General features: G+C 40.6%; 2 protein-coding genes across 3 annotated transcripts; one reads left to right on the top strand and one right to left on the bottom strand.

Moving 5' to 3' along the window:
* The first annotated feature begins 25,276 nt into the window (after positions 1-25,276).
* Positions 25,277-39,893, top strand: RPL18 (ribosomal protein L18). The gene is made up of 7 exons (XM_063436238.1): positions 25,277-25,381; positions 26,574-26,660; positions 26,773-26,880; positions 29,900-29,998; positions 35,385-35,508; positions 36,733-36,802; positions 39,749-39,893. Exons 1-7 carry the CDS (start codon positions 25,379-25,381, stop codon positions 39,822-39,824), a joined length of 567 nt encoding a protein of 188 aa, XP_063292308.1. The 5' UTR covers positions 25,277-25,378; the 3' UTR covers positions 39,825-39,893.
* A 2,418-nt stretch (positions 39,894-42,311) lies between these two features.
* LOC134576700 (uncharacterized) lies at positions 42,312-61,617 on the bottom strand. 2 transcript variants are annotated; one of them, XM_063435409.1, is made up of 5 exons: positions 61,547-61,617; positions 59,385-59,556; positions 56,793-57,052; positions 46,964-47,491; positions 42,312-42,907 (listed from the first exon to the last, which is right to left on the bottom strand). In XM_063435409.1, exons 2-5 carry the CDS (start codon positions 59,470-59,472, stop codon positions 42,383-42,385), a joined length of 1,401 nt encoding a protein of 466 aa, XP_063291479.1. In that variant the 5' UTR covers positions 59,473-59,556; positions 61,547-61,617; the 3' UTR covers positions 42,312-42,382. The 2 variants fall into 2 exon arrangements, with proteins under 2 accessions (XP_063291479.1, XP_063291480.1); XM_063435410.1 differs by having other exon boundaries at positions 56,793-57,049.
* Between the last annotated feature and the right edge of the window lie 10,472 nt (positions 61,618-72,089).

Below are 72,089 nucleotides of genomic sequence, written 5' to 3'. Positions count from 1 at the left end.
CATACATAGCAACTAGTTACATTTAGGGATCGTGCTATGTTTTCAGCTAGGTCAAGAAACAAATTACGAGTGGTGTGAAAGATTTCAATCTAAGATCCTATCTCTTCATAAAAAGATTGAATAACCTGGTGGCTCTCACTATTTAAGACTTAAATTTCAATATTCAAATGTAGTATGGTTCCCGGGCCTGTACCAGAAGCATATCTCTGCAAATCATGGAAGGTGTCCCATTTATACAAGAATACCAGGGGATTAAACAGTGTCAGGTTCAAGGGGTCACAACTAGATGTGGCCAGTATTGTCTGCAGACTCGCAGGTAAGGTATCTGATCTATAGGTGTTCCAACCCACACAACTCCAGTAAGAGTAATAGTCATACTCACCATTTATGTAATCTACTTATTGTTTAATGTATAAGTTATTTCCCATGCCATCTTAGTACAAATGGACTCAGATCTACGTAGGCCCGCAGCCAGTTGCAAGGCCTTGGCCAGGTTCTGGGAGTAAAGTGTCTAGGTTCAGTGAGTTGACAGGTTCCTTGGGTTCTCACATAGCATGGCTTGGTACTTTGTGGTTGGACAGCATGTGGAACACGAACATAGAGCTCTTGTCCTAGAGTCAATTTATCAGCTTCTGCAATGAAGAGGGCAGCCACAGCCACTGTTCTTAGACAAGGGGGGAGGTCTTGGCCACTGGATCCCGTTGTTTGGATAGGTAGGCAACAGGACGCTGCCATGAGCCCAAGTACTCTGTCAGGACACCTACTGCAGATTTCCTCTTCTCTTGGACAGACAGGTAAGACACTATTTGGTGATCAGAAAGTCCAAGTGCTAGGGCTTAAGACAAGCAGGTTGTATGGATTAGGGACAACAGGGTGAAGAGTGGCAACGGCATTGTTGGCTGCTCTTATATCCTGAACAGGCCTGTACTCATTGGTACCTGGTTTGTATACAGGCAGCAGAAGGGTGTTCCAGGGTGACTGGCAAAATATCAGCATACCGAAAAAGATTAATTTCTCTCACTCGTACTGGCTCTAGTGGACAGGGGACAAGCCTGGTTTCAGTTCAATTTAGACCAGAGGCCTGTTTAGGGCCAGACCAGGGGGGTTTTGTTCAGCCCATATATCTGGGGTGTCTATGATTCTTTTTTTTTTTTTTTTTTTTAATTCTTTATTTTTGCACGTGCATATAGTTACAATGGATCCTGCATCGCCACAACAGCGAATGCGAGGGTTGCAGAACATTTAATGATACATGTTGAGTAGCATCGAAAACTGGTAAAGATATTACTTTGCATCATTTGAGGGTTAGCACGAATTTTTGTATTCAAGGTATTGTAGTTAGTTAAACAGTTAAACATAACCAAGCAATGACGAGTAAGCCAAGCAGCCATTGTAGATATAGGCGACCTGAGTAGATTAAAATGATATGGCTGAGAAACACAAAGGTTAGGCTCATTAACCTGCGGTTGTGGTTTCATGTTTGGCACAATTTAGTAAGTATTACCCTTACGTAATTATTAAACCATAAGCAAGTTACAATGATAATTTTAAGCGATGAAGCTGTGCTATGCCTACGTATGTTAATAAAACAAGGGTTGTTATAGCGCTTACCTATTCCACATGTTGCCTGTCAGGCTAAGTGTGACACAGGCAGTTTATATAAGCAATCAACTATTATATCCTATTAACTAGGCTGGCATGCAAGCGCTATGGCATACAATGTGGTAAGCTATCCATAAATCGCTATCCATAGATCTCTGCATAGGTCATAAACGTAGGATTGGTTGAAAACACAGGAAAATAAAATTATAACACAGATCCGGAATAGCAATATGGAGTCTGCTGGTCCATCTCAGACCCGCTCAACCGATGCCCCTGGGTGGTAGGAGAGTGTCCCGTGAGTGGTGTCTGAGGAGAGACTTTGCGGGGTAGTCGCATCTCGCCTGTGAGCCAGTGTAACGGGAGCAAGGGAGGTCGGAGTCTCCAACCCAGGCATGCATGCTGGCCGGCGCCTTCATCTCACGAACTTTAGGTGTGTATTTAGCCCGGTCCATCTCGTTAAGGGGATAGTAGGGAACTTTGGTGGTCTTCTTGTGTGGTCGACACCTTGGCTTACAACCTCTTGGGGCCCGCTGTCTGGGTGGGCTAGGTCGAGTGTTGCTAGGTGCTGGTAGGGTTGCTGCGCCCAGGGCCGGCCTCACCTCTCCATGCTTTTCTCTTTGCTCATTTGTTGGGGTCAATTGTGGAGTGGCACCAAGTTTAGCTTCCAGCTTAGCCCAGAAGCGCGCAAAGATTTCCTCCAGCCTCTGATCAGAGCCCGCTGAAGAGGCCTGCAGGGTCGGGTTCGGGTTTCGGCCCTGGTTTAAGTGTGTGTCCGCCATCTTGGTTGGTTCCACGTGGCTGGACCGTTACACAGCGATGAGGCAGCGAGGCAGGTAAGTCTGCTGGTTAAGTGGGAACCGGGATGACCCCCCCGGTCCAGAGGGGGGGAAGCAGGGCACTTGGAGGTCTCTGCACCGAGGTCGTGCCCAGCCGCACCGGGAAGGAGAGCGGCCGCCTCTCCCGCCCAATGATTCCGCTAGGCCTCCCTTAGTGTCTCGGGTGTAGCTGGCCGTCGGCTCGTCCCAGGTCCAACCCTAGGCTCTCTGGTGACAGCACATGACGGGTAAGTCCCGGTGAGAGCTGGATGAGAGTGCCCTCGGAGGCTTTTTAGACAGATTACGCCGGATTGTGGAGGAGCTCTCACAGATTTCGTCCGACCGCCATGATGGTCATGCCCCGCCCCCTGTCTATGATTCCTGGTGGTAGTGAGGGTGCATCCATGAGGGCCTTAACAACAATTAACCTCTATTCTACCTCTTGTGGGACAGATACAGACATGATTCATGTGGGAGGTCAAGAGCTGTGTTACCATTTGGAGGAAATGTGATCTTAGCTTGAAGATTGGAGAGGACTCTCCCTAGGAGTTGAATGGGACAGTCTGGCATGTACAGGAAATGGAGTTGAATGACATGGCCTCCTAAATTGCAGGTTCTTTCTTGTAGCAATGGTCTGGTGACAAGCTTACCCGTGGCCCCTACTATAGTGACAGTCTGTCCAGATATGGAGCATATGGGTTTAGTGACAACAGAGTGCTAAAAATAAATCTCCAGGCACTCATGTGTGAAAGCCGCAGGCAGAATTTAATGGAGCAAAAAGAGGAGCAACCTTCACAGAGGTCTTTGTCAAGCTGGGGACTCTCCTCCTCCTTCGTCGTCAAGAGCATTCAGTCAGTCCATAGGAAAACATTCTCAATGCTTTCCTATGGACGCTGGCATCTTCTCACTGTGAAAATCACAGTGAGAAGCGCGGAAGCGCCTCTAGCGGCTGTCAATGAGACAGCCACTAGAGGCTGGATTAACCCATATGTAAACATAGCAGTTTCTCTGAAACTGCTATGTTTACAGCAGGCAGAGTAAATCCTAGATGGACCTGGCACCCAGACCGCTTCATTAAGCTGAAGTGGTCTGGGTGCCTATAGTGGTCCTTTAACTTCTTTCTCTGCCTAATCTCACAAATCATATTAACCCCTTCAGTTCTGGACTCCCGCCTTAATTCATGTAGAACAAAGCAACTTCTTCTCAAAGTTCCCTTTTTGTTTTCCACGAACGCATTGACTAACTGATCTTCAGGAAAATCAGCAACAAGGCTATATGCATTTTCAAATTGTACAAGAAAACGGGCTGCTGAGGTCTAGAGGCAGGCTCTATGGGGGGCTACAAAGGGCCTTATCAAGGGTCTTAATGGTGTATCAAGAGATTAGGGGGGAGGTGGGGGCAAGTTATTCAATTCAAGATACAACCAGCCAGCATGGGAACAAATAACGGGCTACTCTCATTTACACAGTACAATCAAATCATTTGGGATACATTTTAACACCGTTATTGGCTCTATATCCTTTCTTAAAATTATTGGTCATACAATCAAGGGGCCTAAGAGATTTTGATCCTCCCCTCCCATAATGCTGGACAATAGAATAAATCAGGCAACCAATGCAAACAGGATCCTGCTTTCAGTTATTAAACAAGCTGGAAATTTTACTCAAACCCCCTTTAGACCCCCCTCCCTCTCTCCAGACAGTACAAGCCAGCAGCATTTAAAGCGGCACTGTCATGCCGAATCCCGTTTTTTTTCTAACCCCCCTCCCGCCTCCACTACATCCAATTGACCCCCTAGTCACCCCCAAATGCCCCTAAGCCCCCCACATTACCTATTTTTTATTCTTTATTTTCTGCCCCAATCTTTATTCAGGGCGCCGCCATCTTTGTGTGGGTAGATGAAGTCCCTGTGGGACACGTCATCTGCCCACACTAGATAGACTGTGAGATTCCCGCACATGCCCAGTGAAACACCTGGACATGCGAACAGGAATTTCACCTATCCATTCATTCATCAGACAGACGAATGAATGAATAGAAAAAATCAAACGAACAAACAAACATCGAATATCAGTGTTCGTTTGCTCCTTCGGTTTATTACAAGGAGGGAGTTTCCGGCGTGCAGCTCCCTCCTTGTAATATGTAAAGACAGAAGCGGCAGGGAGCTGTGCTCCCCACCACTTCATAAGCCCCCCAGGTCCCCCCCTCACTCTATGGGGGTCAATATGACCCCCATAATAGCATAAGAGAGATTAAAATCCCCCCAATGCCCTTACTCGCTATACTGCGATCATGGGATCATGGGAAAATTGCTCTGACCAGCGGAAATGAAGCACACTTTGCTCCTCCGCTGGTCAGAGCTGGTCAAGCGGAGGAATCCTCCATAAGGCAAAGAGTGCCTACTGATATGATTTTAAAGAAAACTAAAGAAGACAGGAAGAAAAGAATAACAGATCCCGAGAGAAGGGGAGAAGAGGAAGAGATTGAGGAAAGGTAAGTTCGGCATGACAGTGCCGCTTTAAAAGTTCCCTTATCAGTAACTTGCACAGTGCCCGAGCAAGAACAATGTACTCATGAATGAGCGCATTCCAGGCACTCATTTCACTCGCAACCAGATGCACACCTACAGACACTACCCCAAGTCACATCACACACAGCCACACATATACAGACAAACCCCACCAATAGCAAAACCATCTATACAGACAGCGCAGAGGGTGATCAAATCTCTCTTCTCTTCTGTGGAAGAGGGCAATTCGTACATGTACTACCAAACACAGGACTGGAGCCTCACCATGAATCAGACGTTTGCTAGTTCCGCGACCTGATAGGAGTCCTTGGGTGTTCTGGAGAAAGCCCAGAGGAAGCACAAGGAACTTTTCCGAACTAATGGTCCAGTGGCGCCAAACTTACCTTGAGTTACCGTCATCCGAACCCGCTCCAGGGCACACCTCACCGAGTAAGACCCAGTTCTTTTTCTTGGGGTCCCTCTATTAACCCTTTCCTGGCCAATGCACCAAAATGTGGAAGAATTCTCGGGTCAGAGATGATGCAAGGACACTCCAGACACAGGTCGTTGAAGAAGTTTTGCAGCTGCAAAGTCTCAGCCAGACAATAGTCTTGGAATACCCGACTGAGCAAACGTTTACAAGAGAACAAACAATATATACCACAAATGACATTTTCCATATGTATACAAAGAATACAAAAAATACACCCACATTACAAAAGTTACATCCATTTATTAAACTTAAACTTATCTCTTACATATGTTATCTAATAGTGGGGTTCCTGACATTCCACACATGTGCCCTGGTTCAAGATGCACAGTAGTTTTAACCATGTGAGTACTGAACTTTTATTAAACATCCTGTAGCTTCTACCACAATGCGTGTCCTCTTTTTTCATTTTGCAACATATATTATAGAATACAGAATATTATAAGTAGGACCACCACCCACTGCACATAAGTGGTGGTAAGGGTGATGACACTAGGTGTTCCTCCACTTTATTATTTAGCACCTCCACCCAATGCTAATATATGCTAATGCCAGCTATATTATAACAGTCCCCACCAGCCTTGCATATATCGGGTCAAGGTACACATTTAATAGCCCCACACCATTGTTGGGGGCATGGCAGGGACAGTTAGGATGCCGTTTTTTTCTTTTAAATTAAATTAAATTTTATGTCAAGACAGGAGGCTTCATATTTGCTTATCTTTCTTTACTGTAACTCCCAGCAGCAAAGAAACAGTTAACAGTAAGTAAAAATTTAACCAATCAGAGTGCACAACAGAGTATGTCCAGCTATCAGGCTCCTCCCAGCTCCTCTTTCTTTGCTGCTAGCCTCCCAGGTGAGTCTATTCCAATAACAGCATGTAATCAATTTCTAAATATATATATATTAGCAATGAACAAGAAAAAATAGTGGTAAACCGCGCCCAAACAGTACAAGTAATAATAAAATCGTATACATACAAATAGTCCTATAATAAGGAATGTATGGAACCTTCAATAAAAAATACAAAATAGTAATGGTGCAGTATATCAGGCAAGTAAAAAGTGGTTAAAACTTTATAAAAGACTAACTCACACTTTGCAGAGCTACTCAGAGCTCTGCCGTATAGCGCCTAGACGGTACAATCCCCGTCTCGGGATGTCAAGTGCTGGTGCAGTGCGTGATCCAATCCTCAGTAGTATATGGAAGAAAATATAGAGATAGGATCCAATAGTACAGCATGTATTGCAAACAGTGTTGGTAAAAAAGGAAAAAATATCCTACTTACAAATTTTGGAGCAAATATCTTGCTCTGGTATGTACAGCATACGGTGGTATAATCCCCACCAACGGATATAAATCAGGATGCAGGAAAATCAGGAACAGCAGATAAAATAGTAAAAACTATAGCTTTATTTAAAGTATAAAATATAACAAATATATATAAAATCAATAACTTAACGCGTTTCGCCCGGTCTGGGGCTTCTTCAGAAGTATAAAGTCCAAGTTTGGATAAAATCCGCTTATATAGGGGTTCCTGATTGGTAAAATTAAGTCCTGATGTGTTTTGGCTTCCTACTTCCGGGTCGCGCACGTCGCCCGGAAGTGACGTCATCATGTCGTTCCGTGGCATGCTGGGACATGTAGTCTCCCGCCGTTTGTGTTATATGTAACACAGGAAGTGATGCTAGTGTGGCTCCTGGTGCCTTATGGGGCATGTAGTTCACAGTGTCCTCTTTCACAGAAGTGTAGTTTCGTTACCCGGAAGTGACGTATCGCATTGCATGGTATCATGGGATATGCAGTTCGGCAAAATGCCGATATTGAATTGGAATACACAAAGGGAATAATAAGTAAAAAAGCCAAATGATGTCTCAAAAAACACTTAAGTTGATTATGAAGGGATAAACAAACATAATTATAAATATAGGAAATTATACATAAACAGTAAGAGGTAATTCTAATAAAGGAGACAACAAAGGCATATTCCTACATAGGGGGCAATAGTGTAATACATAAAATGGAGATATTATTAAAAAATGAAGGTATATATGGAACACATAAACATGTAACAATATATAAAACATGTATAAAAAATACACATGCATAAAGTGAACCATGCATAAAAGTCTTAAAGTGGTACTTAAGAGGTGGTGTAAAAAATATATATATATATATATATATATATATAATATAAAATATAAAAGAATTAATAAAAATTAGAATGCAGAGAGAATAAAAATAGTGATCCAAGTTATGTACTATAAAAAATTAAAAAGGTCAAACTCTGCATTTAAACCTTTAGGGTGGAGTGTATCTAAAAAATAGACCCACTCCATTTCTTTCTTTCCTAACTTTTTGATTATATCACCACCTCTCCAGTCTTTAGACAATTTTGAGATACCCATAAATTTTAGGTGACGTGGGTCATTGTCGTGTAGCTCAAAGTGTGAAGATACCAGGTGAGTTTTTAGTCCCTTTTCTATGTTGCGGCAATGCTCACCAATTCTAATTTTTAATGGTCTTATGGTTCTACCTACATATTGTAGTCCGCAAGGGCACTCTAGCAGGTATATGACGTTCTTACTCATGCATGTAATTGTGTCCTTGATGTTATAACTTTTATTTGTGTTGTGTGATTTAAAATTAGACATACATCGGTTAGTTTTACTGGTCTTTCTACATGCCACACAACAGTTACATCTAAAAAATCCATTTTTGTGTTTCATAAAATTATTTATTGCTTCAGACTTTTTTTGTTTTGTGTAATTCTGTGTGAGGTGCATCCTCAGGTTTGGGGCTCCCCTAAATACAATTCTTGGACGGTCTGGGATAATCTTTCCTAATATAGGGTCTTCCTTCAAGATGTGCCAATTATTCTGAATTAATTTTTTAATTTGTTTATTCTTATTGTTATAATCAAGAACAATGGGTAATATAAAATCCGTCCCGTTATTTTTAATATTTTTTGTACCATTGTTTTGGGTTAGGAGATCTTTTCTGTCTAAACTCGTAATGTTTTCCAGTGTCTTCTCAATTTGTTCTTCGTTATAGCCTTTTTCAATAAATTTCTTACTCATCATATTCGCCTGTGTCTTATAAGTTTCAGCATCTGAACAATTTCTTTTTAATCTAAGGAATTGGCTCTTGGGAATACTATCAAGCCAACTCCTATAATGGCAACTGTCCCTTCCAATAAAATTATTGACATGAACTGGTTTAAAATGAGTTTTAGTATTAATATTAGTATCGTGGATAAAAATGTCCAAATCTAGAAAAGTTACATTAGTCTTACTAAAATCCGCTTTTAAAACTATACCATCATCATTTGTGTTTAAAAAATCTAAAAATAGTTTGGCCGTGGGAATAGGGCCCTTCCAAATAAAAAGGAGATCATCAATGTAGCGAAAATAGGCGACCAGGTTCTCCACCCAGCCATGCCCGCTCCATACCATTCTCTCTTCCCACTCCGTCATGAAGAGGTTGGCATAGCTGGGCGCGAACCTGGTCCCCATTGCTGTGCCATTCTTTTGTAAATAAAACGAGTCTTTAAACCAAAAATAATTGTTATTAAGAATTAAAAAGATACCTTCAATTATAAAATTTATCTGTTCCTCTTTCATCTTATTGTGTCTTTCTAAAATAGTTTTTACAGCTCTACAGCCTCTTTCATGCTCGATAATAGTATATAAAGACTGCACATCACAGGTTATAAGTATATAGTCATCTTCCCACTTTATCGTCTCTAATTTGTTAAGTAAATCCATAGTGTCTTTGAGGTAGGATCGGGACAGTTTAACATAGGGCTGTAACATAATGTCTATATACTCTGACATATTTGATAGAATAGAGTCTATACCGGAGACAATGGGTCTCCCTGGGGGTTTGTTTAGGTCTTTATGAATCTTCGGTAAAAAATATATGACCGGTATTTTTGGAAATTTTTTATTTAGGTAATTATATTCATCAATGCTTAGTATGTCTTCCTCCTTACCTTTATTTAAAAATGTTTCTAAAATTTTTTTAATATCTGGGGTAGGGTCTCTTGTGAGTTTAGCATATGTTTTTGTATCGTTTAATTGTCTAAAAGCCTCCTCTTCATACATTTCTGTCGATAAAATTACAAGTCCCCCCCCCTTATCTGCTGGTTTTATGACAATAGTATCGTCATTCTGTAGATCTCTAAGGCTTTCTCTTTCCTTCTTTGATAAATTATTTTTGTCTCCTATGTGTTTATCACTTAGATTCCTTATACCTTTAGACACCTTTTTTTCAAATATATCTATTGCGCTTGACTTAAAATATGACGGGTAAAATTTACTTTTATTTTTCAGGGAGCTTTTGACATATTTATCTTCTCTCGTGTTAGTCGTATCTGTAGCTTGATTATTAGTCGCATCATTTTTGCTTATATAAAACCTTTTTATTGTGGCATTTCTTACAAACTTATTTATATCGATATATGCTAAAAAAGGATTAAAAGTTTTTGTAGGGGCATATTTAAGACCTTTATTTAAAACTTTTAGCTGTATATTCGTTAGAGGTTTGCCTGATAGATTAAAAATCCCTTTATTGTCATCCTCATTTAGATTTTCCTTTAATTCCTTTTTAGTCGCTACTTTTAGAATCTCTCTGTTCTTCCTTTTTTGTTTTCGTCTACCTGATCTTCTTCCTCTAAACTTCTTTTGCGGCCTCTGATTGGGCTGATATGGTCGGACTGTCTCTCCCGGTTTGATGGAATCTCTAAAAAAGATGTTTCATCGAATTGTTCAGAGAAAGAGAGGGCATGGTATCTATTATGTTGGAGTGCATCATCAGGGGGACTGTTTCTAGTGTCCTCATATCTTTTATGGGTCTTCCTTTCCTCTCTTCTCCACGTGAGTTTACTATCTTTGTTTCGAATTTCTTTAGGGGACCTGTGGTCCTGTGTTAATCTGTATGTTTTTGGTCTTACAACTATAGGGGATTCTGTGGTTTCAATCTGTGTGTGAATCCTTTCTCTCCTATCAAGATTTTCTTTATGGTGAATAGTATCCATGTTGGTTTTACGTATTAGTGCATTAGAGTGTTCTCTTAGTTGTATTTCTTTGTGAGAATTGTGTGTATCTATTTTTCTGAAATCGTGATTGACAGGTTGCCTTTGTCTATTGGTGTGTGGATTTTTATTCATCTCTAATTTTTGTTTGTTTGGTGAGATGTGTGCTCTTTTTGGTGAGTAATGTCTTCTCGTTACTTTTGGTGAGTGATTTCTATAGGGTGAGGATTTGTATGGTGGAAAATTCCTTTCTGGTGTGTGCATTCTATACCTTTTCTGTTGGAAATTAGCTCTATGAGTGAAATCGTGGCTATATAAACGTTTAGGCTTGGGTTCAAAGTTTCTTTTTTGAGTCCCATATCTATTTTGATTAAATTTATTGGGGGTTCTATGGCCATCATAGTTCCATCCCGTTTGTAAATTTCGCTTCTTTTTGTTGTAACTGCGCACCTGATCGTGTGCGTAGTCATATTTGTCTCTACTGAATTTACTGATTTTTATTTTTTTAGTTTCTATTTCTGTTTTTTCAATATTTCTTTTTATTTTAAGTGTGGAATCATAATATTCCTCTGTGTCTCCAAAGGGAATTAGTTGTTCTTTTAAATCATTGATCTTTTTATCTAGATTCTGCAGTTTTTCATTCTTTACCTTTATGAGAGACTTCATAAGGCCAAACGTACAGAATTCTAGATGGCCATACCACTCTTCCATAAAGGGTCTATTATCTGTATCAGAAGTTGGCATCTTAAAAAGTCTTAGTCCCCTAGGTGTTATTTTGTCTTCGATATATTTTTTTAATGTTGCTATTTCCCATCGTAATTTCATTTCTTTAATTAATGTAATTTCAAGTTCTTTCAAAAGTTCACGTGGGTTATCGAAAATAACTAGGGGTTCATCACAATTTATATCAATATTCAGATCTATATCTTTAAATACATCATTAATGTCAATAGTGTATTGCTCTCTGTATTCAAATAGTGTCATAGTTATATTTAGGGCTGCCTATATGGGAAAAATTGAAGTAAACAGTAAAAAAACAAGAGAAATAGGCGCTCACTAAATACACTTTTAGGGGGCAGCAGTGAACCGAGCAGGAATTCCCAATGCCTACTCAGAATAGTGAAACAAACAAGAAAAAATAGTGGTAAACCGCGCCCAAACAGTACAAGTAATAATAAAATCGTATACATACAAATAGTCCTATAATAAGGAATGTATGGAACCTTCAATAAAAAATACAAAATAGTAATGGTGCAGTATATCAGGCAAGTAAAAAGTGGTTAAAACTTTATAAAAGACTAACTCACACTTTGCAGAGCTACTCAGAGCTCTGCCGTATAGCGCCTAGACGGTACAATCCCCGTCTCGGGATGTCAAGTGCTGGTGCAGTGCGTGATCCAATCCTCAGTAGTATATGGAAGAAAATATAGAGATAGGATCCAATAGTACAGCATGTATTGCAAACAGTGTTGGTAAAAAAGGAAAAAATATCCTACTTACAAATTTTGGAGCAAATATCTTGCTCTGGTATGTACAGCATACGGTGGTATAATCCCCACCAACGGATATAAATCAGGATGCAGGAAAATCAGGAACAGCAGATAAAATAGTAAAAACTATAGCTTTATTTAAAGTATAAAATATAACAAATATATATAAAATCAATAACTTAACGCGTTTCGCCCGGTCTGGGGCTTCTTCAGAAGTATAAAGTCCAAGTTTGGATAAAATCCGCTTATATAGGGGTTCCTGATTGGTAAAATTAAGTCCTGATGTGTTTTGGCTTCCTACTTCCGGGTCGCGCACGTCGCCCGGAAGTGACGTCATCATGTCGTTCCGTGGCATGCTGGGACATGTAGTCTCCCGCCGTTTGTGTTATATGTAACACAGGAAGTGATGCTAGTGTGGCTCCTGGTGCCTTATGGGGCATGTAGTTCACAGTGTCCTCTTTCACAGAAGTGTAGTTTCGTTACCCGGAAGTGACGTATCGCATTGCATGGTATCATGGGATATGCAGTTCGGCAAAATGCCGATATTGAATTGGAATACACAAAGGGAATAATAAGTAAAAAAGCCAAATGATGTCTCAAAAAACACTTAAGTTGATTATGAAGGGATAAACAAACATAATTATAAATATAGGAAATTATACATAAACAGTAAGAGGTAATTCTAATAAAGGAGACAACAAAGGCATATTCCTACATAGGGGGCAATAGTGTAATACATAAAATGGAGATATTATTAAAAAATGAAGGTATATATGGAACACATAAACATGTAACAATATATAAAACATGTATAAAAAATACACATGCATAAAGTGAACCATGCATAAAAGTCTTAAAGTGCCTTTGTTGTCTCCTTTATTAGAATTACCTCTTACTGTTTATGTATAATTTCCTATATTTATAATTATGTTTGTTTATCCCTTCATAATCAACTTAAGTGTTTTTTGAGACATCATTTGGCTTTTTTACTTATTATTCCCTTTGTGTATTCCAATTCAATATCGGCATTTTGCCGAACTGCATATCCCATGATACCATGCAATGCGATACGTCACTTCCGGGTAACGAAACTACACTTCTGTGAAAGAGGACACTGTGAACTACATGCCCCATAAGGCACCAGGAGCCACACTAGCATCACTTCCTGTGTTACATATAACACAAACGGCGGGAGACTACATGTCCCAGCATGCCACGGAACGACATGATGACGTCACTTCCGGGCGACGTGCGCGACCCGGAAGTAGGAAGCCAAAACACATCAGGACTTAATTTTACCAATCAGGAACCCCTATATAAGCGGATTTTATCCAAACTTGGACTTTATACTTCTGAAGAAGCCCCAGACCGGGCGAAACGCGTTAAGTTATTGATTTTATATATATTTGTTATATTTTATACTTTAAATAAAGCTATAGTTTTTACTATTTTATCTGCTGTTCCTGATTTTCCTGCATCCTGATTTATATCCGTTGGTGGGGATTATACCACCGTATGCTGTACATACCAGAGCAAGATATTTGCTCCAAAATTTGTAAGTAGGATATTTTTTCCTTTTTTACCAACACTGTTTGCAATACATGCTGTACTATTGGATCCTATCTCTATATTTTCTTCCATATACTACTGAGGATTGGATCACGCACTGCACCAGCACTTGACATCCCGAGACGGGGATTGTACCGTCTAGGCGCTATACGGCAGAGCTCTGAGTAGCTCTGCAAAGTGTGAGTTAGTCTTTTATAAAGTTTTAACCACTTTTTACTTGCCTGATATACTGCACCATTACTATTTTGTATTTTTTATTGAAGGTTCCATACATTCCTTATTATAGGACTATTTGTATGTATACGATTTTATTATTACTTGTACTGTTTGGGCGCGGTTTACCACTATTTTTTCTTGTTTGTTTCACTATTCTGAGTAGGCATTGGGAATTCCTGCTCGGTTCACTGCTGCCCCCTAAAAGTGTATTTAGTGAGCGCCTATTTCTCTTGTTTTTTTACTGTTTACTTCAATTTTTCCCATATAGGCAGCCCTAAATATAACTATGACACTATTTGAATACAGAGAGCAATACACTATTGACATTAATGATGTATTTAAAGATATAGATCTGAATATTGATATAAATTGTGATGAACCCCTAGTTATTTTCGATAACCCACGTGAACTTTTGAAAGAACTTGAAATTACATTAATTAAAGAAATGAAATTACGATGGGAAATAGCAACATTAAAAAAATATATCGAAGACAAAATAACACCTAGGGGACTAAGACTTTTTAAGATGCCAACTTCTGATACAGATAATAGACCCTTTATGGAAGAGTGGTATGGCCATCTAGAATTCTGTACGTTTGGCCTTATGAAGTCTCTCATAAAGGTAAAGAATGAAAAACTGCAGAATCTAGATAAAAAGATCAATGATTTAAAAGAACAACTAATTCCCTTTGGAGACACAGAGGAATATTATGATTCCACACTTAAAATAAAAAGAAATATTGAAAAAACAGAAATAGAAACTAAAAAAATAAAAATCAGTAAATTCAGTAGAGACAAATATGACTACGCACACGATCAGGTGCGCAGTTACAACAAAAAGAAGCGAAATTTACAAACGGGATGGAACTATGATGGCCATAGAACCCCCAATAAATTTAATCAAAATAGATATGGGACTCAAAAAAGAAACTTTGAACCCAAGCCTAAACGTTTATATAGCCACGATTTCACTCATAGAGCTAATTTCCAACAGAAAAGGTATAGAATGCACACACCAGAAAGGAATTTTCCACCATACAAATCCTCACCCTATAGAAATCACTCACCAAAAGTAACGAGAAGACATTACTCACCAAAAAGAGCACACATCTCACCAAACAAACAAAAATTAGAGATGAATAAAAATCCACACACCAATAGACAAAGGCAACCTGTCAATCACGATTTCAGAAAAATAGATACACACAATTCTCACAAAGAAATACAACTAAGAGAACACTCTAATGCACTAATACGTAAAACCAACATGGATACTATTCACCATAAAGAAAATCTTGATAGGAGAGAAAGGATTCACACACAGATTGAAACCACAGAATCCCCTATAGTTGTAAGACCAAAAACATACAGATTAACACAGGACCACAGGTCCCCTAAAGAAATTCGAAACAAAGATAGTAAACTCACGTGGAGAAGAGAGGAAAGGAAGACCCATAAAAGATATGAGGACACTAGAAACAGTCCCCCTGATGATGCACTCCAACATAATAGATACCATGCCCTCTCTTTCTCTGAACAATTCGATGAAACATCTTTTTTAGAGATTCCATCAAACCGGGAGAGACAGTCCGACCATATCAGCCCAATCAGAGGCCGCAAAAGAAGTTTAGAGGAAGAAGATCAGGTAGACGAAAACAAAAAAGGAAGAACAGAGAGATTCTAAAAGTAGCGACTAAAAAGGAATTAAAGGAAAATCTAAATGAGGATGACAATAAAGGGATTTTTAATCTATCAGGCAAACCTCTAACGAATATACAGCTAAAAGTTTTAAATAAAGGTCTTAAATATGCCCCTACAAAAACTTTTAATCCTTTTTTAGCATATATCGATATAAATAAGTTTGTAAGAAATGCCACAATAAAAAGGTTTTATATAAGCAAAAATGATGCGACTAATAATCAAGCTACAGATACGACTAACACGAGAGAAGATAAATATGTCAAAAGCTCCCTGAAAAATAAAAGTAAATTTTACCCGTCATATTTTAAGTCAAGCGCAATAGATATATTTGAAAAAAAGGTGTCTAAAGGTATAAGGAATCTAAGTGATAAACACATAGGAGACAAAAATAATTTATCAAAGAAGGAAAGAGAAAGCCTTAGAGATCTACAGAATGACGATACTATTGTCATAAAACCAGCAGATAAGGGGGGGGGACTTGTAATTTTATCGACAGAAATGTATGAAGAGGAGGCTTTTAGACAATTAAACGATACAAAAACATATGCTAAACTCACAAGAGACCCTACCCCAGATATTAAAAAAATTTTAGAAACATTTTTAAATAAAGGTAAGGAGGAAGACATACTAAGCATTGATGAATATAATTACCTAAATAAAAAATTTCCAAAAATACCGGTCATATATTTTTTACCGAAGATTCATAAAGACCTAAACAAACCCCCAGGGAGACCCATTGTCTCCGGTATAGACTCTATTCTATCAAATATGTCAGAGTATATAGACATTATGTTACAGCCCTATGTTAAACTGTCCCGATCCTACCTCAAAGACACTATGGATTTACTTAACAAATTAGAGACGATAAAGTGGGAAGATGACTATATACTTATAACCTGTGATGTGCAGTCTTTATATACTATTATCGAGCATGAAAGAGGCTGTAGAGCTGTAAAAACTATTTTAGAAAGACACAATAAGATGAAAGAGGAACAGATAAATTTTATAATTGAAGGTATCTTTTTAATTCTTAATAACAATTATTTTTGGTTTAAAGACTCGTTTTATTTACAAAAGAATGGCACAGCAATGGGGACCAGGTTCGCGCCCAGCTATGCCAACCTCTTCATGACGGAGTGGGAAGAGAGAATGGTATGGAGCGGGCATGGCTGGGTGGAGAACCTGGTCGCCTATTTTCGCTACATTGATGATCTCCTTTTTATTTGGAAGGGCCCTATTCCCACGGCCAAACTATTTTTAGATTTTTTAAACACAAATGATGATGGTATAGTTTTAAAAGCGGATTTTAGTAAGACTAATGTAACTTTTCTAGATTTGGACATTTTTATCCACGATACTAATATTAATACTAAAACTCATTTTAAACCAGTTCATGTCAATAATTTTATTGGAAGGGACAGTTGCCATTATAGGAGTTGGCTTGATAGTATTCCCAAGAGCCAATTCCTTAGATTAAAAAGAAATTGTTCAGATGCTGAAACTTATAAGACACAGGCGAATATGATGAGTAAGAAATTTATTGAAAAAGGCTATAACGAAGAACAAATTGAGAAGACACTGGAAAACATTACGAGTTTAGACAGAAAAGATCTCCTAACCCAAAACAATGGTACAAAAAATATTAAAAATAACGGGACGGATTTTATATTACCCATTGTTCTTGATTATAACAATAAGAATAAACAAATTAAAAAATTAATTCAGAATAATTGGCACATCTTGAAGGAAGACCCTATATTAGGAAAGATTATCCCAGACCGTCCAAGAATTGTATTTAGGGGAGCCCCAAACCTGAGGATGCACCTCACACAGAATTACACAAAACAAAAAAAGTCTGAAGCAATAAATAATTTTATGAAACACAAAAATGGATTTTTTAGATGTAACTGTTGTGTGGCATGTAGAAAGACCAGTAAAACTAACCGATGTATGTCTAATTTTAAATCACACAACACAAATAAAAGTTATAACATCAAGGACACAATTACATGCATGAGTAAGAACGTCATATACCTGCTAGAGTGCCCTTGCGGACTACAATATGTAGGTAGAACCATAAGACCATTAAAAATTAGAATTGGTGAGCATTGCCGCAACATAGAAAAGGGACTAAAAACTCACCTGGTATCTTCACACTTTGAGCTACACGACAATGACCCACGTCACCTAAAATTTATGGGTATCTCAAAATTGTCTAAAGACTGGAGAGGTGGTGATATAATCAAAAAGTTAGGAAAGAAAGAAATGGAGTGGGTCTATTTTTTAGATACACTCCACCCTAAAGGTTTAAATGCAGAGTTTGACCTTTTTAATTTTTTATAGTACATAACTTGGATCACTATTTTTATTCTCTCTGCATTCTAATTTTTATTAATTCTTTTATATTTTATATTATATATATATATATATATATATATATATATTTTTTACACCACCTCTTAAGTACCACTTTAAGACTTTTATGCATGGTTCACTTTATGCATGTGTATTTTTTATACATGTTTTATATATTGTTACATGTTTATGTGTTCCATATATACCTTCATTTTTTAATAATATCTCCATTTTATGTATTACACTATTGCCCCCTATGTAGGAATATGCCTTTGTTGTCTCCTTTATTAGAATTACCTCTTACTGTTTATGTATAATTTCCTATATTTATAATTATGTTTGTTTATCCCTTCATAATCAACTTAAGTGTTTTTTGAGACATCATTTGGCTTTTTTACTTATTATTCCCTTTGTGTATTCCAATTCAATATCGGCATTTTGCCGAACTGCATATCCCATGATACCATGCAATGCGATACGTCACTTCCGGGTAACGAAACTACACTTCTGTGAAAGAGGACACTGTGAACTACATGCCCCATAAGGCACCAGGAGCCACACTAGCATCACTTCCTGTGTTACATATAACACAAACGGCGGGAGACTACATGTCCCAGCATGCCACGGAACGACATGATGACGTCACTTCCGGGCGACGTGCGCGACCCGGAAGTAGGAAGCCAAAACACATCAGGACTTAATTTTACCAATCAGGAACCCCTATATAAGCGGATTTTATCCAAACTTGGACTTTATACTTCTGAAGAAGCCCCAGACCGGGCGAAACGCGTTAAGTTATTGATTTTATATATATTTGTTATATTTTATACTTTAAATAAAGCTATAGTTTTTACTATTTTATCTGCTGTTCCTGATTTTCCTGCATCCTGATTTATATCCGTTGGTGGGGATTATACCACCGTATGCTGTACATACCAGAGCAAGATATTTGCTCCAAAATTTGTAAGTAGGATATTTTTTCCTTTTTTACCAACACTGTTTGCAATACATGCTGTACTATTGGATCCTATCTCTATATTTTCTTCCATATACTACTGAGGATTGGATCACGCACTGCACCAGCACTTGACATCCCGAGACGGGGATTGTACCGTCTAGGCGCTATACGGCAGAGCTCTGAGTAGCTCTGCAAAGTGTGAGTTAGTCTTTTATAAAGTTTTAACCACTTTTTACTTGCCTGATATACTGCACCATTACTATTTTGTATTTTTTATTGAAGGTTCCATACATTCCTTATTATAGGACTATTTGTATGTATACGATTTTATTATTACTTGTACTGTTTGGGCGCGGTTTACCACTATTTTTTCTTGTTTGTTTCACTATTCTGAGTAGGCATTGGGAATTCCTGCTCGGTTCACTGCTGCCCCCTAAAAGTGTATTTAGTGAGCGCCTATTTCTCTTGTTTTTTTAATATATTAGCAATGGTCTAATTTATTTCCATTTAAAATTATATTGCTTTATAGCTCATTCCTTGTAAGTAGTCAATAGTACTTTACATGTAATGCCAAAACTGTCACTTTAATTAAAACACTACCGCCGTCTGCAGCTCCTGTCACATCCGAAACACATCGGATTACTGACAGGAGCCACGTCGGTAACCTGATCGCAGCTTCTGGCTGGCTGCCATATTCGGGCGGTAACACCGCCGGTATTGCCGCATTTGTTTCCCCTACCGTCACCATAGCGACGGGTCCGTCCTTCCGCGGCCATCTCCTTCCCTCTGCATTGCGCGGGCTTTTTCCCGCGCTTCCTCTCCGGCCATCACGTCAGTTGCAACAGGGTGATGTTCAAACGGCTCTCCGGCGCCGCCTTCTGGTTGTCAGGTAAGTTGCATTTAAAACAAACATACATGTTATGTATACACCGAATTAAACAGCACTTAGCTGTTACATTTCTTTTTATTAAAGTGCCTTCACTTTGTTTTATTTTCAGATTGCCATTGAAAATCTAAAATCCTTGCATAAGAGGGTGACCCCCTCTATTCTAAATAATATTGTCTCAAGAGGGTGACCCCCTCTATACTATATTTGTCTGCCTCATTATAGAGGGTGACCCCCTCTGAAAAGAATATTAATATTGCCTGAAAATTACTGAGGGTGACCCCCTCTACTTCATAAACCATTTTTTGCCTCCAAAAGGGTGACCCCCTTATTAATCTATACCGCATGTTATTTGTGGGTGACTCCACGCTCAATTGGTGACTGACACCACTCTTGATACAACGCTTTGCGTTACTTTACCGAAAACAAGTCCACCGCCTATTGAATTATTTATTATATATAAAAAAAAAAAAAAAAAAATACATTTCTTAGTGGTGACCCCACTTTACCAACTATGTCCGATTTACCTGAACCCGCAGTCCCTGCGGAGCTCAAAGCTTGGCTATATAACGCCATTGCGGACTCTATTCCAAAAGCCTTAGCAGCTATCCCCGATCAGTCAAAATCTACCTCTAGAGCTCCTTTTGTGCATTTGTCAGACTCGGAAGAGTCAAAAAGCTCAGACCATGAGGAAAACCCACGCAAACGCCCCTGGAAGGGCGATAGTGCTACCGCCGGTAAAGGCAAAGCACCGGCTAAGACGCCTAAATTATCCATTCCAGATAATAACCCCAACTATAACCGGGATCCATTAGAGGGTTCCACCTCCAACCTGCAACTTCAAGTCATTGACGAATACTGTGCAGGGTATTCAGACGAGGATTTTCCCTCTCACGAACTAAATGAACCCCCCTCTGACTCTAACCCCATTTCGGAGGAGGTCTTACTAGATACCCTTGGCCGTCCCCTGTTCGACCCTAGGTACATCAAACACCCACGGTCGACTGAGTGGACCCCCCCAGACCACATCGCTAAATTCTGCAGGATGTGGCTACGGAAACCTTTGGAAAAGGAAGTGAGAGCTAAACTAAAAGCAGAATGCCCACGACCTTTTATCCCAGACAAGGTAGCTGTTACCCCAGAATTTGACCCCTTGCTGGTCACCTTTCTATACAAATCCGGGAAAGATCCCCGTAAGGGTTTGGAACAAGGCCTGAAGGCAACTCAAGACAAGATATTGGATATAGCGGGACCGCTTATCCAAATATTCAGCATTGCGGATGAGGCTTTGGCAGGTGGCACTTTAGATGCGCACATGGTGCGTGAATGGGCACAAAGGGCATTATGCCTACTTGGCAATGCCAACGTAGCAATGTCAACCGAAAGGCGGAAAGCCGCCCTATACAAAATTGACTCAAAGCTCGCCGAACTCGGCACTAAAGAGCTTGGCCCTGAGGCAAAAGGCATGCTTTTTGGAGACAAATTTATTAAGGAGTTGAGCAAACACGTTGCGGTGTTTACAACGCTTACCAAAGCGCAATCCTCCTTACGCAAGGTGTTTAGGACCCAACGTTTTTCTGGGAGAGCCAGCCATTACAGAGGCCGGTCGGCTGGCAGAGCTGCCTTCACGGGCTACAGGCCTCGACCTTCCGAACACTGGAACTCGGGCAATACCCGTTTCCATCACAGATCCTTCTTCCCATCTCGTGGCTCTATTAGAGGACGTGGATCCGCTTCCCTCCGCGGTCGCACTCCTACAGGTAATGGACTCTCATTTTTCTCATATACCTATAGCAGGTCGATTAACCCATTTTTCCCAACAGTGGTCTCGACTCACACAAGACCCGTGGATCCTACAGACCGTGTCTGGCTTCCACCTAGAGTTCACAGAGAACCCAGTTCAAGTTGCTTTACCTACCCCCCTCAAAATGTCTCAAATAGACGACGTGTCCCTTCAGGTCGAGCTCGACGACCTTATCACCAAGGGTGCCATCGAACAAGCACCCAGCCCACGAGGTTTCGTGAGCAACATGTTTCTGGTCAAGAAAAAGTCGGGCGAGTTCCGACCAGTCATCAATTTAAGAGAACTGAACAAATTCATCAAATACAGACATTTCAAGATGGAGGGCATCCATCTACTACGGGACCTCCTCTGCGAGGGAGACTGGTTCTCCCGCTTCGACCTCAAGGATGCATACCTCACAGTACCAATCACACCAGAACACCGCACCTTCCTCCAATTCCATTGGCGCAAAACACTATGGCAGTTCACCTGTCTCCCCTTCGGACTGTGCTCCGCACCTTGGTGTTTCACCAAACTAATGAAACCGGTGATGGCACTACTCCGTTCACAAGGGATTCGGTCCATCATATACTTGGACGATATCCTCCTTATGGCTCAAGACGAGGAGACTCTACGTCTCCATACAGATATGACTTCGGCTCTCCTCCAGAATTTGGGTTTTGTCATCAACCTTCAAAAATCTTCTCTAACGCCGTCTCAGACAGTCCAGTTTCTGGGATTTCAGATAGATTCGATTCAGGCAGTCCTCCAACTCCCTACCACAAAAATCAAAACCATAAAAAAGGACATCCGGAGACTGCTGGTTTCACCATATCTCCGACTCAGGGATTTAGCCCGCACAATAGGACTACTCTCCGCTTCAATCCAGGCAATATTTCCAGCCCCACTTCACTATCGGGCAATGCAACGTTTGAAAACACACTACTTACGTCGTTCAACATCTTACGAACAACAGATTTTTCTCACAGACGAAGTACAATTGGAACTCCACTGGTGGCTTCAACATATGGAAGCCTGGAATGGAAGGGCTATCTTCGGCCGACAACCGGATTTCATTCTGGAGTCAGACGCCAGCCTCCTCGGATGGGGTGCCACTTGCTCGGAACGTTCTACCGGAGGCCTCTGGTCCCCATCAGAACAGGCACTACACATCAATTGCCTCGAGCTAATTGCTGGTTCTTTCGCAATCCGCAGTTTCGCCAAGGAAGCTTACAACTGCAGCCTTGTCCTGAGGATGGACAATGTCTCAGCAGTACGATACGTGAACCGCCTAGGTGGCTCCCGATCAAAGATGCTATCGGATTTGACAAAGGAATTGTACCAATTCTGCCTCAACAGGAACATCTCCCTTCGTGCAGAATACCTCCCAGGCTCCGACAATCTTGTGGCAGACTGGTTCTCCCGCCACTGGAGGGATTCCAGCGACTGGCAACTAGATCCACAAATTTTCCTTCAACTACAAGCTCTGAGAGGACCACTCAACCTGGACCTGTTTGCATCTCGCCTGAACCGTCAGACGGACGCATTCTTCAGCTGGCTTCCAGACCCAGCGTGCCTGGCAGTGGATGCCTTCCTCCAACCGTGGCCAAAATCCGGGGCATATGCCTTTCCCCCGTTCTCCATGATCCCACGCACGGTACAATACCTCAGAACACAGGGCGTCATGATAACACTGGTGACCCCACTGTGGCGAACCCAACCATGGTTCCCCTACCTACTGGAGATGTCAGTGGACTACCCCCTACTCCTACCCGTCTCCTACAACCTCCTCAGGGACCCTTCAGGCAACTTCCATCCACTAGCACTACAAGGCCACCTCCAGTTGGTGGCCTGGACCATTTCAGGGGATCCTGGAACGTCTCTGGCCTTTCGACTGCTGCTCGAGGACTTCTCTGGGACTCTTGGGCCCCAGGAACAAGACGCTCTTATCTCTCAGCGTGGCAACGTTGGAATAGCTGGTGTTTGGAGAGGGACGTCGATCCCTTTTCAGCCTCTTTGATTAACATCATGAACTTTCTGGCATCACTCTTCGAACAGGGTAAGTCTTATCGGTCAATTAATGTTTTCCGTTCCGCCATTTCGGCAGCTCATACTCCTGTTGACAACTCCGCGGTTGGCAAACACCCCTCCATATGTAGACTCTTGCGGGGCATCCGACTGGCGAGACCCCCGGCTCCCAAATACAATCAATTTTGGGATGTTGCTATTGTGCTCTCCTTCTTAGAGACTTGGCCCTCTAATGAAGAGCTCTCTCTCCGACAACTGTCGGCCAAATTGGCACTGCTGCTCTGTCTGGTGTCTTTTAGAAGAGTTTCAGACATCAGAGCATTTGACGTCCATGCCGTTGATTTTACCCCTGAGGGAGTACACTTCTCCATTACCCGGCGCACCAAAACTAACTCATCTACGGTAAATTACCCCTACTTCCACGACAAACCCACGCTCTGCGTAGCTAGCTGCGTCCGACACTACATCCTTCGCACTACTGACCTTAGACCACAAACAGGCCCCCTACTGGTGTCCTATGTTCGACCTCACAAACCAGTGTCATGCCCCACGATTGCTCGTTGGATCAAGTGGCTACTGTCCCTAGCAGGCATCGACCCATGTTTCGGTGCTCACTCAGTGAGAGGCGCGGCTGCCTCTTCTGCATTTACGTCCGGAGGCTCCCTAACGGAGATCCTCACATCCGCAGATTGGTCCAGAGAATCCACTTTCAGAACATTCTATTTCAGACAATGCCCTCATGTATCCAATTCCATCTTATCATCGCTTTAAAACAGCAAATATGAAGCCTCCTGTCTTGACATAAAATTCGGGATTATTCTAGCTTTAGTGACCGAATAATCTAAATTTTATTAAAGACAGGAGGCGAATATTTTCCCGCCCGCTGGAATACGCGCCCAACCCATCTAGGTAGGTATTACACAACACCTTTACTTCACACACCAATTATTTTACGTAATCAAGGTGCCAGACTACTCTTTACAACTACACTTACAGATAATACCCACAGTCACTAAACATAACTGAAGACTTGTCAGAATATTTGGTGTACTCTTTGGTTGGAAACATGTCATTTAAAGTACTTAAGTAATTTTCTCTTACCCAAGAAACCATACTTTCACGACCTCTCTCTCTTTTTCCTAGTGTGAAAACCCTTCACTATCCTCCCAAGGAATTACCTACATTCTTCAAAATCGTTTACATGGTTGACTTCACTTTGAACTGTTCATCGTTCTCCTGTTATATTTACATGGTTGATTCTACGGCTGCATCAAGAAAGAGGAGCTGGGAGGAGCCTGATAGCTGGACATACTCTGTTGTGCACTCTGATTGGTTAAATTTTTACTTACTGTTAACTGTTTCTTTGCTGCTGGGAGTTACAGTAAAGAAAGATAAGCAAATATTCGCCTCCTGTCTTTAATAAAATTTAGATTATTCGGTCACTAAAGCTAGAATAATCCCGAATTGCTACCACTTTCTGGTCATGGGCGACCTGTCCACTCCTAATTATTTAAAGTCCCACACCTGATGCCCACAGGTGGGTGACTATATTCCCTTTTACTTTACAGGCTGCATCCCCAATGGCTGCCCAGTGCCCAATCACTCGTTTTTTTACATTTAGGGAGATTTTAAACCATAATAAAATCCAGTATTCTATTTTGGCTAGAATTTAAAATTCACGTTGGTGAGTTGGTTTTTCAATGTTTTATGCAATGTTATCATTTCCAGGGAAGTGACAGACCCCAAAATCTCCAGCATTTGATTTGCATATGGTACACGGTTTGTTTATATTTGGTCTTCCAAGCACCAGGGGTCGCTGTTGCTAAAACGACCCGTAAGCAAGTCTCACCTTCCTGTCTCCGTGTCTTCCCATAAGCCTCGGCGGACGGCCCACCCCCTTCCTTTCCCAACCGAGAAGCCGCTGCTGCCGGAGCGCCATCATGGTGAGAAACTTAATAAAAATATAATCCGTATCCATCACGCTTGTTACTTTAACAATATTCCACACACACGGCATAGTTTACATGTCTTCACTATGGGGAGTCGCTCAGGGCAGTTTTCGTGAGCGAAAACAAGATAAATGACTGTTAATTTAAGGCTGTTTGATTACCCCCCTTCTTACTGTGGCCCCGGTGTGTTTGCAGTTGGGATCACTGATTCCTGCATGAAAGCTAAACGATGAGCGTGTTACTGAATGTTTCATACAAATCAGTTCAGATATACTAACATTATCTGCGAACGGATACAAAGTCTGTAATTTCACTCGCCAATACTGCTGCTGTTTGGGCCTTGACATGGGAACTCTAGATACAACTCTAGATTCAATGTCCCTCAATGAGTATTCTTTTCACATTATTTTATTAAAAGTTTTGTAGATTTTAAATACAACACTATATATTGTAAAATGGAGTATTGTGGTGTGCGCTCTGGAAGGTTCATTTTGCGCATACAAAATATTTTTTTTTGTTTTGGCATGCGATTTTAAATTTGTGATATTCAGCACGCTTCCCTTCTGTTGTAGTAATACAAGTGTATGTTGTCATATCCCACTGTCATTGAAACTGCAGTTGAACGAAAACCCATTACATTTCAGTTAGTAACACATGTGTGTAGTTCTGAAAGTAAAGCCATTGTGTCCCAGTGTTCTAAAACACTTATATTTGTGAAGATGACTGGATGTTAGGGCAGTGAAATAGCACAGTAGTCTCTTGAAATGAAAATGTTGTGTGCTGTCTAGTTCTCTAAAATACTTTCACCCTTTTATAACATTGTCTGATTCCAGTTACAAGTATTTTTTATGTAGCACCAACATATTCTGCAGTGTTTTAAATTGGTAAAACAAGACAAACTATTCTAACAAAACACATTTGACATACTGCATGGGAAGATGAAGAGGACCATGACCTCACATACATTGTAGTGATCTCTTGTTTTAGCATAACTTTTTTTTTTTTTTGTAGCAGTGTCATTATCTGAACTATTCCACGTTCAAGCTAATTGCTAAAAACTTACTATGTGGTATGTTATGCAGAATTTAGTTCCCTTGTGTGTTTTCATAGGCAAATTTAGCCATACATTTTTAACCGATGACAAATTCACAGCATAAACTTTTTAACTTTTTTTTGTTTGATTTAGGGAGTAGATATCCGTCATAATAAAGACCGCAAAGTGCGGCGAAAGGAGCCAAAGAGCCAGGATATCTATCTGAGACTTCTGGTTAAGGTTAGTACTATTGCAAATTCTGTTTAATTTGGAAATACTAAGTCTTTTAGCCTACACGATGTCAAGTATGTAATGGTTTTTATTCTAAATTATGTATTTTATTTTTTTACAGCTTTACCGTTTCTTGGCCCGGCGTACCAACTCTAACTTCAACAAAGTAGTACTGAGGCGTCTCTTCATGAGCCGCACAAACAGGCCACCAATGTCTCTTTCTCGCTTGGTAAGTAAATTTTATTAAAACACTAATTTTTAAGTTCTGAAAGCTTGGAGTTGACACACTTTTTTTAATGCATTTATATGGATGGTACAGATTATATAGATGAAAAATGCTAAAACTACAGTGATACAAAATCCTAATTTTAAAATCCTGCATTTACTGAATATTCACAGGCCATGCAACTTCTGCAGTGAGCTTAGAAAGTGATTTTGTTCACTTTCTAAAGCACTGCTTATTGTAATCTTATTAGGCAGTGTTTTTTTTGATGTGCAGTTAAAGTACCGCTATAGTGCTAGGAAAACAAACTTGTTTTCCTGGCAGTATAGGGTCTTTAGTTCACTCCCACCCTCAGGGTTCCACTCCCACTGGGCTGACGGGGTTAAAACACTTACCTTTCTCCAGCGCTGGGGAACTCTCTTCCTCCTGCCGACGTCAGCACTGCATTCACGGCAAGCGCCTTGCGCGCATTCAAACCACCCATTGAGAAATGCTTTCCTATGGACGTCCAGCGTCTTCTCACTGTAATTTTCACAGTGAGAAGCGCGGATGCGCCTCTAGCGGCTGTCAATGAGACAGCCACTAGAGGCTGTCTTAACCATAGTGTAAACATAGCATGTTTACAGCTGCAGGGTTAAAAGGACCACTATAGTGCCAGGAAAACAAACTCGTTTTCCTGGCACTATAGTGCCCTGAGGGTGCCCCCTCTCCCGCCGGGCTGAAGGGGGAGGAAGGGGTTAAACACTCTCCCCTCTCTCTTCTGATGTCATCGGCTGAATCCGCAAGAGCCGCGCGCATTCAGCCAGTCCATAGGAAAGCATTCTCAATGCTATGGACACTGGCGTCTTCTCACTGTGAATATCACAGTGAGAAGCGTGGAAGCGCCTCTAGCGGCTGTCAATGAGACAGCCACTAGAGGCTGGATTAACCCTAAAGTAAACATAGCAGTTTCTCTGAAACTGCTATTTTTACAGCAGGCAGGGTTAATCCTAGATGGACCTGGCACCCAGACCACTTCATTGAGCTGAAGTGGTCTGGGTGCATACAGTGGTCCTTTAATTTGTTGGCTTTTGTCTGTAGACAATAAATTGCAGAACCATAAACCCCAGTAACATTCGATAAGGTATTTGGAGCAAAATAAATAACAAAACTCAAATAGCTTAATTGATACCTAACATACAGTTGTGCTCACAAGTTTGCATACCCTGGCAAAAATGTTGAAATTTTGAGTTGTTTGGCTCATTTTTTTAATCATAATAATAGAAATCACCCAAATGGCCCTGATCAAAAGTTTATTTACCCTTGAATGATTGGCCTTGTTAGACACACAAGGTGACACAGGTTAAAATGGCAAAGGTTAATTTCCCACATCTATGGCCTTTTAAGTTGCAATTAGTGTCTGTGTATAAATAGTCAGTGAGTTTGTTAGCTCTCATGTAGATGCACTGAGCAAACTACATTCTGAGCCATGGGGAGCAGAAAAGAACTGTCAAAAGACCTGTAGAACAAAGTAATGTAACTTCATAAAGATGGAAAAGGATATAAAAAGATATCTAAAGCCTTGAAAATGCCAGTCAGTACTGTTCAGTCACTTATTAAGAAGTAAAAAACAAATTGGGGATCTCTTGATGCCAAGGTCAGGTAGACCAAGAAAGATTTCAGCCACAACTACCAGAAGAATTGTTTGGGATATAAAGAAACATTTCTGGAGAAATATAGGCTGCTCTGGAAAAAGACGGTGTGGTTTCAAGGAGCACAATATGATACTTGTACAAAAATGAGCTGCATGGTCGTGTTGCCAGAAAGAAGCTTTTGACAACACCTCACAGCTTCTGGCACACTGCAATTTGAAGGAAGGAGACCAAAATAGAGCTTTGGTCACAACCGTAAGTGCCATGTTGGGAGAGGGGTCAACAAGGCATATAGTGAAAAGAATACTATCCCAACTGTGAAACATGGTGGCTCACTGTTATCAGAAAATACTGGCAGACAATTTTGCTTTATGTACGAGCATGGTATGCTCTTGGACTCTTCAGCATGACAAGGACCCTAAGCACAAGGCCAAGTTGACCCTACAGTGGTTATAGCAGAAAAAAGATGAAGGTTCTGGAGTGGCTATCAGTCTCCTGACCTTAATATCATCAGCCACTCTGGGGAGATCTTAAACGTGCAGTTCATACAAGATGACCAAAGACTTTGCATGAGCTGGAGGCATTTTGCCAAGACGAATGGGCAGCTATATCACCTGCAAGAATTGGGGGGCCTCCTAGACCACTATTACAAAAGACTGCACACTGTCATTGATGCTAAAAGGGGCAATACACAGTATTAATAACTAAGGGTATGCAGACTTTTTGACAGGATTGATTTCAATTTTTTTTCTTTGACACATTTTGTTTTATGATTGTGCCATTCTCTTATAACCTACAGCTGAATATAAATCCCATAAGAAATAAAATAAATGTGTTGTGCCTGCTCACTCAAGTTTTCTTTAAAAATGATGCATAGATTACCAATTCTCCAAGGGTATGCAAACATTTGAGTACAACTGTAGCTGATAATGGCTTTATTAGTTCAGTGTTGCTGAGCTGTATGATTATCAGCAACCCATTGGAAAATTAGAGAATGTTTCACTTTTAGTCACTCTGTGCCAGTCTGCATGTGACCACTGTTCTGCCATTGCTGAGATTGTCAATGGTGATACCAACCAAACCAATGCATCGCCATAAGGTCTAGTGTGCATATGACTCCTCATGAAGATGGTTTAGAGCCACATGTCACTATGGAAAGCATTTAGCATCTTTACCCTTATAGGGTGTATTAAACTGTAAATTGTTTAAGCCAAGACAAATATAGTTTTTAAAGCCAGGTCACTGACAACAAAAAACACATTTGCAGATGGTGAAACATCTTTGAATTCTTCAAAAGAGATTTTACGTAAACTGCCACTTTTTTGTGTTTACACACACACACACACTTGTGTGTATATGTATTTGTAAAATTCATTTATTTTAAACCCTGAAAGATTCGCAAAATGAGGATGTCTGGACGTGAAAATAAGACTGCAGTGGTTGTTGGATGCATTACAGATGATGTTCGAATTCAAGACATCCCCAAACTTAAGGTAAAAAGCAACATAACTTCATAGCTAATACATATAAGCTATAACTTGTATTACTGGTTTTAGCTATGAAGACCAATGTGTTTCTGATATATCTTTTGCCATTTTAGTGATTTGAATTTTAGAAAATAACTGGTTTAATTTAGCAATAGTGCCATCATTATTTTCAAAAAAATGAATCATATGCACATCTGTAGTGTACGACATAAGAAGTTTTTACATTATTTTTGTTTTCTCTTTGCTGCCTTTAGTACAAGGCAAAGGTTTGGGTTCAACATATGTGAAGCAGCCTTTTATAGCACCATGCTTTGATTTGTTATTCTGGTTACTGCATCATACTATTGGCTTGTATAGGTTTCATTATTTTTTTTTCTTCAAGATGCTGTGAGCAAGTATTTAGAGGAGTCAAAGCAAGATTCTTTTTTTTTTTCTTTTTTTTCTTATAGAAAATTCACGTTGCAATGCTATGAGGTATTAAATTGTAAGTAGAAATAACGCTATGTAACCAAGTGGGCTTGGACCCAAGATAACGTTAGATATAAGCCAAAGATGAATACACCCCAATCAAGGGGGGACTCGCTGCTGGTATATTGAAAGAGGGGAAAAAAGATTAAAAATTACAGCTATTAATAGCTAGCTTAGAGATCTGTTTAGTGGGGTAATACTACAGTTATCCACAGCCTCAAGTACCAGTAGTATCTAATGGGGAAATACTTTATTGAATAAAACAGGAAAATCAAAATACAAAAAGGAACTGGGCTGGGAAGCAAGTAAAGAAATGGTTGTGGCAGTTACAGCCCCATTCCCCTCTCCTAGTTTACTGGCATCAAAAAGCAGCCAAATACTATTGGGACTATTGTAGGTCCCAATGATCGCTGATAAATCCAAAATAAACAGGATAAATACAGGGAAGGTTCACAAAATAGTGCTCTGGTGGCTGAACATAACATTAGAAGCAAGTGACAGGTAAAGAGCAAGGCAGCAATGTATTTAGCCAAGACAGAGGGTTGGTGGTAGGAAAATAATTGCCAAAAAATACTCTAAGCATTCAAATGAGGTGAGCATATATGCTCACTCCTGTCTGTTTATGCAGCATTTATAAATGTACATATCCCTTTTGTATAGGTATTTAGCAGATGCCCCATAAAGGTAGAGATGAGAGAGAGAGAGGGACAGGTTTACATGCAGAGCGAAATTGGTCAAATAATCACAAAACTGTCCTAGCTGCTAGTCCCTAAATCTTCTATGCAAACACCTTCGAGGGTGTTCTATGCTAGTACCTCATGTCTATGCATTCCATCCAATTTCTTCCAAAGAAAATCCCAAAAGAGAAAAAAAACTCTATGGAAAAAAGGGTGTTACACACCCAGTAAGTGCTACAAGTGCTCCATAAAGTGAAGATTAAATGTAGTCCCTTGTGTTCCTGATATCTTCTAAAATTCAAATCACTAAAATGGCAAAAGATATATAACTGGTTTAGTTTAGCAATAGTGCCATCATTCTTTTCAAAAAAATTAATCAAGTGCACATCTGTAGTGTGCATAATACATAAGATGTTTATACATTATTTTTGTTTATTCTTTACTGCCTTTAGTACAAGGCAAAGGTTTGGGTGCAACATATGCGAAGCAGCCTTTTATAGCGCCATGCTTTGATTTGTTCTGTTAGCTGTTATCCTGGTTACTGCATCATACTATTGGCTTGTATATGTTTCATGTTTTTGTTTCAAGATGCTGTGAGCAAGTATTTAGAGGAAAGTCAAAGCATTTTTTTTTTCTCATATAAAATTCACGTTGCAATGCTATAAGGTACTTTTTCTTCTGTAGTGCTATAAGTTCACTTTACATTTGAAGAGTAAAATTCATCTTGATTCCCCCTTACGTGTTCATATGTGTCAGTTTTAATGGAGGGAGTGGAGATTAGAGGTCTGCATCATTATTTCAATGTAAACACTACCTTTTTCTCTGTCATAGACACCAGAACCACTATATCAACTTTAGTTGATCTGGTGACTATAGTTTCTTTAAAGTAATAGCTTTGTGTATGGTAATAGGGGCTGCTGTTCTCTTATTGTGCAATGAGGGCTTGCTGCCTCACTAGAAGTAGTTGGAATTCTGACTTGACACCTCAACACCTCTTTGTGTTTATATCTCTCCATTTATTTGTAGTTTTGTTTGTTTGAAAGCAGCCAAATAGTTCAGGTGTGTGTGTTTAGAATCTTTAGAGCATGGTTAACTGTGTGCAGATGATGATTTTGCCTGGCTTCCAATTTCTTGAAAAGTCTTAAGATCTGGTCTGATCAGTTGCCTTAAAGGACCACTCTAGTGCCAGGAAAGCATACTCGTTTTCCTGGCACTAGAGTGCCCTGAGGGTGCCCCCACCCTCAGGGACCCCCTCCCGCCCGGCTCTGGAAAGGGGAAAGGGGTAAAAACTTACCTTTTTCCAGCGCTGGGCGGGGAGCTCTCCTCCTCCTCTCCTCCCCGTCGGCTGAATGCGCACGCGCGGCAAGAGCTGCGCGCGCATTCAGCCGGTCACATAGGAAAGCATTCATAATGCTTTCCTATGGACGCTTGCGTGCTCTCACTGTGATTTTCACAGTGAGAATCACGCAAGCGCCTCTAGCGGCTGTCAGTGAGACAGCCACTAGAGAATTAGGGGGAAGGCTTAACTAATTGATAAACATAGCAGTTTCTCTGAAACTGCTATGTTTATAAAACAATTAGTTAACCCTAGCTGGACCTGGCACCCAGACCACTTCATTAAGCTGAAGTGGTCTGGGTGCCTAGAGTGGTCCTTTAATAGTAGGAAAGTTTGAAAAACTCTGGCCTACAGCAATAAATACTAGGGGCCTATTTAAACTCCCGCTAAGGTGCTTGATATTCCATGTCCGTTGTAGTCGGATAACTCAACACTGCTGACATCTCAAAACCTTTCAAACAGATGCAGAAAGCGGTATGTAGAGGAAACCCCACTTGGAAAGTGTCAAGACAGAAAGCTATTTGTAAATGGGATGGAGTAGTTTTATGAATATGGAGATGGTACATAGGCAGAGCCTGATTTCTCATAAGGCCACTGAGTCAATGTCCTCACTGCTGGTAGAGACCACACTCTCCCTAACTGGAACATCAGGGTTCTATATGTGGGTGTGCATATTTTAGCGTGTAAAGCAAGCATGTTAAACTCAAAGGAAAACATGGGCCAAATAAACAAGGTTTAAGTTTGTGGGCCGCAAAAATAAACAACTTTAGTTTTCAAAGAAATGTAGGTTCATTTAGAAAAGTACAGAATAAAAAAAGTTGCTTAACTGACACTGGATGTCCTCACACTCATAGTGCTTCAAAGTAAACAAAAGAGCAAATTTATTTTAAGGAGACTTGCATTTACATATAACCAATGTTTCAGTCAAACTACCTTGACATATTAAAGGAACACTATAGTCACATAAATTACTTTAGCTAAATAAAGCAGTTTTAGTGTATAGATCATTCCCCTGCAATTTCACTGCTCAATTCACTGTCATTTAGGAGTTAAATCACTGTTTCTGTTTATGCAGCCCTAGCCACACCTCCCCTGGCTATGATTGACAGAGCATGCATGCAAAAAAAAACTGGTTTCTCTTTCAAACAGATGTAATTTACCTTAAATAATTGTATCTCCATCTCTAAATGGAACTTTAATCACATAGAGGAGGCTCTTGCAGAGTCTAGCAAGCTTTTAACATAGCAGGGGATAAGAAAATCTTAATTAAACAGAACTTGCAATAAAGAGAGCCTAAATAGGGCTCTCTTTACAGGAAGTGTTTATGGAAGGCTGTGCAAGTCACATGCAGGGAGGTGTGACTAGGGTTCATAAACAAAGGGATTTAACTCCTAAATGGCGGAGGATTGAGCAGTGAGGCTGCAGGGGCATGTTCTATACACCAAAACTGCTTCATTAAGCTAAAGTTGTTCAGGTGACTATAGTGTCCCTATAAAAGTTTGGTAATGGGACTGAATTGATGAATGTATGCTGTTACACAGCTGTAAAAACCAAATGACGTTATCTTGTAGATTTTGAAGTCCTATGCGTATTCATTTTGGCTTCGATCATCACATTTGATCTCTGCCAATCCAATGCTTTCCTATAGGAAAGCATTGGGAGGCTACTGTGCATGTGTGGCAAAAAGCTGCGCAGCCAGTCAGCATCTCCATGGGGAGCGTTCCATGCAGACCCAATCTAATACATTGTCCCCTTCCCCATTCTAGTACAATGCCCACCTTCTTTCCATCAACTCTTATACACTGCCCCATCCCACCACTCTAAAACACTGCCCCCCTCTGATACACAGCCTCCACTAATCTAATCTGCAGCCCTGCCCCCTCCCACACTCTATTTGAATACACTGCCCATCCGCCTCTAATTTACTGATTGCCCCGCCTCCTACCACTCTAATACACTGCCACTTGCCTCCCCTTCTTTAATTCTCCCCCACCCTCCGCATTTAACACACTACACAGGAAGGTCCCCCAAGCCTCTCTACCCCAACTTGGGATTCATCCTCCAGTTCCAGCCCTGCTCTTCTCTGCTCAAACAGGCTAGACTATCCTCGGCAAATGCGAGCAGGAGGAAAGGAGTGGAGGAGGAGGCACTGCAGCTGCCGGATTTGACTTCACACACTCTGTGCTTATCTGGCGGCCGGCACGGACTAATGCTTAGTGCTCATGCGGCCGTCTAGGCATGCAATCAACCGTGGCAGTGCAGACTGGAAAGATATTTCCTATCTTGCAGCTGGCCACAGCACAAGGCTTCCCCAAGATGTTCATTGTGAGCCGCAAGTTTGACATGCTTCGTGTAAAGGGTGAAGTTACAATACAGCCCATTCAGACAACCACACATCACTCTCAGCCCCACCCATTTTACCCCAGTTACTACTATTCTGTTTGAACATTTTCCCCTGTTCAAACAGAATAGTAGTAACTTTTGGTAAGGGGAAATTTATGAAGAAAGCGTGTATGAAAACTGAGTAACTGAGATCATTACAAGTGAGTTATGACAGAGAAGGCTGGGTGAGCTCAGATAAATAGAATAGAAATGCTCCTGTAGAGAGCTATTGCAATTCTGCCAGAAACCTTGCAAATAAATCATTTTAGTGAGTTGCAGTTACATATACTACAAAAGTGCTACAGATATGGGTAACTTCTGTATATGTTGTACATATCTGATGTCTAAAGGGTATATCTCATAATGGGGAGATTAATATAGTTTTCATTCCTGCTGAAACACAAACTGTAAATCCTAAAAAGGATTACTTACCTTTACGGGGCACAATACACTGTTTTATAAAATAAAATATGCATGCTTGGTGCCAAGTGTAATGATTAGCTTGTTAAAATTTCACATTTCATTTCAGGTGTGCGCTCTTAAGGTGACCGGCGGTGCACGTAGGCGTATTTTGAAGTCTGGAGGACAGATCTTGACATTTGACCAGCTGGCCCTTGCTGCCCCCAAAGGCCAGAACACTGTCCTGCTCTCCGGTAATTCTCACACTATTTAATAATTACTAATGTTGTCCTTTTATTTATTACTGGAATTTATAAAGTGCCAACATATTCTAAGCACAGACTGATACAACAGGTAGAGGGCCCTGCCCATGATCTTACAATCTAAAGGTTAAACTGGGGAGCTGAGACAAATTAGCAGAGGAATTTGTATGTGATGGCAGAGAGAGAGAGAGTCAATAGTATAACTGCAGCAGCTGATAGCAGGTGAAGGGAATGAGGAAGTGATTGGCTGTGGTTCCAAACAGCTGGAAGAGCATCTTATATAGTTAGAAGGAACGTGGGTGGGTAGCGCAAAGTAAAAATAAATGGCCTTGTTGCAGGGATGAATAATTTAGGGCTAAGGATGAAAGATGAGTTACTTACAAGGAATCTACTACTGGGGGTGGGGGAGGAGGAATGGAGCAGGATAGCCTTTTGTTATAAACAAGTATATATTTGCCAACCAAAATTCTAACAGCCAGATTAACTACATGTAACAGCAAGTACAAAATATTACTATTATTAATAGTAGTAAACTATAAAATAATTATAGTAAAGTAATAATCTAGTAACAAGATGAAGGAAATCTGGTTGAATATCTTCTGTCTGTACCTTATAGCTGCAGTGTTTAAAATTAAAAGGCCTTGTTGCTGGGATGGATGATTTTGGGTCTTACAGCTGCAGTTTTGACCCTTTTACACGGTTATGGCGTTCTATGCTGTCCTGCATTTTATGGGCTACAAAGCCGTTGCAGCGCATAGAACGCTGTAATGGCTTGCAGCTCAGGAGCGTCCACAATTCTCACCTCTGTCGTGATCAGCCTTGGGAGGACTGCCTGAAAACCCATGCAGTCATCCCATGGCAAATAAGGCCCCCATTTGCTATGTGATCGCTCTAAAAGAAACCATGATGGCATAATGCTGCAACTTAAGGAGAATGTAAAAAAAAAAACAAGGTATGATTACTATCTGAATAGATTGTGCATACACGTAGATTTCTCACAATTTTCACTCGCCTATAGTTTTAGTAGAAGTTCATCCCTGGTCATTGGGCCATAAATCCATCATTCACAAGTGTGTATGTTTATTTTAAAAGAAGCCTAGTCGCTGAAAGCAGAAAAGTATTTGTAGAATGACAAATTGTAAAATCTCATTTCATATTAAACCTGCTTAAAGGCAGCTTTTTAAAGTGTTTTGCATTTATTTCTTTCCTTACTAGGACCTCGTAAGGCACGTGAGGTGTACAGGCATTTTGGCAAAGCCCCTGGTACTCCACATAGTCACACCAAGTAAGTTGACAAATTTGTTTTCCCCCTATTTTCTTCAAGATATCATTATATCTGTACACCCTCAATGCATATTGCCTGTTGCATAATTCAGTATGCAGCAGCACACAGTTATTTGTTATAGATCCAAGTGCATTATGGAAAGACACAACATGAGGACATTTGTAGGTAAACTTTGTGATCTCTATTTTTGGATAGTCTAATGGTATAGGTTGCATTTTATTAGTTACTTTGAGGCTACCCTATAATGAATATGAAGATGGATGATTTATTTATAGATCTTTCACATTTATTTGCTGATCAAATTATATTTTACAGTTGCTGTTTAACTTTTTTTTCTCACTGTGTCTATTTGATATGGTGTCATACCCTAAAATTACAGAATTTTAACAATTGTTTTTTTTTTTTGGCAATTTACTCTTTGAATTTTAACCATTCTAAATGAAATTTAGTTGCTACCCATACAGTTTGTGGGGTGGGGAGGCTGGTCACTGACAGCCTTCTCACCCATAGTCATTCCCCTCCATTATTTAAAGTGAGAATTTAAGGCCAAAATACCCTAACTGGACAGATTTTGTAAGTCTGCTGTGATTTCACTTTACCTACTTTGACCTTAAATTTGGAATTCATTTTAGTAAATAAATCTAACACTTGGCAATACACACACACACCTCATACGCAGCACAGCCTCACCATAAAAACAATGCACACACCACAAGCAGCTCCCAGACACTGATACATTCACACACACAGGTATACTCGCTGCCACGTGGGTATGCAATGCCACAAACCCTCAGAAATAAAAAACGCCTGATGCACCTTGTCAGACACACTGTGACTGTCTGTATTTGTCAATGTGTATCTGTGTGTCAGTACATTTGTGTGTGTGTATGTCCAAAGTGGCAACATGGCTGCAGTGTATGAAAATCAGGTAGTGCTGAGGTGTACACAATCACATTTCTTCTTAAAGTGCACTCGAAATGGAAAAACTGGCCCATTTTAAAACGGTTTAAAGGAATTGGCTGTGATACCAGGAGTGCTTTGGTATTCCCCAATGTATATAGTCACTGTTTTTTAGAACTGTTTGACATCTTACCTGGGGTCTGTTTGGCACCACTCCTCTGTCTGAGCTGTGCAGTGTACTTGCACGGCTTTGTTCATGAGAGGTAATAGAAGCTTCTAAGCACGGCTTTTACCATGAGAGGTAATAGAAGCTTCTAAGCAGGAGCTGTCGGCTCTCCTGGTTGCTTAGAGGTGGTGGGAGCAGTACCCTTACTACCCATGTAAGAATTGAAGCCTTTAGAAAACAGTTTCACTATTTACAAGAGGGGAGGCAAGGACACTCTTGGCACCATTACATGGTGCTATAAAGTATTGAAGAACGATAACTTTAAAGTGAATGGAATGCATTAAATAACAATGAGCAATATTTATAAGTATGGCCTAAAGTCCTAATGTATATGTTGGTTAAAGTGAGAAATCAGTTAATGTGCACATTACATAGTTAATCTGCAGATTAACTGATTTGCTCAGTTAAAGGACCACTCTAGGCACCCAGACCACTTAATGAAGTGGTCTGGGTGCCAGGTCCAGCTAGGGTTAACCCATTTTTTTTTAATAAACATAGCAGTTTCAGAGAAACTGTTATGTTTATTAATGAGTTAATCCAGCCCTCAAATCCTCTAGTGGCAGTCTCATTGACAGCCGCTAGAGACGCTTGCGTGATTCTCACTGTGAAAATCACAGTGAGAGCACGCAAGCGTCCATAGGAAAGCATTGATAATGCTTTCCTATGAGACCGGCTGAATGCGCGCGCAGCTCTTGCCGCGTGTGCGCATTCAGCCTAATGGGAGGAGAGGAGGAGGATCGGAGGAGGATAGCTCCCCACCCAGCGCTGGAGAAAGAGGTAAGTTTAACCCTTTCCTCTCCCCAGAGCCCGGCGGGAGTGGGACCCTGAGGGTGGGGGCACCCTCAGGGCACTATAGTGCCAGGAAAACAAGTGTTTTCCTGGCACTATTGTGGTCCTTTAAAGTGCGTAATCAAGAGTTTTTCACACTTTACCTTGGTAATGTGCACATTAACTGCTTCCGTCTAGTTAAAGTGCAAAATGTTTGTTTCTTTCCCACGGTAAAAGGGGAAATTATTTATTACAAAAATGTTCTCGCAGAACCTGTTTCACCCTTTCAGTGCAGTCTCTGCAGAGTCGTTTTACTTCTTGTCTGAAGGCAGAAAGATTCTGTGTGATCCTGTCTCAATTCTTTTTGTGAGCAAGTTCCTTTCAATGCCTTCCACCATCAAATTCTCAAAGCATAGACGCATGGCTTGTTGCTTCTCAGAGGGGGGCTGGCTACTAACAATGCTGCTCTGTAAGTCTGAGAAATACTTCTCTCATTGTCGGAATCAGTGGTCTACGAGCAGACCTCTCCTTGGTCTCATTCTCCTCAGTCTTCAAATATATGATGATATTGAGAACAGTGGAGAGCATCTGCTGGGATCATTTCAGGGTGTTGCGGCATAATGTACAGGAAGCCCTCGCTCTCTTGTGGTGGGGGCTCCTCGTTTCTTACCAGTTCGGAATAACTGTTTGAAAAGGTATGTGACTAGTCCAGACGAGCAGAACAGCAGCATGTGCACACCATGGTGTCCTCCAGAGCTGTGAGCCCCTCAGAGATGGACAGAATGATTTTTTGCACTTTAACAAGTGCCTAGTAGGTAATGTGAGAAATATTTGAGAAACAAAATCATTTTCTGCACTTTAACTAATCGCCCTAGTTAATCTGCAGATTAACTAAGTAATGTGCGCATTAACTGATTTCTGCACTTTAACTGTAACATATATAAGGGAGTACATTCTGACTTTCACTTTAATTCAAATCGACACAAGTGTGCTGAATTTATAATTTGCAATTGTGATTTTAATTCTTTTTTCTTTTTTTTTTTTAAATAAAGGCCCTACATTCGCTCCAAGGGTAGAAAATTTGAGCGTGCCAGAGGACGCAGAGCCAGCAGAGGATACAAGAACTAAAGTGGTTGTCTATGCTTTGTACACAATAAAAAAAAACTGTTTAACTGTTTCACGACCAATTCAATCTAACATCAAGGAAAGCGCTTTTTTTCTTCTCATGTTGCCATCAATATCCTGCAAAGTAACGGGCATAAAACCTGTGTGCACCACTTAAAGGAACACTGTAGGATCAGGAACACAAACATTTATTCCTGATCCAATAGTGTTAAAACCACCTCCCCATTGCCATCTAAATATAGTAAAATCTTACTTTTAGTCAAGTCTGCTGCCACTGGCTCTGTCAATGATCTGCCTGCTTGGCTGACATCACAAAGTGTTTCTTTGAGCCAAATACAATACTTTCCCACAGGATTGGCCAAAACTGTCAAGAAGGCCAATCGGGGTCAGCGCTGGCACAATTCCAGCATAGCTCTGTCCAATCTGCATCTCCTTATAGAGATGCATTGAATCAATGCATCTCTGAGGAAAGTTCAGTGTCTCAATGCAGCGGGTGAAGACACTGAATTGTAGTGCAGCACTGCCCCAGGAAGCACCTCTAGTAGCCATCTCAAGGGGTTGCCAGTGGAGGTATCCCTAGACTGTAATGTAAACACTGCATTTTCTCAGAACTTTTTTTTTTCTTTACTGCAAAAAGCCTGAGGGAATGATTATACTCCCCAGAACAAATTTAAATCAACTGTGTAGTTGTTCTGGTGACTAGTGTTAAGATTTAAAATGCACCTTCTAACTATGTGTAAGTGTCACTTAAACAAGTATTGAGGTTTTTTTTTTACTTCATTGCTTTACAACCATCATCAGCATAGAGGTAAAATGTCTATGTAATGGGTGTCCAAGAGTGGATTTGCACACAGCCCCACTGCTCCTGAAATACTAAACAATGCATCTTCACGCACTAGGAGTTGTTTAATGACCGTTTCTTGATGTCCATTCCAGGTGTGGGGGAAATGACATCCACAATCTTTGGATAAGCCGTTTTGACAGATCCCCCTATTCATGGATTATCATCCTGTTAATTTTTGTTTATTTGTTACACTGAGCAGTTCGGTATATATGGGATTCACCAAACAACTGAGACCCATCTAGTTTGTATACCGAACCAACTATCGAACAGCCAGACCATCCAGGGGAGGCAGCACAAATTAACAGGAATAGGGGGATCTGTCACACAGTTCACTTTGTCTGTTATTAGAATTGATGTTTGTAAAAGTTTATTGTATCCTAGTGTTCAATCACACTGGTTTACAATATGCACATATGAAATGGCTGGATTTTATATAAATGTTAGAGGCAATAATTCTGAAAGCAGAGAAATCTGGGAGCTTTTTGGCGTAATTATAAATTATGATTGTATTAAGTATCCAGCAGCGTAACTGCTTGGGGCAGGAAAAGAGGAAAGGCAGACAACATTGCTGATCCTTCTCTAAGCACAGTTCTGATTACTGGTACTATTTATATATTTTAGATATAATGCAGCCTTTTAAACTTCAAATTGCTTTAGATGACATTGTGGTATCTCGATTGGCATAAGGGTAGTATTCATGGATGTCTTCTCTCTCAATATCACTACTCTTTGTAGATATGGGACAGGTTCCTGCATCTATTGGCTGTTTGAATCAATTTCTAGAACACGGGAATAAAGTGAACCTTTTTTAATCTTCCTTGTTCAGGAAATTTTGTGTATTTAAATATTCATCTGCTATAATGAACAAACTGGCTTTATATTGCAGTAGTTCAGGGTATGACAAATTCCAGGTCGCCATGGCGACTAGAAATTTCACCCTGGTGCTTGAGATGTTAGCCCTTAAAGCTACCTGCAGCTCTTCTCTGCGCTCTCGCGCTTTTATAGGGATGCTGGGAGCCGATAAATGAAGTTGCCCCGGCATCGCTGCAGGTAGATTACTGCTCCCTCGCATGTAGGATTAGAGAGCAGCCCCGCTGGACCCCATCTCTATATGGAACATTCAGTGCTTCCATACTGAACGTGCACTGACCAAGGACTCTGAAAAGGCAGTGTTTACATTGAAAGGTCTGCAAGAACAGGCTATAGATACCAGAACTACATTAAGTTGTTCTGGTGTCTAGTGTCCCTTAAGAACTGCATTTTTCTTGTTGAAAATTCAACTTAAACTTAAAATTCAACTTTAAAAAAAGGCACCTAACTTTTTTAGCTGTCTCCTAGATTCTAAATAAAGTTGTCAGGCCCTGCAGTAGTTTCCAGTAGCGGGTAAAGTCCAATGATGGCCAGTATTTCAGTTGCCAATCTGTACAGAATGGAAACAAATGTCCATTAAGGAGGCTCTGCAGCAGCGGAAGACTGCGATTCTGATGTACGATCACTTCACACCAATTGTCTTAAACAAGCAGGTAAAATTTCTTTCAAAATTAATTTTAAATAAAAAATTGTTTAATTTTAACATGGAGGGTTTCTTTAATGGTAACATGCACCATGTTAAATGGTGAAGATTAAAATAAACTTCACTGGTAATATTTACAAATAAATTAAATGAGTAACAAAAAAACTAAACCTTCAACTGCTTACGATGCAACGGCTGAGTACTTTACAATAATCCCATTGGATCATGCAAAAGGCAAGCCAAGTAGCAGCAAATTACCCAAGCTCTATCAACCTGCATTTCCATACTCTGGGGGTATATTCCCTTTAGAAAGCGGAAATTTAGAACTTTGTCAATAAGACTTAAAAGACTAAGGACCTGCCTGCTCATATCCTGCTGCTCCTGTGTCAGGCCAATTGGAACATTTTGCATGAATGGTGGCAGTTTCAAGGGTGGACTTATTCCACCATCTAGTTCTTCTTGTGGTTGGCCGTCCATCACCTTTGTAGCTATTCCAAAAGGTAAGCTAGATGAAAAAGTAATGAAACCATTGGCAGAGGCTATGGCATATCCACGTCGTAAATAATGGTTTCTGCATGGGTGTGTAGAAGCTGCTTTAACACGATCCTTTGCTTGGACTTCAAAAAAAAGATCTGTGCACTCCAGAATTGTACAGTTCAGGCCTTGATGTTGTATATTTCTTTTTGGTTCGAAAGGGTCAAGGTATCTCGAGCTGTACAGAATTGGAATCTGGGAAAACGAGAAACATACTGCTATTACTAGGTGATTAGTGAATTTATAAGACTGGCACATTTTCTGAGTTTACATGAAGCTTCAAATAATGACTAGATAGCTTGGCATCACTACAACCTAGTACATAATCCTTTGTAGATAGTTCATGCTAAAACTGAACCGCTCATGGTAAACACAAATTTAAATAAAAGTGCATGCAAATTAATTATATATGATGCTAGTAGAATGGCTAGAAATGTATTATATAGAACAAAACCTGGAAATTAAAAATAAAAAAATGGTTGCTTACCTATCACTTTGTGGCACAGAATTCCTCCTAGAGGGGGTGTCACTGCAAGTACTGAACACATGGTGTGATATTGCTGTGGTTAGCATATCACATTTGCTAGAGTAATCTATAAACAGGGTGACAAATGTCACTCTATGCCGATGCACTGGCAAGGAAGTGCATGTTATTATGAAAGATTGACCTGTCTGGGGGACGTATCACCAGCATGGTCAATGGTGCATTATGGGTGTTGTACACTGGAAGGAGTCAAGTAGTTTATTAGTATGTTAACCATAAAGCATGAATGATGTACATACCACCGTATTTTGAGAAGTGGTATTAAAGGTGTATTTGAGCCTCCCCCCACATACTTGTGTGTGTAGATATAAAGGGATAACTTACCTATAATTCAGCAGGCAGACAGTACCACTCTGAAGCTACACTCCACCTGCTTTACAGATCAGTACTGATAATTTCTTGGCCATTAGAATGATTCTTGTAGAGAAGCATTGGTAGGCAGATTACATGAAATCCAATGCTTCTCTATGAATATAAGTATTGCCTCTGATTTATGCTTGGATACAAAGCAATTAGGAAAAACACACTACCGGCTATTTGATTGACAACTGAAATTATATAAAGTGTGAAAGAGGGGACACTCAACTGAATTTAGAGGGCTCGTTCAGGACATGCTCATTTCAGTATTCAGACCATGGCTTTCAACAGATCTATTATCAGGCCCATGCCTTCTTAGGAGCAAATTAACCACAAGGCAATACAAAGAATGCTTTTTAAGTGGATGTTAGATATCAATTGCAAGCACTTTCCTATTTAAGAATCCACTGTTCTTTCCTAACTGGAATTTAGGCCCTTTAACGCTATATCTGTTGTCCAGATGAGCAATGACACTAGACAGACATCCTCTTTTATCTACAATTGATCATGGAGCCTTTAAGAATTGCCATTCCACAGTCGCTGGACATATGGGGCATCACAGTAGGGTATTAAAAATATATATTTATAAATTCTTGCTCTTTGCAAAATGCATCAAGTTCCTAAACAAGATTTAGAATTCATGAAGGATGTAATGCACATCTTTATCTGGCCGGGTGGGATATTGTCCAGAGCTTTACTGCACAAACTGAAATAATCAGGAAGTTTGGTGCCTTTACCATTGATTCATTTACTGTCCAGTCCTCAAGTGGAGTTTTGTTCTGTGTCCACTTCTCTTAAATTAATAAATTTTGCAATGTGCATTAAAAAAAAAAAAAACATAGTGTAAGCAGGATTTTACTTTTCTGAAGAGGGATAATAATAAATTAAGAGACTGGGCAAGCAGGCGGCATATGAGATTTAAAGGATCACTAAAGGAACCCAAACCATTTCATCTCAATACAGTTGTCTGGGTGCCGTGGCCATGTAGTTTTAACTATGCAATGTAAAACAGTTTTTATAAGAAATTACTGTCATGGCAAGGGTGCATAATTTATTATTACACTATGGAATATTGTCCTTTAATGTAATTTGTGTAGTAAATGGCAGAGATGGTATTGTCGAGGTCAACAGGGGTTACATCTTTTGAAGCTGGGATCCCCACAGAGGTCAGATGACAGAAGGGGTAGTATGAATGGCATAGCAATGTGAAAAGGAATTTACCATATGGATGTGAAGTAATCAAGTCTCTGCAAGGTGTGAGGTTCTACACTTAGAAACAGTCTGAATGTCTCTTCATCCATTTGGCATGTACCTTGTAAGTGATAGTTCAAGCCTTGTTCCAGTATCATATCCAAAGGAAAGACAACAACATTCATATTTACCCCACAGAATAATAATTAAGCCTCATCTTTGTTATATTTGGAATGTGGCAAGCACCATCTTCTAAACAAGTCTAGACATAAGTGGCCTAACTTGATCATAGGGGAAGAAATTGTGGTGTCCATCCTATCGGATCGCAAGGCCGGCATGCAACATATGTATAGAATGGGAAAATAATAAATTCATAGAGGCAATTATTATTTCTGTGGTGGGTACATAAGAGAAGATAGAACCAAATGTTTTCATTTGGATTGATGTGGGTCTGGACACAAGAGGGTGGTCACTTAGTATCTCTACAGATGCGCCTTAACTCCACCTCTGGGTGAGGCGTGGTAATCCACAGGGTATATCTCTAATGATCCTGAAGGGTGCTCATGTACTTGCTTAGGGGTCAGAATCTAATTCTAAGTGAGTCACCATCTTTTCCTTGCCAGAGACCCCCTGGACAGAAGTTGTACTTTGAAAACCTAAGTGAGTAATTAGGACTTCTGTATTTTATCCTTTTTGTTTTTATCGGTTGTTGGTGTAAATCATTTTTTTATCATATATTTTTATATGCACTGTGACTAATTTTTGCTCATAATAAACATTAATTTATTAAGTTCTGCATTTGTCTGGTTAAGAATCACGTTACCTGAAGATACTAATTAGTAGTTTTTCAATTCTTTACATATTGTGCTAAGTAATATTTGGTGGGTTTTATTATTGATTTACCTGGGGGACCAAGTCACCCCATTTATAAATTGTCTTGGTGGTGGCAGCGTTAAAATAGTAATAGTTTTATTATTATGTTTAAGTGTAGACAAAATAGTGAACTTTAACCCTTTCACCACCACAACTAAGTCACGCAAACTCTTGGAGTAGGGTGCGTTCGTGACAATTACAATGTATCCATAGAGTAGCATTCCATTGGTGCAGAACAGCATTTTGCTGCGCATGCGCACCAGCCTCCCGCTGTTTCCATTTGAAACATTGCAGTAAGGAGTGAATGATGAGATCAGCCAAGTAGGCAGAATAGCGAGGCAAAGGCTGAAAGGTAAGTCAGTCTCATCTTTCAAACCCACACACACCTATAGTATCCCTTTAAATAACAAGATGAAGTTATAATCTGACCTTTTGTAAATCACTCCACCTGCACAGTGCAATATTGGGAACCTGAGGGAGGAAACGGTTCTTAAAGGTGGGAAATTATCTGTCATCAGTTTCTGTACAGAATTTTCTTCCTGAAGAGATTATTTAAAAATCTTTACAGAATCTGATAGATAATCTCTTCAGGTAGAGAAATCAGTACAGAATCTGATAAATATTCTCTTTGGGCGGAGAAATCAGTACAGAAAAAGATGAATAAAAAGTGAATGCTTTTCTAAAATAGTTTGACTACTTACACTGTGGTGTCGCCAGAGTGCCTCTGGCACCATGCCCACTACAGCCTGCTGAAGTAGTGGAGGTGGGAGGCGCCCTCCACATTAAAGTCTCCAGTGAGACAAGACTCACATTCGTGAAAAGTTGGAAGGGCACAGATTCTGCTTTTACAATTGGTCTAGTTAAAAAAATGTCAACAACGAAAAGATGACTGTTGACCTCTGACCTTGGCACCTCACCATATTTTTATAATATTTGGGACTCATGGATTGAGACAAACTTGGACTTTCTATTTCAAAGTGTGCTCATAGATGTAAAACTATTGAATCTTTTATTATTTACCTTTTTTTCCTCCTACCCCTTAGCTTCTTTCACCACTTCCTACTATTCTTCTTGCCTTCATGAGACCAAATGGTCCCAGTGTATTATCTTATTGTTAATTACCTTCACTGTAGGTACCCTTTATTTTTGCTTTTATATGAATTCTCATTTGTACATTTGGTTTGCACTTTTGTCAATTTTATTTAAACATGCTGCAATAAAAATTAATAAAATAAAAAAAAAGTGGAATCTCAAATGACCTAATCATTGTTTACAATTGATCTTACCTGTGTAAGTCGTGCATGTAAAAGCTCTGTCCAGTTTAACCAGTACCGAGAAACTGTGGATTCTGACACTCTGAATCGAAAGGCTAGATCTTGAAGCAATAAGCCAAGGCGTAATCGAGTAAGAACCAAAAGTAGTTGATCCTCTAAGTTCAGGGCACTTTGAGGTCCTACCTCTGTTCTTTTCCGAATTTTGCCAGTACATAGTTTTGGGTCAGCAGTGAGAAAGCCAAGAAAATCGTTGAGATGCTCATAACCATCAAAACCTGTATAGAAACGGACCCACTTGTTTTCATTTTTTATGCTGTTCATGCAGAAACGGATTTCTTCTCTTTGGCTTTCCTGATCCTTTACTTGCTGACCTAAATAAAGAACTGTCCCAGAACTTTTGGCCAATTGTTCTTGTAGATCTTTATTTTTCTTTTCCAATATTTCCTTTTCGCAGTGTAAATTCCTAATTTCTGATTCCAGTTGAGAAATTTGTTGGCCCATGTTAGCTATCAACATCCACCGATCATTTTCCAGCTTCTCCTTTATTTTGGAAACACAAAAGTAAGGTTAATAGAATTGTACTAAGGCATTAGTTTCACATTTTCAAGACTAAACCAATCACAAATATTAAGAGGGTGTAAACTCTCCCAACAAGGTTTTATACTACAAATAAATAATGGACAGTCCTACTTTAACCCCTTAAGACCGCAGCCAAACGTACAAGTTGTGAACCAAAAAAAATGTAAACAAACCACAGATTTTGACTATATGTCTGTTCAACAATCATTTACCTCTTTCATATTTAATGCACCCACACTTATTATATATCATTTTATTCAGGGGAAACAGGGCTTTCATTTAACATCAAATTTTTAGGTATGGAACATAACGTAATATGAATACAATATAAAAAAATGAGAGAAAATACGATTTTTTTAAATTTTCTTAGTTCTATGTGACATTCTAACTGTGAATGTCATAATACTGTTTGCTTTTACTGCAATAAAATACACATATTTGTATTCAGCGATGTCTCACGTGTAAAACAGTACCCCCTATGTACAGGTTTTATAGTGTTTTGGGAAGTTACAGGGTCAAATATAGCATGTTACACTTTTCTGTTTTTTCACATTGAAATTTGCCAGTTTGGTTACGTTGCCTTTGAGACTGTATGGTAGCCCAGGAATGAAAATTACCCCCATGATGGCATATCATTTGCAAAAGTAGACAACCCAAGGTATTGCAAATGGGGTATGTCCAGTCTTTTTTAGTAGCCACTTGGTCACAAACACTAGCCAAAGTTAACGTTAATATTTGTTTGTGTGTGAAAAATGCAAAAAACTAATTTGAAAGCCAATTTTGGCCAGTGTTTGTGACTAAGTGGCTACTAAATAAGACTGAACATACCCCATTTGCAATACCTTGGGTTGTCTACTTTTGCAAATGGTATGCCATTATGGAGGTAATTCTTATTTCTGGGCTACTATACGGTCTCAAAGCCAACGTAACCAATCTGGCGAATTTCATTGTGAAAAAACTGAAACGCAAGCCTTATATTTGACTCTGTAACTTTTGAAAACACCATAAAACCTGTACATGAGGGGTACTGTTATACTCAGGAGACTTTGCTGAACACAAATATTTGTGTTTCAAAACAGTAAAAAGTATTACAGCAAAAATATCGTCAGTGTAAGTGCCATTTGTGTGCGAAAAATGCAATAAATTTTACTTTCCCTGACGATATCATTGTTGTAATATATTTTACGGTTTTGAAACACAAATATTTGTATTCAGCGATGTCTCCCGAGAAAAACAGTACCCCCCATGTACAGGTTTTATAGTGTCTTGGAAAGTTATAGGGTTAAATATAGTGCTAGCAAATTAAATTCCCTATACTTTCGGCCTGGGTTGTTAGGCAGGTCCTACAAATTGTAATTAATAAAAGGACCTAATTATGTAAAATTATTACATAAATATATATGTAAAATTATTATATATACACGTGTGTATATATATATATATATATATACGGTATATATATATATATATATATATATGTATATATATGTATATAATTTTACAATAATTTTTATTTATATATAGGTATACATATAGTGATGTATACGTATATACTTAGGTATATACATATATATATTATTTCGTTCTACGTGTATTTTGATATCTATATATATATATATATATTAATATCAAAATACAGTTAGAACGAAATTACACACATATATATTTTTAATTATTATTATTATTATTTTTTTTACGTATTTACATATTTTTTTATTATAATATATATATATAATTATAATTATGTATATATTTAATCAATATCCTTCTACGTGTATTTTGATATTAATATATATATATAATTATATATATAAATATTAAAATACACTTAGTGTATGTGTAAATGTGTGCGTCTATATATATATATATATAGTGTTCAAGTAGAAATTGTAGCCGTATTAGTCCAGTGATGTAGATGTAAAAAACAGATAAAATTCGTATCTTGTAATACCTTTTTTATTGGACTAACAAAATTTTTTAGTGACAAGCTTTCGGGATAACCTCCCTTTCTTCAGACTTGAGAAAGGGAGGTTATCCCGAAAGCTTGTCACTAAAAAATTTTGTTAGTCCAATAAAAAAGGTATTACAAGATACGAATTGTATCTGTTTTTTACATCTATATATATATACTTAGATCATATATATAATATATATATATATATATATAAATGATCTAAGTATATTTTATTTTTAACTTTAATTATTATTTTTTTTTACTCTAAGGGGTTAAGAGGGGAGGAGAGGGGCAGAGACAGTGTCAGCCAGTGATTTTACATGCCTGTCACTGTGATCACCTCCTGCAGATCGCGGTAATTGGCCACAGGGGGAGTGCCTGGGTGGCCAGGCATGCCCCCCACCACGATCTGCAGGGGGATCCTGCCTGCAGTTACTATGGGTCAGCCAATAGGCTGACACATAGTAACTCTGATCGCAGGGACAGGCTGTCACTGCGATCAGATCGCAGGGAGAGGCTGTCTCTGCATTCAGATCGCAGAGACAGCCTCTCCCTGCGATCATACTCTGCAGATTGCGGTCACTGACCGCAGGGGGACTGCCTGGGGGGCCAGGCATGTCCCCCGACCGCGATCTGCAGAGTGAAAATGCGTCCGGCTCCATGTGTCAGCCGATTTTAAAATCGTCTGACACATGGTAAATACCGATCGCAGTGACAGCCTGTCATTGCGATCGGAAGCTGCAGACCGCGGTCCCCAGGCACAGGGGGGCTGCCTGGGGGGCCAGGCATGCCCCCCGACCGCGATCTGCAGCGGCCATGTGCCGCCGGCCACGTGGGGGGTAAGACCGCCCAGGACGTACCATGCCGTCCTGCGGCGTTTAGAGCCGGCCAATTAAGGACGGCATGGTACGTCCTGCGGTCTTAAGGGATCAAAACAAAATGTAAACAAAAACTGGAATGTGCGCTATATGTCTGTTCAACCGTAATTCACCTCTTTCATATTAAGTGTACCCACACTTATTATATATCATTTTGTTCAGGAGAAACAGGGCTTTAATTTCTCATGAACTATCCATATATGAAACATAATTTATTATGATTAAATTATAAAAAAATGTGAGAAATTAAGATTTTTTAAAAAATGTTTTAGTTCCGCCTGACATTTTTGCAGTAAATGTCATAATACTGTTAACTTTTACTACAATTAAGTGCACATATTTGTATTCTGCAATATCTAACAAGTACAACAGTATCCCCCATTAACAGATTTTACGGTGTTTTGGAAAGGTACATGGTCAAATATAGTACATTCCATTTTTCATTTTTTTCACATTAAAATTTGCCAGATTAGTAATGTTACCTTTGAGACTGTGTGGTAGCCCAGGAATGATAATTACCCCCATGATGGCATACCATTTGCAAAAGTACACAACCCAGGGTATTGCAAGTGGGGTATGTCTTTTTTAGTCACAAACACTGGATTATCTTGATAAAGACCCCTGAAGGGTCAAAACGTTAATCTAAGGTTGATAAACACTTTATAATACATTATTGGAAAATCCAAGCGAGTGTTCCTGTCTTACTTTGTTTATCTATTGGCCTGGAGGCACCCGGGTAATATTGTTTTGATTTATTCGTTTTGGGTTGAGTGTCTATATACACACACACACACACACACACACACACATATATGTAACGTATATTAGTAAGAGATTATATATATATATATATATATATATATATATATATATATACACATATACATACATACACACACACACATTTAATTTATTTTAACCCCTTAAGGACTTAGGACGGTTCAGGACCGTCATCTGCATTTTTCCATTGCCGACCGCTGACGGTCCTGAACCGTCCTAACTTTAAGATTTACTTACCCGATCGCCGTCGTTCCCCCGGCGGCGATCGGCATTGGTCCCGTTGTGAGGAGACTGCCTGCAGCCCAGACAGTCTCCCCATGGCAGATTAGGACCTCTGGGGCCATGTGTTCGCTCAACAGGGCGACCACATGGTCACAATAGGTGTCCATGTGTCTGCCTGCAGGGGGACTGTCTGTGCTGACATGAAAAAATTAAGTTAAAGTTAATAAAAAAAATAATAATTATATATGTGTATATATATATAAATGATATATAGACATATATTATACCTATATAATATATGTCTATATATCATATATATATATATATAATGTCATACTAAGTGTATTTTTATATTAATATGTACATATATTAATATAAAAATACACTTATAATTAAATTACACACGTATATATATATAATATATATAATAACTATATATATTGTATTTATATATATAATTATAAAATACAAATAATAAGTAATTTAAAATTAAAAAAATTAAAAATAATAATAAAAATTTAAAAAAAAAATATATATCTATACGAAATTTTATTCTAACTGTATTTTGATATTAATATATATATATTTATATCAAAATACACTTAGAATGAAATTGTATATATATCTATGTATATATAAATAAATAAATAAAAAGAATACGGACTATTCATATGTCCATATACAAAATTGCATAAATAATTATATAAATATACACGTAGACTTCAAATATATAAATATGCATATATATTTAAATTCCATGTGCGTATTTATGTAATATTTTTACATAATTAAGTTATTTTATTGATTGCAATTTAAGGGACCTGCCTGCCAACCCAGGCCGAAAGTCCAGAGAATTTAATTTGCTATCACTGTATTTTACCTTGCAACGTTCTACGACACCCTAAAACCTGTACATGGGGGGTACTGTTTTACTCGGGAGACTTCGCTGAACACAAATATTAGTGATTCAAAACAGTAAAATATATCACAGCGATGATATTGTCAGTGAAAGTTACTTTTTTTTGCATTTTTCACACACAAACAGCACTTTTACTGATGATATAATTGTTGTGATACATTTTCCAGTTTTGAAACACTAATATTTGTGTTCAGCAAAGTCTCCTGAGTATAACAGTACCCCCCCCATGTACAGGTTTTATAGCGTTTTTGAAAGTTACAGGGTCAAATATATGGGTCAAATATTTTTACATTAAAAATGGCCAGGTTGGTTACGTTGCCTTTGAGAGCGTATGGTAGCCCAGGAATGAGAATTACCCCCATGATGGCATACCATTTGCAAAAGAAGACAACCCAAGGTATTGCAAATGGGGTATGTCCAGTCTTTTTTAGTAACCACTTAGTCACAAACACTGGCCAAAATTTGCGTTCAATTTTGTTTTTTCACACACAAACAAATATGAACGCTAACTTTGGCCAGTGTTTGCGACTAAGTGGCTACTAAAAAAGTTTGGACACACCCCATATTGAATACCCTGGGTTGTCTACTTTAAAAAAAATATGTACATGTGGGGTGTTATTCAACGATTTATGACATATATGTTACAATGTCACTATTGATACATTTTAAAAATGTATGTTTTGAAACCGCAATATCCTACTTGTACTTATAGCCCTATAACATGAAAAAAAATAGCAAAAAGCATGTAAACACTGGGTATTTTTAAACTCAGGACAAAATTTTGAATCTATTTAGCAGTTTTTTTCATTTGCTTTTGTAGATGAGTAAAAGATTTTTACATAAAAGTCAAAAACCATGTATTTTTTTCAGTTTTTCATCATATTTTTTCATTTTTTTAAAATTAAATTACATGAGATTATATAAATAATGGTATGTAAAGAAAGCCCCTTTTGTCCTGAAAAAACCAATATATAATTTGTATGGGAACAGTAAATGAGAGAGCGGAAAATTATAGCTAAACACAAACACCACAAAAGTGTAAAAAGATGCCTGGTCGCAAATGTACAACATCGCAAAAACAGTCCGGTCCTTAAGGGGTTAAACATGTTTAATATTTTTTTTTTTACACTACCCACCAGCCCACTACCCACTGCCAGCTATTGCAGCCATGTGATCACTCTTTGAGTGTTCTACCCTAATTGTACAGCGCTTCGGAATATGTTGGTGCTTTATGAATGCCAGTAATAAATGAATAAGACAGACATGCGTCCATCAAGTTCATTTTTTCTCACATTTCTTTATGCGGTTGATCCAAAAGAAGGCATAAACACCCAGTTTGAAGCACTTCCAATTTTGCAACAAACTATGAAAAATTTCCTTTTTGATTTCCGAATGGCAGTTAGATATCTTCTTGGATAAAGAAGCTAAGACAGTTAAAATATATAATTGAAATTGACTCTCCTAGAGGAGCATGATCTTTCCTGTCCTATGTCATGTAGGAGCATTGGATGTGATTTAGGGTGCATTTTTATTTCCTTACCCTGTATGCCGGTCATATCCTGTATAAGGAACTTCCACTGTCACCTGACATAAAGTTCTCATCTCTCCTCTTTTGGTTGTTTTTTTGATAATCAATAGACTTACCATTACTGGTTCCCCATGACTCCCAGGTTGGTGCTATAAGTCCATGGGAGGTAATGGGATAATGGCAACAGTCTCCTTAATACAAACAGGTATGTAAATTATTTACATCTTTGTAAAGTAAATTAAACCTATATACCGTAGAACCCATCTTAAAAAATCCATCTCTTACAGTGTCCTCCCCTTCTTACTATCATAGCATATCCCTGCTCCCTTTTCTCTAAAGCATCTGGAAAGTCTTGTCTCTACCCGTCTGTCTTGCTTCCTTAATTCCAACTTTCTTCTTCAGTCTGGCTTCCGCCCCCTCCACTCTACTGGCCTAATTGCAGCTAAATCCAAAGGCCACTACTGTATACTAATTCTTCTTGACCTCTCTGCTGCCTTTCCCATGGTTGATCATGTTCTCCTTCTCCAAACTCTAAAATCACTTGGTCTCCATGACACTGTCCTTTCGTGGCCATCTCTCCCAACGCTCATTCAGTGTCTCCATTTCTAATGATACCTCCTCTCTTTGTCCTGTGTCGGTTGGAGCCCCCAAGGCTCTATTCTTGGCCCCCTTCTATTTTCTCTTTACTCTGCCTCTCTTGGGAAACTTATTACCTCATTTAGATTCCACTACTAACTGTACACTGATGATACCCAGATATCTCTCTCCTCCCCGGCCCTCTCCCCCACCGTCCTGCAACCCATCACTGCTTGCCTTTCTTCTTTTTCTGATTGGATGTCCTCCTGCTTTCTGAAACAAAATCTCTCCAAAACTGAGCTGATTGTCTTTCCACCTCATAATACTGATCCTCCTCTTTCTCTCTCCCTTCAAGTTGATGGTACCCACATCAGCCCATTCTTCCCAGTGCTCTGTCCTGGTATTATATTTGATTCTGGCCTCACCTGTAAGCTTCACATCAAGTCTGTTAGCAAATCCTGTTGATTCCACCTAAAAAACATTGCCTGCCCCTTTCTTTCCCAAAACGCTATTAAGGAGTTTGTGCACGCTCTAGTAATCTCTCACATTGACTATTGTAATTCTCTCCTAATTGGTCTTCCCAAAAGCTGAACTGCCACGCTACAGTCTGTAATGAATGCTGCCACCAGACTGATATTCCCCTCCAGTCTCTACTCTCACACCATAATCAGTCCTTACATTGGCTTTCTGTATCCTATAGGAGTCAATTTCAAAGTACTAATCCATACCTATAAAGCACTGAACAACTCTAGCCCCTGTTATATCTCTTCACTGATTCACAGGTATGCCCTTCCCGGTCTCTGTGCTCTGCCCAAAACTGACTTTCTCCTGCCCGCTGCTCGCACCCATAAGGCCAACTCATGCTTGTAGGACTTCCTTTGGAATAACCTGCCTACCACCATCCGACTCTCCCCCAATCGTTTAAAAAGTACCTCAAAACCCATCTCTTCAGGAAAGCTTATGGCCTCCCAGAGAAACCTCCAGCTCACATACCTGTCCCTTGCTATCAACTAGAGGGCAGCACTTTATTCTGCTCCAGCTCTGCCTCACTACCTTCTTTGGTTGCTTTATCCTGTCCTATTGTGTTTATAACCTACTTCCTCTAGACTGTAAACTCGTTTGAGCAGGGTCCTCATCAACCTATTGTTCCTGTAACAAATTTGTAATAGTCTAATTTATTGTTAAATCTTCTCCTCTTATAATATTGTAAAGCGCTACAGAATATGTTGTCGTTATATAAATACCAATGATAATAAGAATATATAATGCTAAAAAAGGAAGACTACAATTGCATTGCTTATTGTCATAGTTGCATTATCAATGTCACGATTCTGGGAACCTAACACGCTAACACACACACAGAAAAGGTGCAGTACCGGACCTTAGAGTGGCCGGGCTAAGCACACAAAGAATAGTCAGGAGACAAGCCGAGTAAGGGGAACCAGAAGACAGAATAACGAGAGACAAACCGATGTCAAAGGGTAGGAGAAAGTCGCAAGGTCGGATAAACAAGCCAGAGAGTACGTAACCAGAGAGAAACACAAGTAGAACAGCAATACTAGAAAGCAAAGACCACAAAAGGGCAGAGAGAGACAGGAAAGGTAAGTATTTAAACCCAATGATTAATTATGATTGGATAATTTCCAATCAGAACTAACAATCACACGTGGGAGATATCTATACTTCCCACTGTGATTGAGGCACTGTGCCTTTAACGCCGGGCCAGGTGGCTGACCCCGGCGTTTACAAAAATGGGCGGTCTCCCAGCGTGCAGCGTCATGCATGCTGCCGCTGGGGGACGAAGAGGAAGACGCGGGCGGCATCCGAGGCTGGGAGGATGCCGATCGCCGAGCGTACAGCGAGAAGCGGACCGCGGATGGCTGGAGGGTGAGTGCCGCGAGCGGACTGCAGCCTCCCCTTGCAGCCGCCCGCGGGATATTGACAATCAAAGCTGCAATTTTACCCACTCTCTACTCTGCTGTTTAAATTCTGCACATTAGAAAGAGGGGTACTTTTCTCTATTGGATGTGGCACTACCATGATACTGATTAATTAAATCTAGTTGCCTTGTTCTTACTAGTTGTCACTATTGAAAGCTGATGTGAAAATGCATATTTTGCATATTTGTATATTTGCATATTTTTTTGTGACCCGAGGAGTATCCAACTGCCTTGAAGAGTAGATCACCCTTTGTATTCCACAATCAGATGCTACCACTTATAGAATGTTACCTAGATATGGCTTTGCAATTAAATACACAGACCTTCAAGTGACAGGACCACATTCAAAGCGATTTGGCCCATTCTAAACAAATCACTTTTCAATAACTGTCCTATTTCTTGCACATTGGAAGAAAATATAGCAAAGGCCAAAAAAATATTTATAAGAAACAGGTTTTCAATTACCTGTAGTTCTTGACATTGCTTCTCTTTATCGTCCAATGATTCATGCAGTGAAAGGAGGAGCTGGTTCTGATGGTATGAGGTTTTCTTTAACTCCTTCACCATTTGTTTCAAAACTGTAGGGTCATCCGGCACACAGTAATCTCCATGGTCATGTGTTATACATTTACTAATCTCTCCAAGACCTCGGCGTGTTTCTTCACTCACTTTTTCCATTAACTCAGCTGCCAATACAAGGTCTCCAATGCTGGACTGAACTTCTGCTAATGAATATGCACAGAAAGAAAGCACTTTAAATGTGTTTAGCATGCACAAAGACTAAGATTATTTATGCAAAGGCAAAGAGAGAGAAGAGTTACCCTGTAGCCATGGAATTACTTGGGTAATCTTTCCTATTACCCAAGTAATTCCACACCCTCTGCTGTAGATAGAACTTCTCACACAAAGGGAACCATGGATGTTTTAAATGTAGCCTGGTTTTAACATTGAAGGGGCGATTTAAGTATCACAACCACAATAGTCTGTTTTAGTGGATACTTTTCCAGTAGACTGTGGGTGGAATCCCAAGGTTCTGTGCCAAATTGTTTTCTAGCAGTTTTCCAAAACGCTGGAATCCACCTGGCTTGGCCCATTATTAGCCACATTACTAATGCAGTATTTACACTTCCACAATAACAATACCAAATTCATCCATATTTGGATGGCAGTGATAGGCTGACAGTGTCTAAGATTCATAATCATGTGTTCCAACTAGTACTTCTGGGAAGAAAGACCCATTTCTAAACAGGCACTCTAGGCACACACGTTAGGTACTATGTGCACGTTTTGCTTCATAAGTCTAGGTTTCTGCCACTCCTTACCAATCTGCAGTGTTTCTGTTTTGCTTGAAATTGACATGGACTAGAGTTGACCCATTTTGTAACGCATTGTCCATTATTTTCTCTATTTGTATCCTAGCAATTTGACTAACAGTGTAAAAGGGTAACATTTTTCTCTGCCCTGAAGTGTACCTTGTCATAAGCCTATGATAAATTCAGTTTAAAGAGACACTATATGCACTAAAACAATTTAGCTTGTTGAAGCAGTTTTGGTGTACAGATCATGCCTCCAGGTCCAACATTACCATTTTCTAGTGTAAATAAGACATTCACCTGGGGCACTGGGCGATGCTGTGAGGAGCTTAGGGAGATCGTTAGATCTCCTTGACTACCCACAATATTGTTGATAAAGTTCTGTTCCTGTGTGTTCTTTTCATAAAGATACTGTGCTTACTATCTTACAAATCAGGGCTCAGTCGGAATACGATGTCAATATAGCCTGGTCACACTCAGATTCATAAAGAGAGGCAAAGGGGTATTGAGCGGTCAGAAGTCTTATGAAAGGGGAGCCAGGGGCATCAGATGTCACCTGGTCAGATGGGGTACCATCCGGCATATCTACAATAGATAAGGCTATTTGTGATGCAGCTCATAATACATATTCATACAGTGATAGATGCAGTCCAAAGTGGCTTCCATCTATCTCTGTTTTACGCCCACCTACCCATCGCTTTTTGCGTGCCCCTGGCTACTCATACTATCAGCAAGTGAAGAGATTGCCTGTTCTTTCTGCTCCCAGGTCTGGTCATTGACCTGAGTCATAAGAACCAGATTGAGGTTCTTTACACACAGTTACTAGGGCAATGTATGTATGGGTCAATGTCTGTGTGCCAGGGACTGTTTTTATGTGTCATTGTGTATCCCCATCCCAGGTACCATCTCTCAGTAAGTGTATAGGTAAGAAGCAGGCAGATGGGCTTTGCATAGCATGGAAATCTAAACTTTTTGTGGAGGAGGTGATTGGGAGGCACAAATAAAACCTCATGACCTTGATTTGCCTCTGGAAGCACTGCAAATCTAAAGTAGCCCGCACTGCAGCCCATATACCCTATCTCCATGGAAAGTCGTCTACCATCAGTATGTTTTCCTAATTGTGAAGGGGGAGTGTAATGTGGATGGCAAGTGTGTAATGTGGATGGCAGGCTTGTAATTTAGATACCTGGGAATGTAATGTGGTAGGAAGAAGGTGTGTAATGTAGTAAGGAGGGGGTATGTAATGTGTCAGGGGAGTTGTATAATCTGGAGGGGGACGTGAAATGTAAAGAGGCAAAGATGGGAAGATAAACAGAAAAAGAAACTGCCTAATGTGAAGATGTGATGTCTATTGAAGGAGTGGGGAGAGGGAGATGTCTAAAATGGCAGATAATTGAGCAGTGAGGCTACATCTATACACCAAAACCACTTCATCAAAACTATTTTGGTGCTTAGAGTGTCCCTTTAAAGATGTATGGCTTGCCAGAGCTTAGGTTTTCTGTATGGAATGCAATAAATTCAACCTCCTCTCTTAGATAGGTGGGATAAGAGGGCCAAAACACATGCTGTGCTGAGACAGCAAGAGGTATGTCCTCCCAGATACATAGATTTTTCTCTTATCATACCTGACATTGAGCATTCTTTCTGAGCAGCAGAAGTCACCATGTTTATGGCCTGCCTGGTAGATGCCATTCGACTTTAATGCAAACCACAGAACAAAAAAAATGATATTCTCTAATCTTACCCACTTCATCTTGAATTTGTCGAGAGCAACGCAATTCTTTTTTCTTAGTGCGCCTTCTATCATTTCTCTTTTTCAAAACTTTAGACATCCTCCTTTTGGAGGCGTTCTTTTCTTCCTGAGATTCTTGTTCTTGTCCTAAATCAAGAGCAGCAATACTGATAGGTTCAATGTCCTGTACAGAGAAACAAAACATGTTCAAGAACAAACATTTAGAGAAACAGGTTTCTGTTCCTAACAGCTATATTTTAGGTGTCTCTTTTTAGACAATATGACCAGTTTACATAATTTTGTTGACACAGTTATCTCCTGCTCATTTCATGTGAATTATTGTCTTTATTAGTGGTGGAATTTACATCTAGAATACTCCTTAGGTTATCACTTGGTGACTGAGTAACCCATGATGTATACGCTTGAAAAATGTTATGGTATATTGCGGCTGGGATTAGAAATGCTTTCTGGAAGGGAGAAGATGAGGAGCATTTTCCACCTTTTTGTTCTCCAGTGCCATGCTCAGGCTGAAGACAAGTCCAGCTCAGCTTATAGTCTGGAGCAGTACAGTCTGAGAGATAGAGAGAATATGATGTCACATCATATCCAGCCCCTCTCAGTGGTGAACTGCATGGTCTTTAAGCAAGAAGTGGTTCTATATCTGCTACAGCAGGCAGGAACAGATCACTTGCTGCAGATGCTTACCAAGGGAGATAGTTAGAGTCCTGTCAAGGTTTACAGCTCCTAACAAGAAAAGAGAGCAATAAGGGCAAAGTGCCTTGTGCCAACAATTCACTCATTATAAGTGGCAAGATGCTGCCTACCCTAATGGTCTGGCACTGGGTCATAGTGCTTAGAATATCCCTTTAACGCTTTCAGGACCAATGAAGGAACAATCCCATCATTATTAACCAACCGTTAAAGATCCTACCTCAAATCGAAATGCTGCACTCATTTAAAGGGAAACTCTAAGCACCAGAACCACTACAGCTTAATGAAGTGATCCTAGTGGAAAGAATGTGTCCCATCAGTCTGACAATAGTAAACACTGTCTTTTATGAGAAAAAATTGTGTAAACATTTGTCTCTAAGACACCTCTAGTGCATACCTCCAAACATTTCATTGATTCTAATTGGGAAGAATGAGCAATCCATGAGGGAGGCGTTGCCAGTGATGTGACACATGTCACGAACTACGCAATTAGGGCAGGTCTCTCCATTGACACAAACTGTTTGGCTGGACCCAATTGTGTGTCAATGGAGAGACCTGCCCTAATTGAGTAGTTCGGGAGCTGCCAAAACACTCCTAGTGCCCGCTACACAGTGCAAGGGCATCTAATGTTCTAATGATGCACTCGCACTGTGCAGCCCGGACACAGTTCCCTGGTGTCCCCAGATGTGGGACTCCAGGGTACGTACTGAAGCAGAACGAGGGCACAGGACCATGAGTTCAGGACTATCCGGCCGAAAGCAGGACTATTGGAAGGCATGCTTAGTGGTTGTCACTCAGGCGCTCTCTGTTGTGGTCCTATAAACTTTGCAAGAGACATTCAGCATGTCATGTATGCTGTGGGTGCAACTAGCCCTAGGCACCAAATTGCAGACATATCTGTATGTGCAGCGTGAGCAGATTCCTTGCTCCGTGGCCACTTCTAAAAGCAGAAGTCGTCATGAAGGTTGGAGTAACCCTTTAACTGTGGAAGGTTTGTGAGGAGTTGCAAATATTTAATCATGTCAAATTGTAATAGCACAGAATATTCTATTTAGGAGACAATTTGCAATATCAAAACATATAATTTGTCCTTAAGGGGTTAGACAAAATTTATTTGAAGCAAACATTAGACCCTTGTCCATAAATCTGTAAAGTAAATACAACAGATGACAACTTAATTTATTCAGCTAATACATTGCATTTCTTTATGAATCAGTCACAATAGATAATAGCTGTCATGATGTCAAGAACCTAAAAGCGATTGAACTAAATATCTATAAACCGCCTGGACCTGAATATGACACAAGATACCTGTGGATGCTGACAAGTGGAATGACAATTACTGCTGACGGACATAAGTGTCGAAACGTTTTTACCTATATTGTCATTGAGCCTGCTTTCACACCTCTCCAAGTGTGGCATGTTAAATGACTTACATAAGTTTGCTAAAAAATATTATTTACATTTAATATAAATTACAGGATACTGGATGCGCATCGTACTAGGAAACAGGAAGTTCACAACAGCCTCGTTCTGGATATAACATGGCGGACATGAACCTGCCCTATTAGTAAGCGTTTGCCAATATTAAACATGGCTGGAACTCCTAATTGTGTGGGCAGCGTGGGGCTATGTGAATGGTTAAGGAAATGGCAATATGTCGTATCCACCCAAAGGACCTGTGATGTTGCAGGAACCATGTGATCACGGAGGTCACGTGGTACAGAGCAAAACCGGAAACTCATATCAGTGAGAGCTGCTGTAATCATCTCATTCACGCTATCATTTTCTCATAAGCACTCTGTGCCCACACACTCAATCAATCACTGTTTTACACAGTCTTGTACTCACACGCTCACTTGCTCTGCCTCTGTCTCACGCTTCCTCACTGCCCTCTCACTCACTCTGTCTAACACTGCCTCTTATTCTGTCATTCACACTTCATTGCTCTCCCCCATCTGTGCACGCTCACACACAGTTTCACTCTAATACTCGTGCCTTCTCCCTTGCATACAATGACTCTGTGAAGGTCTTTCTCCCACACGCTTATCCACTCTTTGTCTCTCGCTCTCTCCTAGTTTCACTATCCTCCACTTGCTCGCTCTTGCATGGGCTTATACACTTCCACTTTCTCTGTCTGTCACACAGACCCACTAACATTGACTCTCACTCTTCTTCACATGTTATCTCTGCCCCACATCAATTCTGTCTTGCTTGCTTTCTCCCCCACATATTTATGCTCTCTTAGTGTCTCTTTTACGTTTTGTCTCTCCCATCATATCTTTCACGTTGACTTTCTCTGTTGCTATGTCATTCTCTCACACAATACCTTGCTTTCGTAGTCACACACTCACTCTCTGTGCCACATACTCTCTCTTCCAAACACTGGATTTATTTATTACTGCTATTTATAAAGTGCCAACAGATTCCGCAGCGCTGTACAATTAGTGGAGAAACTTACAATATACACAGACAAATACAAGAGGTAGAGAGAGCCCTGCCCGTAAGCCCACATATGCAAATTATTGCTTTCTTGCTTTTTGAAAATGTGAATGAAAATTTTGAGTACTATTTGCCAGCCGGTGTTCTATCAAAAAATCATACCCCGTGAAAAAGACATACCCTCGTCACTTCCGGTGACGCGGCCGCCGGTGCCGGGGGGGGTGTGCCATGCCGCGCACACCAACTTGGTAGGGATTTTTCCCGGGATAGGGGAAATTAACGCAACAGTGCGCACCCGCGGCTCAGTACTCCCGTCGGAGGTACAGCGCGCGTGCGCACTAGTGGCCAGAGAGCACTCCACACCCTGCGCGTGCGCAGTATAGGGGTAGGGAAATTTGATGGCTATTAGCCCTGTGAGATCTCCCTAACCCTATACTGCGCATGCGCGGACTCTGATCATTGGATTAAAGCCTCTCCCTGCTCCCAACACTCTCAGCCAGCCAAGGGGAGGGTAAAGTATGGTGGGGGTTCTTTGAAGTATATGGGGGGGGTCTGCGCTGTATAATGGGGGGGTCTGCGCTGTATAATGGGGGGGTCTGCGCTGTATAATGGGGGGGGTCTGCGCTGTATAATGGGGGGTCTGCGCTGTATAATGGGGGGTCTGCGCTGTATAATGGGGGGTCTGCGCTGTATAATGGGGGGTCTGCGCTGTATAATGGGGGGTCTGCGCTGTATAATGGGGGGTCTGCGCTGTATAATGGGGGGGTCTGCACAGTGTATTGGGGCGGGTTCTGTACATTATATTGGGGGGTCTGCGCAGTGTATTGGGGGGGTCTGCACAGTGTATTGGGGGGGGGTCTGCACAGTGTATTGGGGGGTCTGCGCAGTGTATTGTGCGCAGTGTATTGGGGGGGTCTGCGCAGTGTATTGGGGGGGTTCTGTACATTATATTGGGGGTCTGCGCAGTGTATTGGGGGGTCTGCGCATTGTATTGGGGGGGTTCTGTACATTATATTGGGGGGTCTGCGCAGTGTATTGGGGGGTTCTGTACATTATATTGGGGGGTTCTGTACATTATATTGGGGGGTCTGCACAGTGTTATGGGGGTTCTGTACATTATATTGGGGGGTCTGCACAGTGTATTGGGGGGTTCTGTACATTATATTGGGGGGTCTGCGCAGTATATGGGGTGTGTGCGCAGTATATTGGGGGGTCTTCGCTGTATATTGGGGGGTCTGCGCAGTATATGGGGTGTGTGCGCAGTATATTGGGGGGTCTTCGCTGTATATTGGGGTGGCCTGTGTGTTAGATGTGGGGGGCAGTGTATTAGATGGGGGGCTGTGCGTTAGATGCTGGTGGGTAGTGTATTATATTTGGGGGATGTGCATTAGATGGGGAGCTGTGCAGTACGTGTGGCCTGTGTGTTAGATGTGGGGGGCAGTGTATTAGATGGGGGGCTGTGCGTTAGATGCTGGTGGGTAGTGTATTATATTTGGGGGATGTGCATTAGATGGGGAGCTGTGCAGTACGTGTGGCCTGTGTGTTAGATGTGTTCAACCCTAGTTTCACAAAAAAAATATTTTTTTCCTAGATATCATATGCCATGGCATGCTTTTTGCTACGAAATCGCAGCCATCTAGTCACTCACCAGAGAAGGATGAGAAACTGCACCCCAGCCAGAGGGACTGCCCCACATCTGCAACCAAATCCGTCGCTCACTGAATTCAGTAATCTCCGTCTCTTTGTCCATTCTGTATGTATGGTACTCCCAATTCTTATATTTAATCTGGTGTGTCTCCCACAATCTTTGTGTCTGTCTGCTGTATGTATGTATGTGGCACGCAAGTCTGCATGCACTGTGTCTGTTATGCCAGTTACTCTAACCAGTTTTTTATTTGTTTTTGTGTGTGTCACAACTCTGACAAGCATGTTCTCCTATGGGACACAAAGTACATGAAGTGGAATGAAGAAGCCCATGTTTGATGCTCGTCTCCAGGGTGGAGTATTGAATTTATAAATAATGAAGTGGCATCTGGCACGTGACTAGCTGCTCCTGTTTGCACAGCAACTTCAACATTGTGTACTGTGATCACGGCCTAGTTCAGAGGTAGGTAACCTTAGTCAGTCCAGATGCTGTGAATTACATCTCCCATAATGCTGGAAAAGCATTATGGAAGGTGTAGTCCAAAACATCTGGAATACAGAATGCGTATGAATGAAAAGTATGGTGTGTGTGAATGATCAGTAACAAGGGTTGAAGCCTTGACGTGGCGTTACTGCTCACATGTGTATCCATGTGCCAATTCAACCAATGTGAGCCGCGCGTGCGCACTGTTGCGTTAATTTCCCCGACCCCGTGAAAAATCCCTACCAAGTTGGTGTGCGCTTGCGCGGCAGCGCACCCCCCGTCTCAACGTCACTTCCTGTGCAGCCGCGTCACCGGAAGTGACGAGGGTATGTCTTTTTCACGGGGTATGCTTTTTTGATAGAACACCAGCTGCTATTGATAGAGCAAATAGTAAAAAAAAAAAAAAAAAAAACTTGCAGCACGAAGATTTTTTTTTTTTTGTCAATCTTTCTTTTATTAAAGGCATATAGTATGGGGTACAGAAGAGAAATTGGAGGAAACGTTTGAATGGTTTACAGTATAGGGTTGGTACATCGATATGCAAAGTTAGATTACATTTCCAGATATTCCATGCCTCATTTTTGTTTTTTTATGTATCGTAGTCAAGCATTAGTTTGAAAATACAAGCTAAGGATCAAAAGATCCGGGTTGATAACTCGCTAAGTAACATTAGTCAGGCGTTTGGTGACACCTAGGTGAGTAGAACGCAGGTTTCACACTAGTTGCAAGTATAATTGTAGATAGTAGGGCTACGCTTTAACTGTAGTGTACAAGTAAAACATTAAAACATTAACGGGTAGCTTAGGCTCCGCAAATTTGAGCACAAATAATGAGAGAGAGACATGCTAGCTGTGGATACAGGCTACCACCACAAGATCAACCCAGATGCTGAGCCTGGAGAGACATGCTGTTCTAAAGTGTCATGGCCGTACATGCACATGGGGAAAGGGATTGTGACTAAGGCATAGCTTATTACAAGGCCACAGTAGCTTAGTGAGTACTAGAGGGGACATCTACAGGGTTACACCTGGCTGCGCTAGGGTGATATTTAGGCCTCAGGCGACATACAAATGAGCAGTACTTGAGACAGTGAAGACAAACAATGTAGGTAACATAAAAGGAGAACCAAACGTTGTAATGAGGGGTCGTGTGAGTCCATTCGAGGCATTTGAGGCTGGATTACGGCTAGTATCGTGCCCGAAATTGAGTTCAAGTCCCTATTGGGTCAGCCGATGCCGTTTCGGGGCTGAGTATGTGCCCCCTGCGTTGGTCGGTACACCTGGTCCGGTCTCTCTAGCGTGTGGGAGCTTGGTGTCCCCTTGTCGTTTGGTTGCGCTCGTGTTCGGTCAGGATACCGTCCAGTTTCTCCCGTTCGCCTGTTCAGGCTGTCTGGTCGCTTGGTCCGCAGTGTTGCAGTCACCCTCTTGAATCTAAGTAGTACAAATGCCTTTTGTCTTCGGCCCGAGGCTTTGGCGGGGGCCCGTACCACATGTCCATTGGCCCCATCAACAGGGCCGTGGGCCCAGGGTTTCACCGGGTCCCGGTTGGTTCCCTGGGTATATGGGTGGTGGTGGAGAGCTACCTCCTGGTGAGCTCCCAGCTCGGAAGAAGAATGAGGCAGAGTGTCATGTGTGTGGAGGGTTCGTGGAGTTCTGCGGCCTCGCTTCAGTGATCTCTTCCCTGTCGTGCTTTGGTGTACAGGCCGATGGCCTTTTCTGCTGCGGCGCCATCTTGGGGTGCTGTATGCCTGAAGAGCAATCCGCTTGCGGACATGTTGCTTGGGCATCTCAGTTCCCATGTGTGCATGCAGAGTGGGCTGCCATGTCCGGTGCTCCAGCTTAGACCAGAATGCTGCAAAGATTTCGTTGAGCCTGGCAGTGTAGTCTGGTGCTGTCGTGCGGCTTTCCGTCGTCTCCTCTGCTGCGCTTGCCTCCGCCATCTTGGGCAGGCCACGCACTCGGCTGTCCCGGTGCTGCGGGTCGCCTGACTGCGTGTTCAGCCTGTGTTCGTTGCTTCTCTCGCTTAGAGTGGGCCGAGATGACCCCCATCGGCCCAAAGGGGGGGGGTAGGAGGAGAGGTCCATGTCCAGGTCAGACAGCGTGGGGAGCGGCCGCCTCCCCGCCGCTCGATCTCCGGTAGGCCTCATGCCTTTTTGTCGGTTCCCGGGGGAGTACAGGCTTGGAACAGGTATCTGGCGGTTCCCCCGGGTGTCCCCGTCACAATGGCGTGTCTCCGGTGTGCGGTTGTGCCGTGTTAGTCGCGGGATTACCCCGATTAGTAGCAGGTTAAGCGGGAGCTGAGGCTCAGCACAACCGCTCAGCTCGGATGCTAGGCTCCGCCCCCTGCAGCACGAAGATTAACCATGTGGTCACTGACCTGCACTTGCTAGCCAGCCATCACATGAAAAAGTTAAAAATAAATACAGCCTATGGGGTCAGTAAGACCCCATACTATGAGAGGTTTAACCCCTTAAGGACAGAGCCAAATGTACACGTTGTGATCAAAACAAAACGTAAACAAAAACTTGAAATTGCGCTGTTCAGGCGTAATTCACCTCTTTCATATTATGTGCACCCACTGTAATTATATATCATTTTTTCAGGGGAAACAGGGCTTTCATTTAACATCAAATATTTAGGTATAAAACATTTAATATGAAAAAAATGGGAGAAAATAAGAAAATAAGAATTAAAAAAAAATGTTTAGTTCTACATGACATTCTAACTGTGAATGTCATAATACTGTTTGATTTTACTGCAATACACAAATAAAATACACATTTGTATTCAGTGATGTCTCACGAGTAAAACAGTACCCCCTATGTGCAGGTTTTATGGTGTTTTGGGAAGTTAGTTTCAAATATAACATGTTATAATTTTCATTTTTTTACATTGAAATTTGCCAGATTGGTTAAGTTGCCTTTGAGACTGTATGGTAGCCCAGGAATGAGAAGTACCGCCATGATGGCATACCATTTGCAAAAGTAGACAACCCAAGGTATTGCAAATGGGGTATGTCCAGTCTTTTTTAGTAGCCACTTGGTCACAAACACTGGCCAAAGTTGGTATTAATATTTGTGTGTGAAAAATGCAACAAACTAACTTGAACGCCAATTTTGGCCAGTGTTTGTAACTAAGTGGCTACTAAAAAAGACTGGACATACCCCATTTGCAATACCTTGGGTTGTCTACTTTTGCAAATGGTATGCCATCATGGGGTAATTCTCATTCCTGGGTTACCATACGGTCTCAAAGGCAACGTAACCAATCTGTCGAATTTCAATGTGAAAAAACTGAAACGTAAGCCTTATATTTGACTCTGTAACTTTTGAAAACACCATGAAACCTGTACATGAGGGGTACTGTTATACTCAGGAGACTTCACTGAGCACAAATATTAGTGTTTCTAAACAGTAAAGCGTATCACAACAATTATATCGTCCGTGTAAGTGCCATTTATGTGTGAAAAATGCAAAAAAATGGTGCTGGGGACTCTCCTCCTTCCAACTTCATCGGCTGAATGAGCATGCGCGGCAAGAGCCGCGCGCGCATTCAGTCAGTCCATAGGAAAGCATTTCTCAATAATTTCCTATGGACGCTGGCGTCTTCTTACTGTGAAAATCGCAGTGAGAAGCGCGGAATCGCCTCTAGCGGCTGTCAATGAGACAGCCACTAGAGGCTGGATTAACCCATATGTAAACATAGCAGATTAACCCTAGATGGACCTTGTAAAGAATTTTCCTATATTCACCTGTGTTCATTCAGTTATATCTTCTCCCTGCTGTTTAACTACTTTTGGACGTTTCGTTTTAACTATGTGTTCGGGAAATGTATTCGTTCTACCGAACGGAGACCACCCTGGGTAGCAATCAGAATTTGGAACATCGAGTAATCACATGAAAAACCGCAACTTAATTGAGTGCTTCTAGGTGGCCGCCATTCGGCATACGAACATGTGGCGAGAACAAAGGATGGTGGCCATCTTAAATCTCCCGAATGCGGTCAGCGGGACTTACGCGTGAATTGCCTGGAACTGTTTTCGGCATGGCAATCACGCGAACGTCTGGTCATTATGGAAGTCCCGGCTGACTACTTTCTATTCAACGTATCAAACCGGCATTCGGGAGTTTCAATCTACCGAACAAGGGGAGCATTCTCATGTATCAAGCTGCAACATACCTATGGTAGTTTTCGTGTAATTAGGCGCGAACGGAGACCGGCTCTTGCTGCTGAATTCATGGAACTCTAAATCGGATACCACCACATGGCGAGCCGGTCAAACTTCCACGCGACGCAACATGGAAACTACCAAACTAATTTTCGTGAAATTTGGATATGTGACTCCCAGTATCCTCAGCTACCCAGGGATGTGATTGTTATATTTTTATGTTATGCAGAAAGTACTTTTCTAAAAATGTTAAAAATTTTAATATTTCTGGCCAGCAGATAATTGAGTTTAGTATGTTGCTGAAACTCAATTGTCTAGCCTGGCCCAGAGGAGGAGTCTGCTATTGTATAAATTGAATGCCTGTTGCTTCCAGTAAATCAGTCTTGTTCCAGCATTAAGCTTTGGCTCATGTGTGGATTATTGGGCGAAACCAGCGATATTTATTCCTGTGGATTATTGGGATTATTCTACTATTGGGAAAAAGGGAATACTGGACGGTGATACAGTGTGCTACCATTGTTATGGTACTTTTTGAAAGTAAACCAAAATGTTCAAAGTCTATCTGTTCCTGTCCAAATCAATAAAATTAAATTGCGTATATACGCTGAAGTAATTAAGTCTGACACACGAGGTTCAGGTTAAAATAACTTCGAGAAAGTTTATTGGCAAGTGAAGTAAAAGCGGGCGCGCAGGCCCTTTTAAGAGGCATTTTGCGTCATCATTGATTATTAGAATATCAGCAAATAAACATCATCAATTGGATTAATTGTTAAGTGACGGAGTTAGTGTCTTACCTATTGGTTAGTAAAATTAAGAGGTTAGTCCCGTGCCCACCCATCAGAGGTGGGATTATTCTGGACACGGGTGGGGGACAAGGGGGTCCTAAGCGTCATTTTACACGGTCAATGATATCAGGCTTTATGTCCAGGTGCAAGGTCTCTTATGAATAGAACATTTCATTACTACTGTGTTCTGTGGCCTTCAAACTGTACTATCTTACAAGCTCTAAGGAGTAGCCAGCAAGTCTTAAGGAGTAGCCAGCACCTCCTGGTACTTGTCCTTGAAGGAAACACGGTCTTTGTCTACTGTATTAATTGGGTTGAGAAGTTCAGTCACGTAATGTAGTTTTAAAATGAACAAGTTAAGTCATGAGGACAAAATGGAGGATTGAAGAAGTCAGGTTAGGAGGACAAAATGGAGGACGAAGTCACAGTATAAAGTTAAAATGGAGTTAGTACAATAATTCAATACAAGTACAATAAAGATTTTTAATAATTCCACATCAGTCCCCCCTATGAAATGTTAGATTCTAAGAGATAAAACTTTATTATATTAGTATCAGAAGACGTGTTAACCCAAAGGCACAGAAACCCCGTGGCCGCTAGCTAGGTGTTAATGCAAAGTGCAAGGCTGTCCCTAGATCTGACCCTAATAGGCTAACCATCCGTCAGTATGGCTCTCGAACGCTTCACACCCAAGGGTATCCCATGGCAGCTAACCCACCACTTCTCCACATGGGGCCTTTACCATTCACTGACAGATGCTGTCCCTGAGCTAGTCCCTTCCTAGAATTCCTGCACTTTATCAACAAAAGGGAATGTTTGCAGCGGCAGACAGGGTGAGTTGATGTCTTGGAATTCTTGGTCATCAACTTCGAGATGGGTCAAAGTGGGTGCTGCTTGGTCAACAGTCTTCATGAGGGATTTTCTCAGACATGGGAGGACACAACAAAAGAGAAGAGCAAAAATAAAAAGAAAAATTAGTATAGCCATACCAATCTGCATTAAAGCCTTTTGCCATCCTGTCATCCAACCAAACCATCTTTCCCAGGGATCTTTTATCCCAGAATTCCTTTTTAACTCTTCAGACAGGTCATTTAATTTTTCTATAGCTAGTGTGACTTTACCATTAGGGCCTGTGTTTTCTGGGATGTAGGTACAACATGTCATAGTGTCGGGCAAAATCTTACAAACCCCTCCTTTTTCGGCTAAGATCATATCTAGGGCCATTCTATTCTGAAAAGTCATTTGGGATGTGGCCTGTAACTGTTCGGCCAACCCCTGGAGGGCGTCTCTGGTGTAATTGACAAAACGCTGTTGATTATAATAAATGTAATTTATCCAATTTAGATTCTTGTTTGCGGTAACTATGGTAAAAATTGATTCAAATCCTGCAGCAACCTCATCTCTTGCTTTAAACTCATTGGGCACCCCCCTGGGCACTCCAATGGCATCAATGTATACATGAGGATCAAAACTTCCTTTCACCGGGGCGTCACGTTTAACCTTAGTGTGGCTGAACTCATGGGTGTTGAGGTGTGTGTCAGAAATAATATGTATAGGCATAATGGCCTTAGTCAAAGTACACTCTCCCCACCATTCTGTGTCCATTCTGGATCTTAGCTGTAAATCCCCACACAACCAATAAATGTCCCCTAGTGACCTAGTGTGATGTTGCAGCAAACGTACAGGGACAGTTCTGTATGTAGCACAATAGCCTTTGGAAAAGTTACCTACAAATTTACCAATACCATCGTACATGGCATAGCAAGTGTAATTACCTTTATATACGGTAATACCATCAGGGGGTTTGACATCTTTGGCTAGAAGAGGATACTCCTTTGTCCATGCAATACATATGGACCTGTTAAAATTATAGTGATAGGCAAAAAGGCTTAAAACACATTCTTCTATATCTACGGGTAGGATTAAAGGTACGGTACCCAGGTGAGGCCGGGCACCTCCACACACATAACATGCGGTTCTATTATGCTTATTAGCATTATATTTCATCCATTCTAACCATAAATTTACATCATTAAAACCTGTTTCAGCGGCCATGGTATCTTCAAAAGTGGGGTTAGCAATGGCCATCATGTCCTGAAAGGTCTGGATATGGGGTTTTAATGGGTTAGGGACCATATGGGTGGCCCCTTGCCACTCAGAAGAGTTGCACATATCTTTGAGGTAGAAATGCCCTAATTTCTGGTAGGAACCCCTTTTCCAGTACATTCCCATCACATACTGGTCTGCATCTGTTGGGCTTGGATGCTCAATGTTAAGGATTAATTTCATTGGTGTACTCCCCCCAGGCTTTCTCAAAGTCATTCTCTGGAGGAGGGATCTACCATGATCATCTACTTTAGATACGGCACTTTTTGGTTTGTAACCCCAGGCAGGCCCGGCATTCCATCCCGCCGCCCCCCAATGGTCACAATTGTGCCCCCATTGCTTGTCAACTACACAAACATATGGGTCTTTCGAATGAGG

This window comes from Pelobates fuscus, chromosome 11, assembly GCF_036172605.1.
Source record: "Pelobates fuscus isolate aPelFus1 chromosome 11, aPelFus1.pri, whole genome shotgun sequence".
NCBI classification, from domain to species: Eukaryota; Metazoa; Chordata; class Amphibia; order Anura; family Pelobatidae; genus Pelobates; species Pelobates fuscus.
The sequence above is the reverse complement of the archived record's forward strand: the minus strand, read 5'-3'. Positions and strand labels throughout refer to the sequence as shown.

Coding starts and splice junctions, on each gene's coding strand:
- LOC134576700 (XM_063435409.1), bottom strand. CDS start 59,472: ATGTCTAAAGTTTTGAAAAAGAGAAATGATAGAAGGCGCACTAAGAAA. Junction 57,053..59,384: donor ACAAATTCAAGATGAAGTGG/GTAAGATTAGAG, acceptor CATATTCATTAG/CAGAAGTTCAGTCCAGCATT. Junction 42,908..46,963: donor TACATGCACGACTTACACAG/GTAAGATCAATT, acceptor TCGTTTTCCCAG/ATTCCAATTCTGTACAGCTC.
- RPL18 (XM_063436238.1), top strand. Junction 26,661..26,772: donor ATCTGAGACTTCTGGTTAAG/GTTAGTACTATT, acceptor ATTTTTTTACAG/CTTTACCGTTTCTTGGCCCG. Junction 35,509..36,732: donor GAACACTGTCCTGCTCTCCG/GTAATTCTCACA, acceptor TTTCCTTACTAG/GACCTCGTAAGGCACGTGAG.